Here is a 61702-nt window from a genome sequence, read left to right on the forward strand (position 1 = left end):
CTCACTACCCTCTGGAGAGCCTTACGGTTGTGGGCGGAGCAGTTGCCATACCAGGCGGTGATACAGCCCGCCAGGATGCTCTCGATTGTGCATCTGTAGAAGTTTGTGAGTGCTTTTGGTGACAAGCCGAATTTCTTCAGCCTCCTGAGGTTGAAGAGGCGCTGCTGCGCCTTCTTCACGATGCTGTCTGTGTGAGTGGACCAATTCAGTTTGTCTGTGATGTGTATGCCAAGGAACTTAAAACTTGCTACCCTCTCCACTACTGTTCCATCGATGTGGATAGGGGGGTGTTCCCTCTGCTGTTTCCTGAAGTCCACAATCATCTCCTTAGTTTTGTTGACGTTGAGTGTGAGGTTATTTTCCTGACACCACACTCCGAGGGCCCTCACCTCCTCCCTGTAGGCCTTCTCGTCGTTGTTGGTAATCAAGCCTACCACTGTTGTGTCGTCCGCAAACTTGATGATTGAGTTGGAGGCGTGCGTGGCCACGCAGTCGTGGGTGAACAGGGAGTACAAGGAGAGGGCTCAGAACGCACCCTTGTGGGGCCCCAGTGTTGAGGATCAGCGGGGTGGAGATGTTGTTGCCTACCCTCACCACCTGGGGGCGGCCCGTCAGGAAGTCCAGTACCCAGTTGCACAGGGCGGGGTCGAGACCCAGGGTCTCGAGCTTGATGACGAGCTTGGAGGGTACTATGGTGTTGAATGCCGAGCTGTAGTCGATGAACAGCATTCTCACATAGGTATTCCTCTTGTCCAGATGGGTTAGGGCAGTGTGCAGTGTCGTTGAGATTGCATCGTCTGTGGACCTATTTGGGCGGTAAGCAAATTGGAGTGGGTCTAGGGTGTCAGGTAGGGTGGAGGTGATATGGTCCTTGACTAGTCTCTCAAAGCACTTCATGATGACGGAAGTGAGTGCTTCGGGCGGTAGTCGTTTAGCTCAGTTACCTTAGCTTTCTTGGGAACAGGAACAATGGTGGCCCTCTTGAAGTATGTGGGAACAGCAGACTGGTATAGGGATTGATTGAATATGTCCGTAAACACACCGGCCAGCTGGTCTGCGCATGCTCTGAGGGCGCGGCTGGGGATGCCGTCTGGGCCTGCAGCCTTGCGAGGGTTAACACGTTTAAATGTCTTACTCACCTCGGCTGCAGTGAAGGAGAGTCTGCATGTTTTCGTTGCAGGTCGTGTCAGTGGCACTGTATTGTCCTCAAAGCGGGCAAAAAAGTTATTTAGTCTGCCTGGGAGCAAGACATCCTGGTCTCTTTGTCTCTCTCTCTGTATGTCTGTCTGTCTCTCTGTCTCTGTCTATATATCTCTGTCTGTGTCTCTCTGTCTGTCTGTTTGTCTTTCTCTGTCTGTCTTTTTCTCTCTCCTCATTCAGTCTGTCTCTCTGTCTCTCTCTGTATGTCTGTCTGTCTGTCTCTCTCTCTTTCTTTACCTTTCTGTCTCTCTCTGTCTGTCTTTTTCTCTCTCCTCATTCTGTCTGTCTCTCTGTCACTGTCTGTCTGTCTCTCTGTCTGTCTGTCTTTCTCTGTCTGTCTGTCTCTGTATCTCTGTCTGTCTGTCTCTGTGTTTCTCTGTCTGTCTGTCTCGGTCTGTGTGTCTCTCTGTCTCTCTCTGTATGTCTGTCTGTCTCTCTCTCTTTCTCTCTCTGTTTGTCTTTTTCTCTCTCCTCATTCTGTCTGTCTCTCTGTCTCTGTCTGTCTCTCTGAATCGCTCTCTCATTCTGTCTGTCTCTGTCTGTCTGTCTGTCTGTCTGTCTGTCTGTCTGTCTGTCTGTCTGTCTGTCTGTCTGTCTGTCTGTCTGTCTGTCTGTCTGTCTGTCTGTCTGTCTGCCTGTCTGTCTGCCTGTCTGTCTGTCTGTTTGTCTTTCTCTGTCGCTGTAGTGATGAGGCACTGGATAAGGTTTTGGTGTTATACAACACAGTGGGGGAGGAGGGGTAACTACCAGGCAGTTGGAAGGAGGCAGTAGTGGTACCAATCCGGAAGCCAGGGAAGGACCCAATGAGGCCAACTAGCTATCGGCTAATAGCTTTAATATTACATGTATGTAATATTATGGAATGTATGATTCGAGCAAGGGGCTAGTATCGCCACATCACAGTGGGTTCAGGAAGGGGAACTATGGACCCAGTGCTGTGCTTAGAATTATTAGATTTAGAATTCTTAATTTATTAAACCTTTATTTAACTAGGCAAGTCATTTAAGAACAAATTCTTATTTACAATGATGGCCTACCCCGGCCAAACCTGGACAACGCTGGGCCAATTGTGCGCCACCCTATGGGACTCCCAATCACTGCCAGATGTGATTCAGCCTGGAATCGAACCAGGGACTGTAGCGACACCTGAAATGCAGTGCCTTAGACCTCTTAGTCCTTAAATGTGATTGGAAAGCATCCAACGGGAAGGTGTGTTATCTTTTTTAATAGCAACGGAGTTGGCAGGTAGGATTTAGTTTCTCCCCGTCTCTAGCCCACACTCCAGTACAGTAGGTGGCGGTAATGCACCATAACGTTGGATGCCAACCGCCAATACAAATTTAAAGAAGAAAAAACATGGCGGACAGCCACTAGCTCAATCCACATAAAACAATACACAAACAATTCAAAGCAAGGTAAACAGACTAATATATTGTTTACACGCTATACTCTTTTTAACAAACACATTTTTTAGCTGGTAATTTAGCTAGCATTGATTGATGATGATGTATTTATAATCAGGCCAACGATAGATGGCGAACATTAAGTCTTCCCGTTAGCGTGCTGTGTTGACGGAGCTAGCTATCTGTTGTTCGAGCATGCCCATGTTATTAGCTTGGAGGTAGGTACCTCTTCTTATCCTCACTCTTAAATAAACATATTTGCTGGCTGAATTTCTTGCTAGCGTGATGAATTGCTTGGCTTTTGTGTTTTCCCATGTGTTGGCTTTGTGTTTTGAATGGAACCATTTATCTTATCCTAGGTAGGCTAACTTAAAAATCGGTATTTTAGTCATATTAAACGGACTAATGATGGTAGCCAATTTTCCTTATAGATAGTACAGCATTGGCGTGGGTCATTATCAATAATAGTGGTAGTAGAAGCGAGCTGGTTGGTCTGTCCTACCTAGTAGTTAATGACGCTGTTATTTTGGGGGGGGGGAAGGAAAAAGGAGGGAGCTGGTCGACTTCCCCTTGACGCAATGAAAAAGGCGCACTTCTATTGAGAGAACCAACTGAATACACTTTTGAAGACTGTTATGATCTTTTAAGGTTTTTTATTGCATATTATGATTATTGTTTTTTTGTCTCATTCTCCATTTCTATAGCCTAGTATTACACATTTGAAACCGCTATAGCCTAGTATTGCATCTTTGGAAACCGTTATTTTATGACCACTTGTCAGTCCAATGTAAACTTAGCTAATGGTAGCTAGCATGCAAACTTACAGTAACTGAGTTTAAGGCTAGCTTAATTTAGAAGTCTATTTGATTGCCAGCTGAAATGATGTAGCTAGCTACTTTGCTAGCTTGATACAGTTACTGATGCAGTGCTGCTGGTGTGTGTGAATAGTCAGCAATCTGTTATTCTAAACCAGTTAAGGAGAAAAAACAGAAAGTCTGCAAGGATACTTTGTTGTTGATATATCTTTAAATGGTTGGCGTGTTTAGTGTGGCTACTTGGTAAATATGCATTAATTAGTCAATTTGCCTTTATCTGCAATTCATTTCAATGGCCTGGCTGCATGCATTGTATAAACACAGGATTCGTGAGTAGCTGTGACTGCAAATCTAGTCTACTTTGAGGACCAATATAATTTCAGCCTGTGTGTCGTAGCCAACTGGTAGTTAACCTAAGCTCAGGGTTAGGGGCCAACTCCTCTCAAGTCAAGGATAGCCAGCCAAACATCCCCTGTCTGGTCACCGTCGTAAATAAGATTTTGTTCTTAACTGACTTGCCTAGTTAAATAAAGGTAAAAGAAAAATCATTAACAGTGTACTGTGTCATAAACAACACTGACTTTAGATCATTTTTAAGATCCAAAACAGATGGTGACCGCATGAAATGAATACCCTATATTGGCTATAATGTTACCCATTCTGTTTCTCCAGTCTGGGTCCTCTTGTTTTGTCAATACCCCAACGGGTGAGTTTTCTGATTCTCCCAGAGCTGCTGTGTCAACAGTGAGCCCTGAGTGTGTTTGGGTGGGTGACCGAGGTCTGCTGACAGCTGGGGCCACCTCTTTGTTGTACCCTGTCGTCTGCCTCCAACGCCAACCCCCTGCCTGGCCGACAGAAGTGGAGAGCGTTAAGCGCAATCCGTGGGGAAGTCAACCTGAGCATCCACAAATGAAGTTAGTCATTGCCAAATGAAGTTAGTCATTGCCAAATGAAACACGTCCATAATTATCCTTACGGTCTATATGTTGGAGTTCATGCTTTTTGAAACGTATAAGTAGGAAATTGTATGAATTTTGAACATTACAGGAGGCCAAGTCAAAGATATTTCAGTCAATTGTATTTCATGGCTTTTCGGCTCTGGGAGGAGGGGGAGGGAGCATGGCCTAAGGTTGGACGGTATCCAACCTCAGGTTTCAGTGTTGGTCAGTGTTTCCCTTACAGTGCCTTGCGAAAGTATTCGGCCCCCTTGAACTTTGCGACCTTTTGCCACATTTCAGGCTTCAAACATAAAGATATAAAACTGTATTTTTTTGTGAAGAATCAACAACAACAGTGGGACACAATCATGAAGTGGAACGACATTTATTGGATATTTCAAACCTTTTTAACAAATCAAAAACTGAAAAATTGGGCGTGCAAAATTATTCAGCCCCCTTAAGTTAATACTTTGTAGCGCCACCTTTTGCTGCGATTACAGCTGTAAGTCGCTTGGGGTATGTCTCTATCAGTTTTGCACATCGAGAGACTGAAATTTTTTCCCATTCCTCCTTGCAAAACAGCTCGAGCTCAGTGAGGTTGGGTGGAGAGCATTTGTGAACAGCAGTTTTCAGTTCTTTCCACAGATTCTCGATTGGATTCAGGTCTGGACTTTGACTTGGCCATTCTAACACCTGGATATGTTTATTTTTGAACCATTCCATTGTAGATTTTGCTTTATGTTTTGGATCATTGTCTTGTTGGAAGACAAATCTCTGTCCCAGTCTCAGGTCTTTTGCAGACTCCATAAGGTTTTCTTCCAGAATGGTCCTGTATTTGGCTCCATCCACCTTTCCATCAATTTTAACCATCTTCCCTGTCCCTGCTGAAGAAAAGCAGGCCCAAACCATGATGCTGCCACCACCATGTTTGACAGTGGGGATGGTGTGTTCACGGTGATGAGCTGTGTTGCTTTTACGCCAAACATAACGTTTTGCATTGTTGCCAAAAAGTTAAATTTTGGTTTCATCTGACCAGAGCACCTTCTTCCACATGTTTGGTGTGTCTCCCAGGTGGCTTGTGGCAAACTTTAAACGGCACTTTTTATGGATATCTTTAAGAAATGGCTTTCTTCTTGCCACTCTTCCATAAAGGACAGATTTGTGCAATATACGACTGATTGTTGTCCTATGGACAGAGTCTCCCACCTCAGCTGTAGATCTCTGCAGTTCATCCAGAGTGATCATGGGCCTCTTGGCTGCATCTCTGATCAGTCTTCTCCTTGTATGAGCTGAAAGTTTAGAGGGACGGCGAGGTCTTGGTAGATTTGCAGTGGTCTGATACTCCTTCCATTTCAATATTATCTCTTGCACAGTGCTCCTTGGGATGTTTAAAGCTTGGGAAATCTTTTTGTATCAAAATCCGGCTTTAAACTTCTTCACAACAGTATCTCGGACCTGCCTGGTGTGTTCCTTGTTCTTCACGATGCTCTCTGCGCTTTTAACGGACCTCTGAGACTATCACAGTGCAGGTGCATTTATACGGAGACTTGATTACACACAGGTGGATTGTATTTATCATCATTAGTCATTTAGGTCAACATTGGATCATTCAGAGATCCTCACTGAACTTCTGGAGAGAGTTTGCTGCACTGAAAGTAAAGGGGCTGAATAATTTTGCACGCCCAATTTTTCAGTTTTTGATTTGTTAAAAAAAGTTTGAAATATCCAATAAATGTCGTTCCACTTCATGATTGTGTCCCACTTGTTGTTGATTCTTCACAAAAAAATACAGTTTTATATCTTTATGTTTGAAGCCTGAAATGTGGCAAAAGGTCGCAAAGTTCAAGGGGGCCGAATACTTTCGCAAGGCACTGTATATGCATTCAGCAGCGAGTCAACAATGCTGTTAAATCGTGGCCGCCACTGCAAAAAAAAAAAGTTTCATGAGCTGAAATTAAAGATCCCAGAAATGTTCCATATGCACAAAAAGCTTATTTCTCTAAAATGTTATGGACAAAATTGGTTTATATCCCTGTTAGTCAGAATTTCTACTTTGACAAGATAATCCACCTGACAGGTGTGGAATATCAAGAAGCTTGCAGTACGTCCAACCCGGCCTCAACCGCAGGCCACGTGTAATTGTGTCGTGTGGGTGAGCGGTTTGTTGATGTCAACGTTGTGAACAGAGTGCCCCATTGTAGTGGTGGGGTTATGGTATGGGCAGGCATAAGCTACGGACAACGAAGCTGAAAATGTCCCAGTTCTTCCATGGCCTGCATATTCACAGGACATGTCATCCGTTGAGCATGTTTGGGATGCTCTGGAACGTGTACGACAGCGTGTTCCAGTTCCCCGCCAATATCCAGAAACTTTGCACAGCCATTGAAGAGGAGTGGGACAACATTGCACAGGCCACAATCAACAGCTTGATCAACTCTATGTGAAGGTGATGTGTCACGCTGCACACCAGATGCTGACAGGTTCTGACCCACGCCCCTACTTTTTTTTTTTAAGGTATCTGTGACCAACGGATGCATATCTGTATTCCCCCTTTATGTGAAATTCATAATTGGGGCCCAATGAATGTATTTAAATTGACTGATTTGCTTAGGAACTGTAACTCAGTAAAATCTTTGAAATGGTTGCATGTTGCGTTTTATATTTTTGTAGCTTATACCTTCCCATTCCTTTACCCCACCACCACCTTGTGGCACTCTGTTCACAACATTGACATCTGCAAACCGCTCACCCACACAACGCCATACACGCTTGTGTGCCATCTGCCCGGTACAGTTGAATCTGGGATTCATCCATAAAGAGCACACTTCTTTAGCGTGCCAGTGGCAATCGGAGGTGAGCATTTGCCTTATGAGGTCGGTTACGACGCCAAACTGCAGTCATGTCAAGACCCTGGTGAGGACGACAAGCATGCAGACGAGCTTCCCTGAGATGGTTTCTGACAGTTTGTACAGAAATTCTTTGGTTGTGAAAACCCACAGTTTCACCAGCTGTCCAGGTGAACGATTCCACAGGTGAAAAAGTCCTGGGCTAGCATGGTTACACGTGGTCTGTGATTTGTGAGGCCGGTTGGACGTACTGCCAAATTCTCTAAAACAAGTTTGGAGGCAGCTTATGGTAGAGAAATAAACATTAAATTCTCTGGCAACAGCTCTGGTGGACATTCCTGCAGTCAGCATTCCAATTGCACACTCCCTCAACTTGAGACATCTGTGGCATTGTGTTGTGTGACAAAACTGCACATTTTGGAATGGCCTTCTATTGTCCCCAGCACAAGGTGCACCTGTGTAATGATCATACTGTTTAATCAGCTTCTTGATATGCCACCCCTGTCAGTTGGATGGATTACTTTAGCAAAGTAGTAGCAAAGTAGCTCACTAACAGGTATGTACAACTTTTGCACAATATTTGAGAGAAAAGCTTTTTGTGCACGTGGGTAATTTCTGGGATCTTTTATTTCAGCTCATCAACACTTTAATTTCTATTTTGCTTGTCCATTCTGTTAGAAATTAAATTTAGATTTGTGCATGCAAATGTAATGTCCATAATGCTGGAATCACCCTTAAAAGGCTAACCAGGCTAGCACTAGTATAGGCTACACCAGACTGGCTTCTTGAACGCAATAATGTACAAGAAAGGTCCATATTGGACCTAAATTCTGACCTAACATGAAGAGGGAAGTTTCAAATGGTTTGTGTTTACTTCAATGTTTTTTTCCCCTCTCGTTTCCCTTCTTTAGAGAGTGGACTATTGTGTCTTGAACTTAGTATTACTGGAGCATGAAGAAACCAGTGCCACAAAAAGGTAATGTCATGTTAAGAAATGGAATGCAATTGTCCATTTGAAAAACATAATGTACATCTTCTAAGGATGCTGCTCAAGAAGGCTCCTCTATTTAGCCTACTTTAATGTGTGTATAGAAGTCTCAGATGCTGATGTGATAGTTTGGCCTCACACATCTCATTGACTGTTGCTAAAGATCAAGTGTATTTATTCTAGTTATGAATAGATAGTTTCATTGAATGGTGTCGGCTAGCCTTTGAGGTTAAGTGTGTCTGAAACGTTGTGCTCTGCTCTCTCTAGCTATTGAGTGGAGAGATGGCAGGCGGATCAAGCATGCCCGAAGTGGCCGTCCCTCCCGGGTCCCATCGCAGTACCAAGGAGGTACATTATCACACACACCAACTTTCTCAGATGATTCACTGCTGAATGAAAACAACATTATGAATCAAACGCATACATATCAGTCATAACCAGCGGTTGGAACAAATCATTTTCCAATTGTTTCGTTCTGAACAGAACCACCATTTTTTTCCGTTCCGTTCCGCCTTTCCGGCCAGCAAAATAAAGTTCTGAACCAGTTCGAATCCAAAAAAAGTACAGCTTTATATTCTTTTCTGTACCTTTTTTTAACCTGTTAAATAATTTTTTATTTTCTACATTTTAGCTCATTAAATTATTGCGACTGAAATTTTGCGGGGTGAGGAGAGAGCAGCAGGGGGCTGAGGAGGAGGCTTGAAGCGCTGGGCATCTTATGACATGCATTATCTGGTCCCCAGAATTATACCTAGGAGGAGCGGCTTCTGTAGAGGAACTTTGAATGTCCTTTGACCTATATAGCTAAAAAGCTTGCGCTACATGGTAATCAAGCTTGTGTGCACAAAGCGGCACCAGAATTAAAAACATGTCTTACCTTTGTGTAATAAATCTTAACGTGAAACGTGATAACTAGGTCTATAGTATCCTTAACTAGCATTGAAAAAGTTAATCCATTCCTCTCTTGCTAATTAAAAATCTCTTCATCTCTTCATCTGAATCACGCTTGTAATTTCAGTACAGTAGCCGATACTTCGGAGGGGCAGGTAGGCTAAACACACACACACACACTGGAAAAGATTTTCAACTTGCAAGCAGATACTGGAATATGTTTCTGAGTGACTGAGTGAGGGCTTTGCTTAGATTGTTTTGAAATATCGGATCTGTTCCGAAACAGTATGGATCACTTTCTAACCCGTTTCTGTTCCTTGAAAAAATGTCGCTGTTTTCGGTTCTGTTCCCTGAACCGGTTCCAACCCCTGGCTATAACACTGTTCTAAAGGCGTCAGCTTGCTTCATGTGGCTGGCGACTAGCCCAAGTCGGCTAGGTGAACCGAACAAGTGTGCTAAGCATTCTACCTTAAAATACCTTCGCTTGAAAAATGAGAAGAAAGCGGCAATAGTACTGTTTGTCCATTTTGAGATGCCGTAGTCAGTATACACTTCCCCAAAAAAAGTCAGAATTAGTCTAAGAAATCTGTAATTAATTTGGACGTTTTTGCAGAGGCGATCTTAGTCACGCAATTTTACATCTAACTAAGATATTTGGTGCAGTATTTCTCAATGAAAAAATGTGCATGAAAATGAGTTGTCTCTTGTTGAATGACAGCAAAGACGACTGAAGAATCCCTACTGTTCACCAATGAAGGGGCGTAGACTTCGGCTTGCCTCAAGAAAAACAACCGAGAGAAAAAAAACCCTTACTGAAGTTCAAAACGAACAAACACGTCCCAAAATGTTGTCATAATATATGCACGAACTCTTCCGAACGGTTTCGGCTGGGAAGGATGGGGACACCTTAACACTAGCACATACCATAACACTGAACCCCAAAACCACACCCATTCACACAAAAACATAACGGTAGACAACATAAAGCAGCCATTGTGCTTTTTCTGTCCCACAGGGCACTTCAGTTGGGACAAATACCTAAAGGAAACAGGTGCTAGTGCTGCACCTGCCCACTGCTTCAGACAGGTAAGCCCCCCTAATCAGACTACAGTATATCCTCCTCACCAAAATCTCATGTCAAGGCATGCTACTACCCTATGTGAACCTTCTGCTCCTGAAATTATTTTAAGCCATTCCACAAACCATGGCATTTACAGAGTTTGTAAGAATTATGACCAACAAGCAATATGAGATATAGGTTAACCCTGGCAGCCGAAGTCTCACCAGTGACAATGTGCAGCATCTATATGTAGCTCAGGAAGACCAACGTCTTAACCAATGTTCCCTCTAAGCTGCTTGGCTGCCGCAACACCAGGACTGCCGCAATGATGAATTGACAGGCGGTGCAAAGACCCACAAATAGCTAATTTATCAGCAAGGGGGGAGTGGTTGCTTCCTACACGAGCAGAAAACCTGTATATATCTAGTCTTCTTTGAAAAGTTAGTCAGTGTTGTATTTTGAGACAAGCTTGAATATGCAAAGTAGCTAATGGGTAGCCTGCATTTTTGTTTGATTCTCTGTATGGTAATAATAATTAATGTTATTTTGTAAAGTGGTTTCTTCCATCATGCAACACAATGTTCAGTCACCTATTTGGTGTTTAGGCTACAAACCATTTATTATTTGGTGACTTGAGCTTTTGGACAGGTACAAAATCTGTCCTCCTGGTCTGAAGGACAAGTTGTTCAAAGGTTCATGTCAAGAACTGCATAATGTTTCATGACTGTAGGATATATATATAATAAAAATCAATAGCTATTTCCATGTTGCTCCATTGGTTTTGTTTGTAGGCCTTTTTGATAGGCCTATATTATGCTCTAACAGCCTGCTTGGCTACTGACTAAAACTGTAATTAAAGCAGGTACAGCCAGTGTTCACAGTAAACGTGTGCCAGTTGCACAGAATGCTCACAACATTCACATTTCCACTCACAAGACCTGAAATTTGCTAAGTCGCAGGATTTTTTTAGGGAACCATTAGGCTAAGAAGAAATTCCCTCTTGGGTCGAGGGGTGACACTGATTTCAAGTTGCGTGCAGGGCTACCTCGTCACCACAGCGTGAGTTCAACTCACCTTCGATACTTAGTCTTGCTTGATGCCGTCTTCCTATCTCAGCATGTTGAAACTGTCCAGCATCATTGCATGCCTCTCTGACCTTCCCCTACCTCTCCAGGGTGCAACACCTCCAGTGAATGAGTTCAAGGCGGGCATGAAGCTGGAGGCGCAGGACCCTCGGAATACAACGTCGACCTGCATTGCAACAGTGGTGGGCCTGACGGGATCGCGGCTGCGTCTGCGCCTTGACGGCTCCGACAACAAGAACGATTTCTGGCGCCTGGTGGACTCATCTGAAATCCAGCCTATCGGAAACTGCGAGAAGAACACGGGCATGCTGCAGCCGCCATTGGGTGAGGAGGAGAGAGAAACACATTTTCACACAGTCACACACACACACAGTCAGACTCTTGATACTACATACCCATTATGGATATGATGCGCCCTATTTAAAAAAATAAAAAATAAATCTTGGATCTTTAAATTGTTTGCTATCACACAGTGCTACTTATCTTCCTCAGTTAGGTTTACACCAGACTGATATATATACTTATTTATTAGTGCACACTGTTGTACAACGTTTTGCAGGGGGAAATATTTTTGTAAATAAACGAGAGTTTCTTATTGGACAAATTAATGTAAGTCCCTCCCTGTTTTGGCTATTTGCATCCATTTGGTTTCTAGGCTGTATTTATTTTCCAGGCTGTATCACAAACAGCCGTGATTGAGAGTCCCACAGGGCGGCGCACAATTGGCCCAGCGTCGTCCGGGTTTGGCCGTTGTAGACCACCATTGTAAATAAGAATTTGTTCTTAATTGACATGCCCAGTTAAAAAATTAAATAAAAGTAAGTACACCTTTGCGTAATAGTGTGAAGGGTCTCGTCTACTGTGTTTGGATGAGAGTTTTTTTGACAGAGTCTGTATTTCTCCCACAGGCTTCCGTCTGAACGCATCCTCCTGGCCCATGTTCCTTCTAAAAACACTCAACGGAGCCGAAATGGCCCCAGCACGCATCTTTCACAAGGTACCTGTCACAAAGCAGCACACGCTCTTGATATAGACCTGTTTATAAGGCATACCTGTACACATATACACACTAAAAATATATACAAAAATAAGACTGATAAATATAAAAAAGAAGTAACAAAGACAAATGGAAACGTGTGTTGATTTGGCACTCGAGCATCAATACATTACCCATCCCCCAACACTGTCAACCAAGAGTCAAGACTACATTACCCATCCCCCAACACTGTCAACCAAGAGTCAAGACTACATTACCCATCCCCCAACACTGTTGACCAATAGTCAAGACTACATTACCCATCCCCCAACACTGTCAACCAAGAGTCAAGACTACATTCCCCATCCCCCAACACTGTCAACCAAGAGTCAAGACTACATTACCCATCCCCCAACACTGTCAACGAAGAGTCAAGACTACATTACCCATCCCCCAACACTGTCAACCAAGAGTCAAGACTACATTACCCATCCCCCAACACTGTCAACAAAGAGTCAACACTAAACCAATTCACCTTGGTGGTGTGCAGACTGGTTTTATATTATTCTTAACGATTTCGCACAAACCAGAAAAAAATGCTACAATATGTCTGTGAAACTATATATTCACAGTATAATGAATGAATTGTGGTTTAATTGGTAGCATTTAGTAGTGTGACTGATTTGGCTAATTACATTAGTACTGTACAAAGGTGCGCTATTTGATAGATTCCCCCGCTCCCCCTACCTCTGGCTTCCAGTGGGGAGACCTGAGGTCAACCTACCCCCGCCTCCCTCTCCATCTCACACTTCTGAGTGGGAGACCTTCCCAGGCAGTAGCCTACATAGCTCACAAACTAGAATCAGGGAGCCCACTCCGACAAGGTTAATTTGACCCACAGTCCCACGCGGTGACATGATATCATTGACGTGACGTGCAAATGAGCGATAGAAAACCGATTGCGCAAATGTCCGTTCGATCCGCACAACCGCACCGTGCTGCCGCCCTGGGCGGGTGCCCATTGTTGCCTATACCTAAATTCGCCACTGGGCCTAGCTGTAAAACAGCCCGAGGTGATAGAGCAACGACCCTGGAATAAAAATGTAAATGTGTATGGGTGGAGAGAGGTTTACAGGTTTTTACAGGTTTACTAGCTCTGGATTGTCAGTACTGTATGTATTCTTGGCTATCGTGCCATGGCTGTGTCAGTCGATTGTAAGTTAAACTTGTGTATTCCTTTATGGGTAGTGTGATCCCCAAGATACATTTTACTTGCCGGCATTAGCGGCCGTTAGAATCTGTTTCTTTTTCCTTCTTTGTTTTTTTTGTGAGAATTAAACAGGATATAATGATGACTACATGAAATATGTCCTGCATGTAATGGACATTAAGAACTGGTCTTGCGATTATATATATATATATACAGTGGCAAAAAAAGTATGTGAACCCTATGGAATTACCTGGATTTCTGCATAAATTTGACATAAAATTTGATCTGATCTTCATCTAAGTCACAACAATATAGACAAACACAGTGTGCTTAAACTAACACACAAATTATTGTATTTTTCTTGTTTATGTTGAATACATAATTTAAACATTCACAGTGTAGGTTGCAAAAAGTTTGTGAACCCCTTAAGCTAATTGGAGTCAGGAGTCAACGAACCTGGAGTCGAATCAATGAGACGAGATTGGAGATTTTGGTTAGAGCTGCCCTGCCCCATAAAAACACTCACAGAATTTGAGTTTGCTATTCACAAGAATCATTGCCTGGTGCCTCGAACAAAAGAGATGTCAGAACTACGATTAAGAGTTGTTGCCTTGAGAAATTGAGAAATTTCAGCACAGTTGCTACTCTCCCTAGGAGTGGCCGTCCTGCAAAGATGACTGCAAGAGCACAGCGCAGAATGCTCAATGAGGTTAAGAAGAATGCTAGAGTGTCAGCTAAAGACTTAAAGAAATCTCTGGAAGATGCTATCATCTCTGTTGACGAGTCTACGATACGTAAAACACTAAATAAGAATGGTGTTCATTGGAGGACACCATGGAAGAAGCTGCCCAAAAAAAGAAACATCTGAAGTTCGCAAAAGAGCACCTGGATGTTCCACAGCGGGACTGGCAAAATATTCTGTGGACAGATGAAACTAAAGTTGTTGTTTGGAAGGAACACACAACACTGTGTGGAGGAAAAAAGGCACAGCACACCAACATCAAAACCTATTCCCAACTGTAAACAATGGTGGAAAGAGCATGATGGTTTGGGGCTGCTTTGCTGCCTCAAGGACTGGACAGTTTGCTATCATCGATGGAAAAATTAATTCCCAAGTTTATCAAGACATTTTGCAGGATAATGTTAGGTTACCTGTCCACCAATTGAAACGCAACAGGACAACAACCCAAAAGACAGAAGTAAATCAACAACAGAATGGCGTGTTCAATAAAGACATGAACAATTATAATTGTGTGTTATTAGTTTAAGCAAACTGTGTTTGTCTATTGTTGTGACCTAGATGATCAGATACCAGTTTATGCAGAAATCCAGGTAATTCTAAAGGGTTCACATACAATTGTATCCATTGAACTGAGCAGGCTGGGCTGACATGCTTATAGCCTTGCTAGGACTTTCTAAATATGAGCATGCATTTATAAGATTGTGCTGTTACTATTTCTATTATCTATTATTATAACTTTTTTTTCAGACTGTTTTCCCTATGTTATTTCATTAGTTATCCAAAAAAGCACCCTCATAGATATTTATGTTATCATGGGACTACCCTCATTCCCCTCTGGCCAACGCCAATTGGCAGGTCAAGGGTTTGCATTAGGGTGCAAAGGTGCATCATGAGTCAGGGAGATGGTCTGATGGTCTTAGTGACAACAGACATAGACATGGGGGGAGGTTTTAATGGGTGGAATATTAGGAGAATTGAAAGTTTACAAAGTTACAGTATGCTTAACAGTGCAAATTATTATGGTACAACTATATTGACACTTAATCATCATGGTGCTTTTTAATGGTAAGTTTACAAACATTGGTTGTGGTAAGTATAATTTAAACTTGGGTATCAATATGGTAAGTAGGGAAATAAGTATAGCCAGTTATAATTGTAATGGCTTAGCAGATCATTAAAAAATATATATTTTTACATGGCTAAAAGAGAAAGAAACTGATTCTACAAATATACAGTGGGGCAAAAAAATATTTAGTCAGCCACCAATTGTGCAAGTTCTCCCACTTAAAAAGATGAGAGAGGCCTGTAATTTGCATCATAGGTACACTTCAACTATGACAGACAAAATGAGATTTTTTTTTTTTATGAATTTATTTGCAAATATGGTGGAAAATAAGTATTTGGTCACCTACAAACAAGCAAGATTTCTAGCTCTCACAGACCTGTAAGAGGCTCCTCTGTCCTCCACTCGTTACCTGTATTAATGGCACCTGTTTGAACTTGTTATCAGTATAAAAGACACCTGTCCACAACCTCAAACAGTCACACTCCAAACTCCACTATGGCCAAGACCAAAGAGCTGTCAAAGGACACCAGAAACAAAATGGTAGACCTGCACCAGGCTGGGAAGACTGAATCTGCAATAGGTAAGCAGCTTGGTTTGAAGAAATCAACTGTGGGAGCAATTATTAGGAAATGGAAGACATACAAGACCACTGATAATCTCCCTCGATCTGGGGCTCCACGCAAGATCTCACCCCGTGGGGTCAAAATGGGGGCCTAGTGAATGACTTGCAGAGAGCTGGGACCAAAGTAACAAAGCCTACCATCAGTAACACACTACGCCGCCAGGGACTCAAATCCTGCAGTGCCAGACGTGTCCCCCTGCTTAAGCCGGTACATGTCCAGGCCCGTCTGAAGTTTGCTAGAGAGCATTTGGATGATCCAGAAGAAGATTGGGAGAATGTCATATGGTCAGATGAAACCAAAATAGAACTTTTTGGTAAAAATTCAACTTATCGTGTTTGGAGGACAAAGAATGCTGAGTTGCATCCAAAGAACACCAAAGCTACTGTGAAGCATGGGGGTGGAAACATCATGCTTTGGGGCTGTTTTTCTGCAAAGGGACCAGGACGACTGATCCGTGTAAAGGAAAGAATGAATGGGGCCATGTATCGTGAGATTTTGAGTAAAAACCTCCTTCCATCAGTAAGAGCATTGAAGATGAAACGTGGCTGGGTCTTTCAGCATGACAATGATCCCAAACACATCGCCCGGGCAATGAAGGAGTGGCTTCATAAGAAGCATTTCAAGGTCCTGGAGTGGCCTAGCCAGTCTCCAGATCTCAACCCCATAGACAATCTTTGGAGGGAGTTGAAAGTCCGTGTTGCCCTACAACAGCCCCAAAACATCAGTGCTCTAGAGGAGATCTGCATGGAGGAATGGGCCAAAATACCAGCAACAGTGTGAAGACTTAGTGTGAAGACTTACAGAAAACATTTGACCTCTGTCATTGCCAACAAAGGGTATATAACAAAGTATTGAGATAAACTTTTGTTATTGACCAAATACCTATTTCCCACCATAATTTGCAAATAAATTCATTAAAAATCATACAATGTGATTTTCTGGATTTTTTCCCCCTCATTTTGTCTGTCATAGTTGAAGTGTACCTATGATGAAAATTATAGGCCTCATCTTTTTAAGTGGGAGAACTTGCACAATTGGTGGCTGACTAAATACTTTTTTGCCCCACTGTAGATGAGGTTGGCTGGAAAAAGGACTGGGAGGGAGAAATATGTTTTTGTCATGGGCAAAGAAACTCAAAAGTGGTGATTATACTAATTAATACAAATTTTGATCTGACTGTGCAAACAGATCCGCAAGGAAGATTATTATTATTATTTTAAATATGCTATTGGACCTAAAACAGATCTATCTAATTCATTTATATCGGGCAAATAATGATGATTCTTTGAAAATGTATATAATAATGTATTGAGCTCATAAGCAACAAATTCATCTATTATTATGGTGGGAGATTATAATACGGTTTTAAGTACCTCAATGGATCGTAAAGGAAATCACTCTACAAACTATCCTCCTCAAGCACTTAAGGGGATCATGGATAAATTTGAATTAGTGGTTATATGTAGGCTGAAAAACCCTGACCTAGTGAGATATATACCCGAAGGAGGCTTAATCAAGCTAGCCGTCTTGATTACTTCCTAGTAAAAGTTTTTAAAAAGTGATAATAGGAGAACGAATGCAATCGGACCTCCATCTAATTGGCCTCCTTATAACTCTACAGAATATCCACGTGGACAGGGATATTGGACATTTTATCAAAGCCTATTTGATGACAATTTGTTCTTAACTAAGACAAAATAATTCACAATTGACTTTTTTTTTGCACAAAATAGGTACGGCAGTTCCCTTATTGTATGGGACACTTTTAAATGTACCTTTTAGAGGTACAATTCAATACAATACTCATCATTAAAACAAAAGCAGTTTAGTAAATGGACACTGTACTATAGAGGCACAAAAGGAAAAAACAAAAGAAATGGAGGTAGTTTTCAAGAACGATCAAGTGTAATGTATTACAAACATATTGGATGGGAAATTGTGAGGGAAAAAAGATTCAATCTTCAACATAGAAATGCTACCAATAAGAATTTAAAGAAGCTCCTTATAAATTATGGAGTCATCCATGATTCACCAAATTATATTTTGAAAGGAAGCAAAATATTTTAAGCAAATGTTTTATTTTCAGTCTCCTCCATTTCCACTGAATGATGTTAACTGTAAGGATTTCTTTCAAGAATAACAATAATAATAATGTAAAATTAGCAAATTTACAGAAAGACCTGTGTGAAGGCCAACTTACAGAAGATGAACTTTTTGAGACAATAAAATCTTTTCAGTCAGAAAAAACACCAGGGCTTGATGGTATAGGTATAGAGGTAGAGGTAGAGTAGAGGTATATCAGGCCTTTTTTGATGTACTCAAAGATCCATTATTAGCATGTTTTATTTACTCCTATACAAATGGTAGAATTTCATTACTACTAAAACAGGACCAAGGTGGTAAGTATAAAGATCCAGTCCATTTCAAAAACTTACACTTCAATGTTGTGATGCGAAAATCCTGGTGAAATGCATAGCACATAGAATTTAAAAAACTGATCAGACAGGTTTTTTTACATGGACAATATATTGGAGATGATATACAACAATTACTTGAAACAATTGAACATTATGAAACATCAAAGATACCAGGCCTGGTCTTCAGAGCAGATTTTGAAAAGGCATTTGATAAAGTATGACTAGAATTTATAAATAAATGCCTGGATTACTTTCATTTTGGTGAATCTCTTATATAATGGGTTAAAGTTATGTACTGCAACCCCAGGTGTAAAATAGTAGATAATGGTTACTTCTCAGAAAGTATTGAGCTTTTAACTTCTTGCGTCGAGCAATCCCGTATCCGGGAGCGTAATCATAGCCTCAAGCTCATTACCATAACGCAACGTCAACTATTCATGAAAATCGCAAATGAAATGAAAGAAATATATTCACTCACAAGCTTAGCCTTTTGTTAACAACACTGTCATCTCAGATTTTCAAAATATGCTTTTCAACCATAGCTACACAAGCATTTGTGTAAGAGTATTGATAGCTAGCATAGCATTAAGCCTAGCATTCAGCAGGCAACATTTTCACAAAAACAAGAAAAACATTCAAATAAAATAATTTACCTTTGAAGAACTTCGGATGTTTTCAATGAGGAGACTCTCAGTTAGATAGCAAATGTTAATTTTTTCCAAAAAGATTATTTGTGTAGGAGAAATCGCTCCGTTTTGTTCATCACGTTTGGCTAAGAAAAACCCCCGAAAATTCAGTCATTACAACGCCAAACTTTTTTCCAAATTAACTCCATAATATCGACAGAAACATGGCAAACGTTGTTTAGAATCAATCCTCAAGGTGTTTTTCACATATCTATTCGATGATAAATCATTCGTGGCAGTTGGGTTTCTCCTCGGAAGCAAATGGAAAAATACACGCAGCTGGAGATTACGCAATAATTGCGACGGAGGACACCAAGCGAGCACCTGGTAGATGTAGTGTAAAAACCTAGGAAGAAACCTAGAGAGGAACCAGGCTATGTGGGGTGGCCAGTCCTCTTCTGGCTGTGCCGGATGGAGATTATAACAGAACATGGCCAAGATGTTCAAATGTTCATAAATGACCAGCATGGTCGAATAATAATAAGGCAGAACAGTTGAAACTGGAGCAGCAGCACGGTCAGGTGGACTGGGGACAGCAAGGAGTCATCATGTCAGGTAGTCCTGGGGCATGGTCCTAGGGCTCAGGTCCTCCGAGAGAGAGAAAGAAAGAGAGAAGGAGAGAATTAGAGAACGCACACTTAGATTCACACAGGACACCAAATAGGACAGGAGAAGTACTCCAGATATAACAAACTGACCCTAGCCCCCCGACACATAAACTACTGCAGCATAAATACTGGAGGCTGAGACAGGAGGGGTCAGGAGACACTGTGGCCCCATCCTGCATTGCTTGCTGTTTGGGGTTTTAGGCTGGGTTTCTGTACAGCACTTTGAGATATCAGCTGATGTACGAAGGGCTATATAAATAAATGTGATTTGATTTGATTCTTATTAAGAGAATCTGTCCTCACCTCCTGACCTCAACCCCTCTTTCATCTAATACACAATGTCCATCTGTCTTCCTGATATCAACCCATCGCTCTCCTCCATCAAACACATTCCAAAGCCTTCTGTCTTTCTTCAGAGAACCATTCACTTGTAGCATAGTGTCTTTCATTTCCTATCATTCATTTAATATCTCAATGTTCAAAGTTTAGCCGATTCCAACAGTATGTTATCATGTGTGTATTGTATGCATGTTTCTGTGCCTATGTTTGTTGTTGCTTGTTGAATGTCCTTCCCTATAAGCATACTGAAAGTCTGTTGTCAATTTGTTTACTGTAAAATAGCATGGTCAAACCCATTTTTTCCTAAACTTTACTAACAGGCTGATTGGTCAGCTATTTGTGCCAGTAAATGGGGCTTTACTTTTTTTAGGTAGTGGAATGACTTCTGCTTCCCTCCAGGCCTGAGGGCACACACTTTCTAGTAGGCTTAAATTGAAGATGTGGCAATATCGTCCGCTATTATCGTCAGTAAACCATCCAAGTTGTCAGATCCCGGTGGCTTGTCATTGTTGATAGACAAGAATAATTTGTTGTGATCATATACATTTGCCAACTAAATAAAGCTTCTGAACAATTTCACATTTAATCTGGATAATCCCACATTTACCCACTCCCTTGTCACTGACCTCTCCCGTCCCTGCCACCTCCCTTCCCCTCGTACCCCAGCAGGAGCCCCCCGTCCCAGAGCAGAACTCCTTCCAGGTGGGCATGAAGCTGGAGGCAGTGGACCGCAAGAACCCCCACTTCATCTGCCCGGCCACGGTGGGGGCGCTGCGTGGCGTGGAGGTGCTCGTCACCTTCGACGGCTGGCGGGGTGCTTTCGACTACTACTGCCGCTATGACTCCCGGGACATCTTCCCCGTGGGCTGGTGCTCTCTCACCGGGGACAACCTGCAGCCGCCTGGCACCAAAGGTCTGTGCGTGTCTGTGTGTATGGACAGTATGTGTGTTTGTTTGTTTGTCACCCTGTAGACTTGTCAGCTGTTTGTACCTGTGGTATTGACTTTAACATTATTAATTCATGTAAAATAACATTTTACAGTAACTGAAAGAATTCAAATCTGAAGTTGGGCTCTGAAATGTCCTCTGAATGAGATGAGTGGTTTATTAGGTCAATAGAGCGCACCTTTGAAATTCCTTCTCGTGTTGGAGGAAGACATAATGTGAGTGAATGAGTGAGGAAGGACAGAAGGGCGAGAAAGAGAAAGGGTCACTTTTGTAAGAGTATGATTTATGAGACCTTGGCACAGGACTGTGGGGGGGCGGGGTGTAAAGCTATGAGAGTGTATGCCCCACTCTATGGGCCTCATGCTGGCACTAAAATGGGCCAAGGCAAAGGGGGCATCCAGGATAACCAGAGACTGAGAGAAAGAAGGAGAAAAAAACAATAGGGAAAAGGAGCTGGCTGCGAAAAGCAGGCTGTTTACAATGTCTTGTCAGCAGAGGGGAGGAGAGTGAAGGAGGGCAGGAAAGGAGAGAAGAGTAAGAGTTGGAAAAGAGTAGAGAGTGAAGGAGAGGACAGCAGTGCAGCAGATTGAGGGTGGGTTTTCCACCGCTGAAGGGTAAGTTGAAATGAATAAAGGGCGATATAAAATTTTAGAGGCCCTCCTGTTAGCCACAGTGACAAAAGTGCTGTTTTAAAGCTAATTGCCTGCAATTCTACACATTTTGCTATGGCTTATGCTGTCTGAGGGACTCTGAAATTTTAACAAAATCAATGGCAAGACAAAAATGCTCCTGAATGCATCATTTTTAAAATGTTTGATTTTCCTTGATTGTCTAGCTTGTGTATAGGTTAGTTCTCAAAGATAATCTAATTAAAAAATATATAGGTCCATTATCTTTTCTACATACAGTGCATTCGGAAAGTATTCAGACCCCTTGATTTTTTCCACATTTTGTGACGTTACAGCCTTTTTAAAATGGATTAAACATTTTGCAAATGGATTAAAAACTGATATCACATTTACATTGAGACCCTTTACTCTGTACTTTGTTGAAGCACCTTTGGCAGCAATTACAGCCTCAAGTCTTTGGTATGACGCTACAAGCTTGGCCCACCTGTATTTGGGGAGTTTTTCCCATCCCATTCCCGAGCGTCACTACAGAGCTATTTTCAGGTCTCTCAAGAGATGTTCGATCGGGTTTTGGGCTCTGGCTGGGCCACACGAGCATTCAGAGACTTGTCTCAACGCCACTCCTGGATGTGTGCTTAAGGTTGTTGACCTGTTAAAAGGTGAACATTCGCCCTAGTCTGAGGTCCTGAGAATCTTGTTTCTCATGGTCTGAGAGTAGTTTAGGACCAAGTGACCCTCGGGTTCTTAGTCACCTCCCTGACCAAGGCCCTTTTCCCCCGATTGCTCAATTTTGCCTGCCGGATGGCCAGCTCTAGGAAAAGTCTTGGTGGTTCCAAACTTCTTCCATTTAAGATTGATGGAGGCCATTGTGTTCTTGGGGACCTTCAATGCTTCAGCCATTTTTTGGTACCCTTCTCCAGATCTGTGCCTTGACACAATCCTGTCTCGGAGCTCTACGGACAATTCCTTCGACCTCATGGCTTGGTTTTTGCTCTGACATGCATTGTCAGTTGTGGGACCTTTACAGACAGATGTGTGCCTTTTCCAAATCATGTCCAATCAATTGAATTTACCACAGTTGGACTCCAATCAAGTTGTAGAAACATCTCAAGGATGATCAATGGAAACAGGATGCACCTGAGCTCAATTTTGAGTCTCATATTGAAGGGTCTGAATACTTATGTAAATAAGGTGTCTGTTTTTGTTTTTTAATACATTTGCTAACATTTCTAAAAACCTGTTTTCGCTTTGTCATTATGGGGTATTGTGTGTAGATTTATGATAATTTTTATTTAATCCATTTTAGATTAAGGCTGTAACATAACGTGGAAAAAGTCAAGGGATCTGAATACATTTCGAATGCACTGTAGTTTATATCTAGTTTTAGTTGTTCAATAAATTTACACTGAAAACGTTTTTTTCATCTCGAAAATTATATAAGCAATATACAGTACCAGCCAAAAGTTCATTAGCATGCACCATCACACCACCACCTCCATGCTTCACGGTGGGAACTACACATGTGGAGATCATCCGTTCACCTACTCCTGCGTCTCACAAAGACACGGTGGTTGGAACCAAAAACCATTCCTGTGGCGGTCCTCATTAGAGCCAGTTTCATCATAGTGCTTGATGGTTTTTGAGAATGCACTTGAAGAAGCTTTCTTTAAATTTTCCGGATTGACTGACCTTCATGTCTTAAAGTAATGATGGACTGTCGTTTCTCTTTGCTTATTTGAGCTGTTCTTGCTATAATATGGACTTGGTATTCTACCAAATAGGGCTATCTTCTGTATACCACCTTTACCTTGTCACAACACAACTGATTGTCTCAAACGCATTATTAAGGGTCGGACCCTTTTTTTTCCTTCAATTTTAGCCTAAAATGACATACCCAAATCTAACTGCCTGTAGCTAAGGACCTGAAGCAAGGATATGTATATTCTTGATACCGTTTGAAAAGAAACACTTTGAAGTTTGTGGAAATGTTAAATTAGGAGAATATAACACATTAGATCTTGTAAAAGATAATACAAAGCTTTTTTTGTATTTTTTTTGTACCATCATCTTTGAAATGCAAGAGAAAGGCCATAATGTATTATTCTAGCCCAGGCTAAATTTGGATTTTGGCCACTAGATGGCAGCAGTGTATGTACAATGTTATAGACTGATTCAATGAACATTGTATTTAAGTTCAAAATGTTATATCAAGACTGCCCAAATGTCAGTAATTGGTTTATTAATACAGTTTCAAGTTCATAACTGTGCACTCTGAAACAATAACATGGTATTGTTTTACTGTAACAGCTAATGTAAATTGGACAGTGCAGTTAGATTAACAATAATTTAAGCTTTCTCCCAATATCAGATATGTCTATATCCTGGAAAAATGTGATGTTACTTACAACCTCATGCTAAACCCGTTAACCTGTTAGCGCAACTGTTAACGGGATTAGCATGAGGAGGACCCACCGATCCTGTAGAGGTTTTAATTTAAGAAGGAAAGAAATTCCACAAATTAACTTTTATCAAGGCGCACCTGTTAATTGAAATTAATTCCAGGTGACTACCTCATGAAGCTGGTTGAGAGAATGCCAAGTGTGCAAAGCTGTCATGAAGGCAAAGGGTGGCTACTTTGAAGAATCTAAATATATCTGTTTAATACTTTTTTTTGTTATTACCATATGTGTTATTTTGTAGTTTTGATGTATTCACTATTATTCTACAATGTAGAAAATAGTACAAATAAAGACAAATCCTTGAATGAGTAGGTGTGTCCAAACTTTTGACTGGTACTGTATGTATACACTACCATTCAAAAGTTTGGGGTCACTTAGAAATGTCCTTGTTTTTTGAAAGAAAAGCACTTTTTTTTGTCCATTTAAGATATCAAATTGATCAGAAATGCAGTGTAGACATTGGTAATGTTGTAAGTGACTATTGCAGCTGGAAACGGCTGATTTTTTATGGAATATCTACATAGGCGTACAGAGGCCCATTATCAGCAATCATCACTCCTGTGTTCCAATGGCACATTGTGTTAGCTAATCCAAGTTTATCATTTTAAAAGGCTAATTGATCATTGATCAATGTCAACAGTGAAGAGGTGACTCCGGGATGCTGGGCTTCTAGGCAGAGTTGCACAGAAAAAGCAATATCTCAGACTGGCCAATAAGAAGAAAAGATTAAGATGGGCAAAAGAGCACACACTGGACAGAGGAACTCTGCCTAGAAGGCCAGCATCCCGGAATCGTCTCTTCACTGTTGACATTGAGACTGGTGTGTTGCATATACTATTTAATGACGCGGCCAGTTGAGGACTTGTGAGGTGTTTGTTTCTCAAACTAGACACACTAATGTAGTTGTTATCTTGCTCAGTTGTGCACCAAGGCCTCTCACTCTTCTTTCTATTCTGGTTAGAGACAGTTTGCGCTGTTCTGTGAAGGGAGTAGCACACAGCGTTGTACGAGATCTTCAGTTTCTTGGTAATTTTTTATTTGGATAGCATAACAGCGTCTGTCAAACAGCGCCTGTCTGCATCAACAGCCTGCCGCCTCGTCCATGCACTGGCAGATGATGTGCATAGGATCGTTTAAGAGGGGCTCAATCTGGCTGAACCTTTTGCCCTGGCTTTTGATGAGTGTACTCACAACACCGATGTAGAACAGTTGTTTGTGTGTGTATATGTCTGTCATTTTGATGGAAAGGAATTTAAACAAGAGCTGCTGGCATGGATTCCCATCGAAGGACACACCACCGGGGACATCATATTCACAAAGCTGGAAGAACTGTTTTACGCAGCATGCCTGTCATTCGAAAAAGTCAACATTGTGGTTACTGACTGGGCTCCTTTTATGGTGGGCAGGCACGGCCTGGTCATCAGGTTAAAGGAAACCGCCCCCCCAAATGAATGGCTTGCACTATCTTATCCATCAGAGTGTGCTGTGTGCCAGACTAAACGATGAACTAAAAGATGTAATGGATAAAGTAATGTGCATAATCAACTTTGTCAGGGAGACATCAAATTTTATTCGTCACATACACGTGGTTAGCAGATGTTAATGTGAGTGTAGTGAAATGCTTGTGCTTCTAGTCCTGACAGTGCAGTAATATCTAACAAGTCATCTAACAATTCCACAACTACCTAATACACACATCTAAACTAAGGGATGGAATAACAATATACGTATATACATATAAATATATGGATGAGCGATGACCGAGCGGCGTAGGCAAGATGCAATAGATGGTGTAAAATACAGTATATACATATGAGATGAGTAATGCAAGATATGTAAACATTATTAAAGTGACGAGTGATCCTTTTATTAAAGTGGCCAATGATTTAGAGTCTGGCTGTTTAACAGTCTGATGGCCTGTTTTTCCGTCTCTCGGTCCCAGCTTTGATGCACCTGTACTGACCTCACCTTCTGGATGGTAGCGGGATGAACGGGCAGTGGCTCGGGTGGTTGTTGTTTGTGATGATCTTTTTGGCCTTCCTGTGACATCGGGTGCTGTAGGTGTCTTGGAGGGCAGGTCGTTTTCCCCTGGTGATGCGTTGTGCAGACCGCACCACCCTCATAGGACATCATGTTACACAATACATGTATGTTTTCTTCGATAATGTGCATATTTATATCCAACAATCTCAGTTTACATTGGCTCCTTACGTGCAGTAATGTTTTGATTTCAAAACATCCGGTGATTTTGCAGAAATACTACTAATAAACATTGATAAAAGATACTAGTGTTATTCACAGAATTAAAGATAGACTTCTCCTTAATGCAACCGCTATGTCAGATTTTAAAAAAACTTTACGAAAAAGCATAATCTGAGAACGGCGATCAGAACCCAAAACAGCCAGAGGAATAGCCGCCATTTTGGAATCAACAAAGTTAGAAACCACACCATAAATATTCGCTTACCTTTGATGATCTTCATCAGAAGGCACTCCCAGGAATCCCAGTTCGACAATAAATGACTGATTTGTTCCATAAAGATCCATAATTTTTGTCCAAATAGCCACTTGTTAGTGTGTTCAGCCCAGTAATCCATCTTCATGAGGCGCGAGCATTTCATCCAGACAAAAACTCAAAGTTCCATTACAGTCCTTTAGAAACATGTCAAACGATGTATGGAATCAATCGTTAGGATGTTTTTAACATAAAACATCAATAATGTTCCAACCAGAACATAACTCTGTCGGGAGCATAACATAACCGGAGGTAACTCTGTCGGGAGCGCGCGTCATGAGACCGAGGCACTATGCCAGACCACTGACTCAAACAGGTCTCATAAGCCCCTCCTTTATAGTAGAATCCTCATTCAAGTTTCAAAAGACAGGTGACATCTAGTGGAAGCCCTAGGAAGTGCAACCTCATCCATATCTCAATGTGTACTCGGTAGGCAAAGCTTTGAAAAACTACAAACCTCAGATGTCCCACTTCCTGGTTGGATTTTTCTCAGGTTTTCACCTGCCATATGAGTTCTGTTATACTCACAGACATCATTCAAACATTTTTAGAAACTTCCGAGTGTTTTCTATCCAATACTACTAATAATATGCATATATTAGCATCTGGGACAGAGTAGGAGGCAGTTCACTCTGGGCACGTTATTCATCCAAAAGTGAAAATGCTGCCCCCTATCCCAAAAAGGTTAAGCCTTCTTGGGTACAGGAACAATGGTGGCCATCTTCAAGCATGTGGGGACAGCAGACTGGGATAGGGAGAGATTGAATATGTCCGTTTCTTAGGACATGGCAAGGGATGCTGTCTGGGCTGGCAGCCTTGCGAGGGTTAACACGTTTAAATGTCATACTCACGTCGGCCATGGAGAAGGAGGGGGGTGGGCCCTCAGTCCTTGGTAGCGGGCCGCGTCGGTGGCACTGTATTATCCTCAAAGCAGGCAAATAAGGTGTTTAGTTTGTCTGGAAGCAAGCACCCAACACCTTCTTTTCCACAAGCTTGTGACAGAATCGCTGGCTGAGTAAAGGAAAAGCGCTGGAGTGGTTCTGTGGGCTGCGTGACCAGATTGTCGGTTTTCTCAGAAAAAGCTAAATATGTGCAGCAGCTGACCACCTTCGCATTCTGTAAAATGAGGATTTCCTCTCCGTTCTGTTTTTGGCTGACCTGTTCTGTCACTTTAAACGGGTTAAATCTGCAGTTAATACAAGGAAGAGGGAAAACAGTCGTGGACATGGTGGAAAAACTTGAGGCCTTTACTAGGAAGCTTGAGTAGTTCGATTTTGACTTTTCATCTGGGAGGCTGCGCTTACACACGTTGAAGAATCAGGAGTGCCATGTCCCTGAATGCGTTTTGGGTGGCAAGCTCAGAGGAATACAGCACAGTAAAGAAACTTGCATTTTATGTGCTAACAATGTTTGGATCAACTTACACCTGCGCGTCCTCTTTTTCCTCTGTGAACGCAATCTAGACTCACGACAGAAACTGGATTTCACAAGTCAATCAAGGACTGCCTGCGTATCAAAATCACATCCAGCTCACCCACCATCAACAAGATCATGTCCGAGGATAAATGCAACTTTTCCCATTGAGTAAGTAACTTAGTAGCCTATATTACTTAGAAAATACTAAGTACTTATCCAAGGCTATGCTCTCATGCTGACAGTATTTTCTGTTCTGTCATTACAGGAGCAGGCTATCCCGAGACATTCAGACATTTGCAGAGGTCACCTTTTTTTCTTTACATTATTGTTTTATGTAGGATGCTACATTTTTGTCCAGTTGCCATTGTAAGCAGGCCCAATTGGAAAAATGTCCACTTCTATTAGGCCACATTTATTTCTTGTGAAAAATGCTGTTAAGCCATAGCCTACCTCAGCCAAGTTATTTTATGTAAGGCTCGGAAGAGAGCCCTTGTTTATTAAGTCAAATTAAAATGAAGATATATATTCCTGTGCGCCACATGCATAACAAGTTAGCTAGGTTATAATTTCAACACCAGGCGCTGTTCACCTCCTATTGATTGTGCTGCGATCACAGCTTTACATTTCAGCACCACAAAATGGTCCGTTGACTGTCTCTTCTCCTCATGAATGTTAAAATGTAACTTTTGCGTTATTTAGGTGGGGTAACTTCCTTCTTTTTGCATCGCGGGTCTGATGGGGGTGTGTCGGATAAGGTGGAGGTGATATTATCCCTAACTAGCCTCAAGCACTTCATGATGACGTAAGTGCTACTGGGCGATAGTAATTTAGTTCAGTTACCTTCACTTTCTTTTTGCAATTGTGGACAACAGACTGGGATAGGGAAAGACTGAATATGTCCGTAAACACACCAGCCAGCTGGTCTGCACATGTTCTGGTTGTATTGCTACACCATCCAAAGCCTAATTAATAACTTCACCATGCTCAAAGGGATATTCAGTGTTTGCTTTGTAAAAAGATTGGTGCCCTTCTTTGCAAGGCATTGGAAAGGTCCTTAGTCTTTTTGGTTGAATCTGTGCTTAGAATTCACTACTCAACTGAGGGATCTTAAAGATAATTGAGTGTGTGAGGTACATTCACTATATATACAGAAGTATGTGGACAACCCCTTCAATTTAGCGGATTCCACACCCGTTGCTGACAGATTTATAAAATCGAGCACACTGCTGTGCAATCTCCATACACAAACATTGGCAGTAGAATGGCCTTACTGAAGAGGTCAATGGCTTTCAACGTGGCACCGGCATAGGATGCCACCTTTCCAACAAGTCAGTTCATCAAATTTCTACCCTGCTAGAGCTGCCCTGGTCAACTGTAAGTGCTGTTATTGTGAAGTGGGAAAGTCTAGGAGCAACAACGGCTCAGCCACAAAGTGGTAAGCCACACAAGCTCACAGAACGGGACCGCCGAGTGCTGAAGCGCGTAGCACGTAAAAACCGTCTGTCTTCGGTGGCAGCACTCGCTACAGAGTTCCAAATTGAATATCCCTTTGAGGATGGCAAAGTTATTAATTACACTTTGGATGGTGTATCAATAACTCCAGTCATGATTTTCAAACTTTCCATAACAAAACCATCACCTATTGAGAGATGAACCTGGAGAAGAGTCTCCTCAGCAAGTTGGTCCTGGGGCTCTGTTCACAAACACAAACACACCCCACAGGGCCCCAGGACAGCAACACAACTAGACCCAACCAAATCATGAGAAAACAAAACAATAATTACTTGACACATTGGATAGAATTTACAAAACAACTGAGCAAACTGCAATGCTATTTGGCCCAGAATGCCTAACCACTGTGACTGACCCAAAATTAAGGAAAGATTTGACTATGTACAGACTCAGTGAGCATAGCCTTGCTATTGAGAGGCCACCGTAGGCAGACCTGACTTTAGGTAGTGCAGCTCGGTTTCCACCTCATTTTGTGGGCTATGTGCACACTGCGCACAAAATGAGGTGGAAACCGAGCTGCACTTCCTAACCTTCTGACAAATGTATGACCATAGAGACATATTTCCCTCAGAAAACACCAACCTACAAAGAATTTGAAAACAAATCAAATTTTTTATTAACTCCCCATATCTATTAGGTGAAATACCACAGTGTGCCATCACAGCAGCAAGATGTGTGACCTGTTGCCACAAGAAAAAGGGCAATAAGTTAAGAACAACCACCATTGTAAATTCAACCCATATTTCTGTTTATTTATTTTTCCCTTTTGTACATTGTTACAACTCCATACATAACTATAATATAACATTTTAAATGTCTCTACTCTTTTGAAACTTTTGTGAGTCAATATTTACCGTTCTTTTCTGATTGTTTATTTTACTTTTGTTTATTATAGATTCACTTGCTTTGACAATGTAAACATACAGTATGTTTCTCATGCCAATAAAGCCCTTTGGATAGAATTGAGAGAATTCTTCACTGAGATAGATATCAATGGCAGAACTTGCAATGAGTGATACAATGCGGACACTCGCACTTAAAACATGACTTAGCCTGTGGGGCAATATACCAGACCTGGGTTCAAATACATGTGTATTTGAGTATCTGGTATTTAAAAATACTTTTTCTGTTATTTGAGTATTTTCAAATACACAGATTAAAACAATTACTTTTATTTGATTTTTTGAATGGTTATTTGTAAAAAATAAAAATAAAAAAAAACTCATTTATTATTTCCAAATACTTATTTCAAATACTATTTTCAAATACCTGGGTTAAATGCATGGGAGTGTATTTGAGTCATTTCCAAATACATTAAAATACATTCAAATATTCAACTACAAATATAATATATTAGAATACTTAATTCACTTACATTTTAGTAATTTAGAAGATACTCTGAAGAGGTAGGGTTTCACATGTTTTCCGGGAAAAAATACAATGCTGTTCTAGCTTCAGGGGGAAGCTGGTTCCACCATTGTGGTGAAAGGACAGAGAAGAGCTTGGACTGGGCTGGTGGGAGCTGCCAAGAGACCAGAGGTACATTGAATGTATGTGAAAGTAATTGAGACATTTGAAATAGTATTTGAACCCAGGTTTGTAAAATACACACACCCATAATGGCACGCACCAAAATTAAAGTCTGCAGGTTATAAATATACTCATGGACACATGAGACACAGTGCCTATCATATGTATTCACCCCCACTTGGATTTCCTTCACATTTTGTGGCGTTGCAAAGAGGCATTAAAATGGATTATATTGTGATTTTTTTTGCCACAAATCTACACAAAATACTCTTAATGTCAAAGTGAAAAGAACATTTTATAAATTACAACAAATTAACACAAAATAAATAACAAAAACGTCTTGGTTATATAAGTATACATTTTTTATGGCAAGCCTAAATAAATTCAGGTGTAAAAATGTGCTTAATAAATCACATAATAGTTTGCATGGACTCAGTCTGTGTGCAATAATTGGGGGTGACATGATTTTAATGACTACACCATCTACACTACATGACCAAAAGTATGTGGACATCTGCTCGTCGAACATCTCATTCGAAAATCATGGGCATTAATATGGAGTTGGTCCCCCCTTTGCTGCTATAACAGCCTCCACTTTTCTGGCAAAGGCTAGATGTTGGAATATTGCTGCGGGGACTTGCTTCCATTCAGGCACAAGAGCATTAGTGAGGTCAGGCACTGATGTTGGGCGATTAGGTCTGGCGCGAAGTCAGCGTTCAAATTCATCCAAAATGTGTTCGATGGGGTTGAGGTCAGGGCTCTGTGCAGGCCAGCCAAGTTATTCCACACTGATCTCGACAAACCATTTCTGTATGGACCTCGCTTTGTGCATGGAGGCGTTGTTATGCTGAAACAAGAAAGGGCTTTCCCCAAACTGTTGCCACAAAGTTGGAAGCACAGAATCGTCTAGAATATCGTTGTATGCTGTAGCGTTAAGATTTCCCTTCACTGGAACTAGGGGGCCTAGCCCTAACCATTTAAAACAGCCCCAGACCATTAATCCTCTTACACCAAACTTTACAGTTGGCACTATAAATTGGGGTAGGTAGCGTTCTCCTGGAATCCGCCAAACCCAGATTCGTTCTTCCGACTGCCAGATGGTGAAGCGTGATTCATTACTCCAGAGAACCAGTTTCCACTGCTCCAGAGTCCAATGGCGAGCTTTACACCGCTTGGCATTGCGCATGGTGATCTTAGGCTTGTGTGCAGCTGCTCTGCCATGGAAACCCATTTCATGAAGTGAGGCACTTTTAATGTCTGCTTTTTAACATTTATTTGACTTTTTTTTTTTTCTATCTACCAATAGGTGCCCTTTGCGAGGCATTGGAAAATCTTGGTCAGTGGTTTTGGTGGTTGAATCTGTGTTTGAAATTCACTGCTCGACTGAGGGACCTTACAATTATCTGTATGTGTGGGGCACAGAGATGTATTCATTTAAAATAATGTTAAACACTATTATTGCACACATGCAACTTATTATGTGACTTGTTAAGCAAATGTTTACTCCTGAACTTATTTAGGCTTGCCATAACAAAGGGGTTGAATACTTATTGACTCAAGACATTTCAGCTTTTCATTTTTTTGTTACCTGTGGTGCTGATGTTTAAGCTGAGGCAGGTATAGTTTGTTGTGTGTATATGTAGTCCTGGCAACACTCTTTCTCCCTCTGTCTCTCTTCCTTCCCTATGAAGGCAGGGCAGTAAAATAGTGTAACACATAAGTGTGTAACACAACTTGCCCCTTTGTTCCACAGTTGAAAGCAAACTGGGTCACCATGGCCCTCCTTAACACAAAAGCTGTCTGGTTCTATGTGCACTTGTGTGTGGCCGGGTCTACCACTCCTGCTGTGTTGTTAGAGGCATTACTTGATCAGTGGCTGTTTATGTCATGATTTTGATTAATTTGCTGCTCTTTCCTGGTTTGTTATGTGTTATTGTGTATTACCAAACAGTCATGGGGTCAATTTGTTGCTACTTCCCGAGTCTGACATTCATTGTTTCCTGCCAAGTGTAACGGATGTGAAACGGCTAGCTTAGTTAGCGGTGCGCGCTAAATAGCGTTTCAATCAGTGACGTCACTTGCTCTGAGACCTTGAAGTAGTAGTTCCCCTTGCTCTGCAAGGGCCGTGGCTTTTGTGGAGCGATGGGTAACGATGCTTCGTGGGTGACTGTTGTTGATGTGTGCAGAGGGTCCCTGGTTCGCGCCCGGGTATGGGCGAGGGGACGGTCTAAAGTTATACTGTTACACAGGCAGCATTTGAATGAAAGAAGGAAATAATGAATTACATAACTTGAATGAATATCTCTAGACTAGAGGATAAATTGCATTTGTTTGATTCCTTAACATCCTATTTGAACTTTTTGTTTTTACACTCCCCCTATCTCTTTCTCTCTCTGGGGACAGCAGTGGTACCCAAGATCCTCGGTTGCCTTTCAGACTGTAGCGAGGGAACAGCCATGCACCCCATGCCAGGACAGCCGCCTGGCCAACGGGGACGCAAGCCAGGCTGCAGGAAAGCCAAGCTGACAGGGCCCTGGGGGCAGAAGGGGGCCGGAGTAGGACCACAGGCCCCCCCGTCCGGAAAGGGACTGGAGCCTATCAAGGTCCCCAAGAAGAGAGGCCCCAAACCGGGGAGTAAGGTAAAGACCAAGGACCCGGGTTGGGTAGGGTGGGTGGAGTAGGGTTGGGTGGGTGGGGTAGGGTGGGTGGGTAGGGTGGGTGGGGTAGGGTTGTATGTTTCATCCTGTGTCACAGCATCGAAATAGTATTTTATAATAACCTTATTGGTCAAAAGTTTAACTAAAGTCAAGAATTCACTTCTATTCTAATTCCACTGCTACTGAGAAAAGTAACGTTTGCCCTCCAATTAACAACTAGAGTGGTTGACTTGACCCTAACAGTGTCTTCTCACTCCTCCTCTGTGTTTAGTTGGGCTGGGCGAAGAGAGAAGGCTGGCTGGAGGGTGCCATGGCAGGCCCAGGGCGACCCGTGTCCCGGCCCAGAGGGAGGCTGCCAGCCAACTGGACCCAGAGGATGGCACTGCAGGAGGGACAAGTGGAGTCTATCAAGATCCCCAAAAAGAGAGGGCCCAAGCCCGGCAGCAAGGTAACCACACACACACACACAATTATATATTTTTTAGGTTTTTATGGATGAGGGCATACCACCCCACTAAACATTGTGTATATGTGTGTGTGTGTCTGTGTGAACAGAGAAAACAGCGGGTGGTGCCCAACCCCGTGCCCGTTTCCCCCAACAGCAGTATGCCAGAGCCAGACACCAGCACGGTGCCTCTGGACAACGCCACCATCCCCAGCGCTGCCTTGCATGCTGCCACAGGTAAACGCACACAAAATAATACTTCGTCCCTGCAAATAATACTCATATGGATTTCTGTGGAGCGCAATGCAACTTTTATTATGAATACTTGTATGCCCTTTGACATCCTTGTGAGTCAATAATCCATGAAAATGCATTAAGTCTGCCTTTTTCAGCCGGAGTGGTATACACGCTGAATGTTTGATGCCTCTGTGTTTGTGTCCGTGAACTGCCTGCATCTACCTACGGGTCCCACAGTGTGTGTCTACCTGAACAAGTATGGGAAGGTGGGACCCCACTTGGACGGGCGGCGGGTGCAGCAGCTGCCCGACCACGTTGGTCCAGGCCGGGCTTCCTCGGTGCTACAGCAGTGTGTCCAGGCCTGTGTGGACTGTGCCCACAACCAGAGCTCTGTCTTCTCCTGCCTCAAGCCAGGTCACGGAGGAGAGGTCATATCAGGTAAGGTCTGGGACTGGTACCTGCTTTCTGTATGGGCTATTTTCTCTATACACTTTATTAGAAGTTTGCTTATAGAGATAATCAAATAGTCTTTGCATTTCCTTAAAAAATATGATTTTTCCTTCATTTATTTCAAGCCTCCCTGTGCACTACAGACTGGTAGATCCTTTTTCTTCCTGAAATTGATCAAACCGTAGCTCTATATCTCCTATTCACTTGGCATTGCTGCTAAATGTGAGGAACAGTATTGGCTGTCTGAGCCTAACCCTCTGTGTCCCATGCAGCCCACTTCGACCACCAGCACCATACCCTCACCCTGCCCACGGTCAACAGCGTCACGCACGTCCTGCACTTCCTGGAGAAACTCTGTCACAACCTCTACTGTGACCCTCTGTTTGGGAGCCAGCCCATCCCTAGAGGGGGCCTGCATTACGACAGCCATGCCTACCCAGGTCAGCACACACACACACACACACACACACATACTGTACTGGGGCATAACCATGGCTTTTCTGTTGATTCAGGACAGAAAAGGGTTGTCTTTCTTTTTGGCCTTTTCAACATTGTAACAGTGTCGATTTGAGTCAAGTATGTATGTATTTACTTTTCACTCCTCACTGTTTCTCTTTTCTGATACGACTCCCTCCAGAAAGGAGAAGTTTTAGGGAGGGCCTCACGACGGGTCCAGGAAGAGGCTCCAAGCGGTTCCTTCAAGAATCCTACTACAGCCCCCTCCCCCACAAGCTGGCCAAAAACCTCTGCCTCTCCTCGGAAGGTACAGCTCCTTAGGAAATCCTTAACGCTTCATTTAAAATAACTTGATTGATAAAAATAGAAACATGCACCTTTAATGGGACAAACAAATGGAAAACATTTGTGCACAAACAAAAACTCTTATTTTAGGGTGTAGCTTGGAGGTCAGCCAGTTTTTATTTTAAGGTGTAGCTAGGACTGGAGGTCAGCCAGTTTTTATTTTAGGGTGTAGCTAGGACTGTGGAGGTCAGCCAGTTTTTATTTTAGGGTGTAGCTAGGACTGTGGAGGTCAGCCAGTTTTTATTTTAGGGTGTAGCTAGGACTGGAGGTCAGCCAGTTTTGTAATGCAAAAGTCTGACGGGTCTCACGGTAATTGACCGTTAATTAACAGCAACACGTTTAGCATCTCCACATAGGCCTCCACGAATACAAGCTGCATACCAGCCACATACAAGCTGCATACCAGCCACATACAAGCTGCTGATGACTGTGTCTTTGGAACATCTACATTTTAAAAATGTACATGTTCCCAAAGGCTCGCGCATCAGCAGCTTGTATCTTGTCAGCTAAGTGAACAAGCCTACAGCCTGTGGCATGGAACATAGCCAGATAACATACAGTATGCCAACTCACATTCTGTTCTTCGGAAATGCATTTTCTTCAAATCATAATGTTTCTTTAGACCTGACTATAATGGATTTATTGTGATGGTGTATATTCAATTTAATATACACCAATAAGAAACATGATATGAAGAAAATGTATTTCTGAAGAACAGAATGTGAATTGGCATACTGTATGTTATCTGGCTATGCTCCATGCCACAGGCTGTAGGCTTGTTCACTTAGCTGACAAGATATGCATAAGTCCCGTGCCATTATTTTGTATTATGATTTTATATAATTGAACTTAAATAAAGTAGAAAGGATATTTTTCCCATTCCAGAGCGAGTGCGCATATGAAGTGGTTATGTTGAGCGTAAAAGTGAACCTTTGAAACAGTCACGCACGTTATTATACGTTAGGTTTACAGTTATTTGGCAACTGTAGTTGTGACTGATACAAACTTTAGAATGTCTTACAAATCCAAACATATGGGCTGCATGATGCGACTATAGGCTGTTTATGATTTGAGAAAGTCGTACAAAAAAGCTTGCACTGTTTCTTGCCTCAGACTGCACAGTTGTTCTCTCATAAAGTGATCATATTTTTAACCATCAGACTATTCTCAATTTAATCTCATCTTTACTAATATGTACAATTTGTTTAGATTTAGAATGGCTCAATATCAAATGTGCAGGGGGAAAAGTACATGTCATCTGCATGCACTCGAATGGAGGCCGTGCACTTTCCCACCAATACGTTTTTCAATGATGCCTGGTAGGCTACTTCAGTTTTATAGCAGAGGCAAGCAAAATCTGTTTGGGAACATTGATGGTACCATGTTTCCACTACAAAACATATTTCACTAAACTGTTGACAGCCCCTCTGCACGCTCTAGAAAGGAATAAAGGAGAGACGGGAGGAGATGGAAACGCATGGTGGTGAGGTAGTCTGTATAGCGAAAGGTAATATCACCCAATTTAGTTATGAAAATATAAAAATTCCCTATTAACTGGATAATCAAATACAAATTCACTCTAATTATAGGCTTATCTGTAAACAGCCCTGCACAACCCTCAGCATATCCTAGGGCTATATATTCTCTCCCAGACTCGTTGATAGACATTTTGGAGCGTCCATAAGGTAACCAGTCCATCCAGTATGCATAATAATACAGTCCACACTCAAAGGCGATTACTCAAATTTGTATAGGCTAGACCAATTATGTACCAAAGACATCTTAAATAAGTTTTGTTTTATGTTTTTTTGCCATGTGTAACATTTGGTAGGCTATGTATTGTGTAACGGCACAATCATCATTTTAATTCAGGTATTTTTCGGGCTTGGGCTCATAAACTAATGCATATGTATAAGCTCTAAAATGCGTATTGGTGTTTTGAATTAATCATCACCTTAGAAGCGCTATCCATTTTGTTATGTTAGGCTTTGAAACAACATCCACAACAACAACGTTTTACACTCAGTTTCAACCTGCTGTTGAACTTCTTTCTTCAAATTGACCATCACAGTGAGGTGAGTTTTAAAAGCATAATACTGTTTTGATACTGTTTTGATAGCAAGTGTTTGATGTGATTTTCGATATCATTTGCATTTATGTCAGAGTGGTTAGAGGGACATAAGAGATTACCAAGACTCAACAGTCGCATGGAATTTTACTGCGGTCAGACCTCAAGACTGCCGGTGTAGCGGTAATACGGTCACCGCAACAGCCCTGAGTGTAGCCAGTAATGTCCCACTAAGCAAACTTTTTGACTACAGTTAAACTACAGGCTACAGGTGTGTCACTTGGGCCTTGTCATTGACTCTCCTCCATGTTGTTCCAGGTGAGCCTTTCCTCATGGAGAATGGTGTAGGGGGGTCGGAGCACTTAAAGAAGAGCCCCCTGTCCCCAGGCTCGACAGGGCAACCTCTGAGCCTGCGGTTCCCCACCAAGTTGCTACATCTCAACTCTTCAGGTAGGGGATCATCTTTAATGCAGTGCATGACATTAAAGGCAAAAATTATGTTGTCCAGTGGAATTCTTTTTCCATTTTTAGTGAAGCTAATTTATGGATTGTGTATGGCTTTACGGCAACACTTTAGATGGATATGCTCGTCATTCCATAATAACAAACCCCACTGGTGACTAATGTTCCTCTGTATCTCTACTCTGACCCGCCATCCGACACAGGCTCTGAGCGTTTCAGAGAGTGCCCCCGGCCCAGTGGCCAGGACCCCAACCTGTGGACGGTAGAGGACGTCATGCAGTTCATCAGGGACATAGACCCTCTACTGGCCCCCCACGCAGATCTCTTCAGAAAACACGTATGTATCTACAGAATTGAATAGAACAGTGGTATCCTATTGCATCTCTATGTACACATGTCAGCCTGACCGCACAATCAGCATAGAAGGACACTTACAGTGCATTCGGAAAGTATTCACCCCCCTTGACTTTTTCCACATTTTGTGAAGTTACAGCCTTACTAAAATGTATTAAATCATTTTCCCCCCCTAATCAAGCTACACACAATACTCCATAATGACAAAGCAAAAACAGGTTTTTATGAACATTTAGCAAATTCATTAAAACATTTTTTAAAAGACAGATACAGTGGGGCAAAAAAGTATTTAGTCAGCCACCAGTTGTGCAAATTCTCCCACTTAAAAAGATGAGAGAGGTCTGTAATTTTCATCATAGGTACACTTCAACTATGACAGACAAATGAGAAGAAAAAAAAAATCCAGAAAATCACATTGTAGGATTTTTAATTAATTTATCATTAATTTTTATCACCTACAAACAAGCACGATTTCTGTCTTTCACAGACCTGTAACTTCTTCTTTAAGAGGCTCCTCTGTCCTCCACTCGTTACCTGTATTAATGGCACCTGTTTGAACTTGTTGTCAGTATAAAAGACACCTGTCCACAACCTCAAACAGTCACACTCCAAACTCCACTATGGCCAAGACCAAAGAGCTGTCAAAGGACACCAGAAACAAAATTGTAGACCTGCACCAGGCTGGGAAGACTGAATCTTCAATAGGTAAGCAGCTTGGTTTGAAGAAATCAATTGTGGGAGCTATTATTAGGAAATGGAAGACATACAAGACCACTGATAATCTCCCTCGATCTGGGGCTCCACGCAAGATCTCACCCCGTGGGGTCAAAATGATCACAAGAACGGTGAGCAAAAATCCCAGAACCACACGGGGGGACCTAGTGAATGACCTGCAGAGAGCTGGGACCAAAGTAACAAAGCCTACCATCAGTAACACACTACGCTGCCAGGGACTCAAATCCTGCAGTGCCAGACGTGTCCCCCTGCTTAAGCCAGTACATGTCCAGGCCCGTCTGAAGTTTGCTAGAGAGCATTTGGATGATCCAGAAGAAGATTGGGAGAATGTCATATGGTCAGATGAAACCAAAATATAACTTTTTGGTAAAAACTCAACTCGTCGTGTTTGGCGGACAAAGAATGCTGAGTTGCATCCAAAGAACACCATACCTACTGTGAAGCATGGGGGTGGAAACATCATGCTTTGGGGCTGTTTTTCTGCAAAGGGACCAAGACGACTGATCCGTGTAAAGGAAAGAATGAATGGGTCCATGTATCGTGAGATTTTGAGTGAAAACCTCCTTCCATCAGCAAGAGCATTGAAGATGATACGTGGCTGGGTCTTTCAGCATGACAATGATCCCAAACACACCGCCCGGGCAACGAAGGAGTGGCTTCGTAAAAGAAGCATTTCAAGGTCCTGGAGTGTACTAGCCAGTCTCCAGATCTCAACCCCATAGAAAATCTTTGGAGGGAGTTGAAAGTCTGTGTTGCCCTACAACAGCCCCAAAACATCACTGCTCTAGAGGAGATCTGCATGGAGGAATGGGCCAAAATACCAGCAACAGTGTGTGAAAACCTTGTGAAGACTTACAGAAAACATTTGACCTCTGTCATTGCCAGCAAAGGGTATATAACAAAGTATTGAGATAAACTTTTGTTATTGACCAAATACTTATTTTCCACCATAATTTGCAAATAAATTCATTAAAAATCCTACATTGTGATTTTCTGGATTTTTTTTTCCATTTTGTCTGTCATAGTTGAAGTGTACCTATGATGAAAATTACAGGCCTCTCATCTTTTTAAGTGGGAGAATTTGCACAATTGGTGGCTGACTAAATACTTTTTTGCCCCACTGTAAGTATTCAAACCCTTTACTCAGTACTCAAGTCTTCTTGGGTATGACGCTACAAGCTTGGCACACCTGTATTTAGGGAGTTTCTCCCATTCTTCTCTGCAGATCCTCTCAAGCTCTGTCAGGTTGGTTGGGGAGCGTCGCTGCACAGCTATTTTCAGGTCTCTCCAGAGATGTTCGATTGAGTACAAGTTTGGGCTCTCGCAGGGCCACTCAAGGACATTCAGAGACGTGTCCCGAAGCCACTCCTGAGTCTTGGTGGTTCCAAACTTATTTTATTTAAGAATGATGGAGGCCACTGTGTTCTTGGGGACCTTCATGCTGCAGAATTGTTTTGGTAATCCTTCCCAGATCTGTCCTGTCTTGGAGCTCTACGGACAATTCCTTTGACCTGATGGGTTGGTTTTTGCTCTGACATGCACTGTCAGCTGTGGGACCTTATATAGACAGGTGTGTGCCTGTCCAAATCATGTCCAATCAATTGAATTTACCACAGGTGGACTCCAATCAAGTTGTAGAAACATCCCAAGGATGACCAATGGAAACAGGATGCACCTGAGCTCAATTTTGAGTCTCATAGCGAAGGGTCTGAATACTTATGTAAATATAAGGTATACTGTTTTTGTTTTTTAATACATTTGCAAACATTTATAAAATCTGTTTTTGCTTTGTCATTATGCGGTATTGTGTGTAGATTGATGAGGGAAAAAATAATGTAATCCCTTCTAGAAGGGATTAAGGTCAAGGGATGTGAATACTTTCCGAATGCACTGTATGTTATGCCATTGTTTTTAGTGCAAGGAGTTTTTTATTCTTAAGTGTTTTGTTGAGTTTATAACCTCCATAGCAAATTCAAATATTATCCCACTCCTATGTGTTGCAGGAGATTGATGGCAAAGCCCTCCTGTTACTGCGCAGCGACATGATGATGAAATACATGGGCTTGAAGCTCGGGCCTGCCCTCAAACTCACATTCCACATCGACAGGTTCAAACATGGACGCCCTTATTGAGCTCATCAGCGTCACCCCACCCCGCAACCCTGCTACTTCTACCCCCCTCCCCTCCCCTCTACAGGATATAATGCACTGCATACTACTGGACTGACCTAGGCTACGATACTTAGTGTCATATATCCCCCTCCCTTTCCCTGCCGCATCTAAGAAGCCCTGTTGCGAACTTCTCTTATTTAGATTTTATTTCTGTTGTGTGGCACAATCCAGCCCTACGGCAGCATGGGATATTGGATATGCAGACTGACTGACTCGCCCACATATCCTCCTCATCCATCATGTTACTCGCCTGTTTTTCTATTCCATATTCTCTTACAACAACCGCTACCAATGATGCCCTCCCTGTGTGTAGCCATTTTTTACTGTAATGGCCATTTTAGGCCAGAGTTTTTATTACATCGTTTCTTTTTGTTTGATCAAGTACATTTCTTTTTTGTACCCTCCCTGAAAATAAGGACTTGCATTAAGCCATTTTCACCGTTTTGTATTAAATATGTATACTGAACAAAAATATAAATGCAACATGTAAAGGGTTGGTCCCATGTTTCATGGGCTGAAATAAAAGATCCCAGAAATGTTCCATACGCACAAAAGCTTATTTCTCTCAAATCCTTTTTAGTGAGCATTTTTAATTTGCCAAGATAATCCATCCAGGTGTAGCATATCAAGAAGCTGATTAAACAGCATGATCATTACACAGATGCACCTTGTGCTAGGGACAGTAAAAGGCCACTCTAAAATGCACTGTTTTGCTACAGATGTCTCGTTTTGAGGGAGCGTTCAATTGGCATGCTGACTGCAGGAATGTCCACCTATAGCTGTTGCCAGATAATTTAATGTTAATTTCTCTACCATACGCCGCCTCCAACGTAATTTTAGAGAATTTGTCAGTACGTCCGACTGGCCACACAACCGCAGACCACGTGTAACCACGCCAGCCCAGGACCTCCACATCTGACTTCTTCACCTGTGGGATCGTCTGAGACCAGCCACCCGGACAGCTGATGAAACTGTGGGTTTACACAACTGAAGAATTTCTGCACATTCTGTCAGAAACCGTCTCAGGGTAGCTCATCTTTGTGCTCATCGTTCTCACCAGTGTCTTCACCTGACAGCGGTTATGCACCGTATTTGACTTCAGTAGGCAAATGCTCACCTTTGATGGTCACTAGCACGCTGGATAAGTGTGCTCTTCACAGATGAATCCCGGATTTCTACTGTACCGGGCAGATGGCAGATAGCGTGTGTGGTGTCATGTGGGCGAGCGGTTTGCTGATGTCATTGTGAACAGAGTGCCCCATGGTAGCATTGGGGTTAGGGTATGGACAGGCATAAGCTACGAACAACGAACACAATTGCATTTTATCGTGACGAAATCCTGAGGCCCATTGTCATGCCATTCATCCGCCGCCATTACCTAATGTTTCAGCATGATAATGCACGGCCCCATGTCGTAAAGATCTGTACAGAGTTCCTGGAAGATGAAAATGTCCCAGTTCTTCCATGGTCTGCATACTCACCAGACATGTCACCCATTGAGCATGTTTGGGATGCTCTGGATTGACGTGTACGACACTGTGTTCCAGTTCCCACCAATATCCAGCAACTTCGCACAGCCATTGAAGAGTGGGACAACATTCCACAGACCATAATCAACAGCTTGATCAACTCTGCGAAGGAGATGTCTCGCACTGCATGAGGCAAATGGTGGTCACACCAAATACTGACTGGTTTTCTGATCCACGTCCCTACCTTCTTTTAAAGCTATCTGTATTGCCAGTCATGTGTAATCCATAGATTATGGCCTTTCTTTATATGAACTGTAACTTAGTAAAGTCTTTGAAATTGTTGCATGTTGCGTTTATATTTTTGTTCAGTGTCATTAATTCCAGAAAAAAAAAACTTTCTCCCAGCTGTTTGGGAGTTGTTTGGAGGCATGGTTTTCAAACAGTATGACACACTACATTATCAAAACACATTATACTGTGCTGAAGAAATACTGACATGATAAACTTGCGTTTATCTTGTTATGGATGTTTACAATGACTCGTTATTTGTACTTTTTACATTTTTATACTATATTATTAGAGTTCATACATTGAGAGCTTTATCATACGCATTAATGTTCAATAAATATATAATGAATGTTGGTATCTGTCAGTCATACTTTCTTAATTTGTAAACAGTATTGGCATAGCATTAAGTTACTTAGCCAACATCCACATAGCGGCTTTTGGGCAGTGTCGGAGTTGGAACTGTGTTAGTGCTGTCAAATCCACAAGAGGCTCCTGGCAGTATACCTAAAGCGCACATTGCCATTAAGATAAATCCCCATTAAGCCTTTTTTTTTACAAGTTCGAACACTGGAATGTGAGGTAATTTACACCTCGATTATAGGCTGATAGAAGTCCTCATTTTGTTTAAGGATTTTAATTTGGAGTGTCATTTCTATATGGCCTACACTTTCTGGTTCTGAACTTCTAACACAAGTGGGACGGGTGTGCCTTCATGAAAATGATCAAGAACAGCTGCTCAACGATTTGACATCTCCACACAGTTACACCTTGGTTATCGACATTAATACTTGATCTGATTGAATCTAGGCCAAAGTCTCAAGATGAGTGAATAGCATGAAGAGTTATGCAGTAATTGTTTTTGTACATTTTCAGTTTTGGTATAGTGGCTCAAGATTAAGTAAATATTGAAATCATACTCTATTGCTCCAGGAAATGTTTGATGGATGACAATTGACCAACAGAGGGCAGGTGAGCTCCATCCATCCAGATTTACTCAGTCCTGTCTCCTTGATTCCTCTCCTTGAGGCTCAGGCACATGTTCTGCCATGAGTCATTTAGTCTGAATTGGAGACCCAACTTAACTCACAGTCATGTTATTTGCAGAGGGCATACTATTTGCATATGTTTTATTCCTTTGAGGTGTCCCAAGTGATGCTACAAGTTAACTAGCCCATATGTTGTGTAACACCTGGGTGCTTATTGAATTTAGTACCTCTTTTCTGACTGGTGAGCTAGATTCTCCAAAGCAAATTGTAACATAATTCTTAAGTTTCCCTGACAAAATAGCTAGGAAAGTGATTTGAAGTGATGGTTATTCCAATAAATTAAAGTGTGAATGAGAGTTAGGCCTGTGTGCATGACGTATCGATTGCAGCAGAAGCATTATAAGTGCGGATGTAACCACATCCTCATTGCAAAAACAGGAAAGTGCATGTGAGGGTTAACGGACCAAACCCACTGAACCCACTGATCAGTGCCGATTAGGGAGGTTTGTGTATGTGCTTGCGTGCCTGTTAGTTAGACTTGTTCCTGAGTGTGTATTTGTGTGCCTGTGTGCAAGACAGTTATAACAAGATCAAGGGTATAGGTTATGTTTGTTGTCTAATAGTAGCCACGGTGTCATTCATGAAAAAAATAGCTATTTATAGACCTCCAGCTCCTTGCTCTTTATGTTGTGCTCACATCATGTGAGTTTCACAAACACTGAACAAACATGAGTGATTCAGGTTTTAACTACTGACGGGGGGGGGTCACGTTACCCTTGAACGAGATGGCCGCGTGAACTAAGAGCTCCGCACAAGTAGTTTCCAATTCCTCATCTTACCTCCACTCCAAGTTTAAACTCCTTTAGCTTTAGAAAAAAAGTCATGGCGGCTACAAAAGGCAACACTACAGGTGACAAGAAGAAGCTAGCTTCAGAAAAAGCTAGCGCCATTAGCCAGAAGCAAGAGGACCCGTTCCCCCCCGAGGCCCAACGAATGCCAACCTCGCACTCTGTCGAATACATCCTTTCTGAGTTGAGATCCCAACGTACAGAACTCAACATTAAATTAGATGCCATTAACTCCCAGCTCAGTGCAATAGGGGGCAAGGTGACAATCCTGGAAAACGCTTTGCCTGACAACAACAACAAGATAACCATAAACGCGGGGTTCCTGGATGAGGCAGAGGGGTGAATCCTATCCATGGAAAACTTATTGACAGATGCCATGGAAACAATAGCATATGCTAAAAAGAAAATAGAACATCTCGAAGAGAAAACAGAGGACCTGGAAAACAGGGAGCGAAGGAATAATTGTGTTCTATTAAATCTGGGCAAAAAAGAAGAGGGAAACATGCCACTGATCCGCTACCTGCAAGACAGACTTCCCGAGTGGCTCCACCTGTCCACCGACAGGCAAATAGAACTCGAGAGAGGTCACCGAGCACTGAGGCCCCCACCAACAGCGAGACAACTACCGATTCACCGACAAGGAATGAGTCCTAAAGGCGGCGAAAATCAACACCATCACAGTGGGAAACGCAAAACTTACTTTACACCAGGACCTGTCAGATGGAATATGCCGAAAGCGCTGAGAGTTTGACGAGGTGAAGAAATACTCCATTGACCGAGGCATCTTCAGGGGATTTAAATACCCAAACGAGCTCAAGGAGCCCTGCGACACTTCAAAACTCCCAAAGAGGCGAAGCGTTTTTTGAAAGACAATCCTGGTCAATGAGAAACAGACCAATGACTAAATGCGATTAATGCTATTACTAACGACAACATATAGCTGATATCCAAAGACCCACCCGCCCCGCTAAATGTCATTATAGCCGTCCAATCTATATTTATTTTCCTTTAGCTGAGGGATAGGCTCTATAGCCTAACCTAGGCCGACTAACGTTTTGGCCTACTTTTATTTCCATCTTTTTGTTGCTATTATTACTTGTGGTTCCCTATGTCCCTTGGGGGAGGTATAGTAGTCTGGGCTATTGATTTTATTTTCTCCCTCTTTTAATGTGGTCTGGACGGGGGCTAGGTTGTCATTTACTCAATGCGGGGTGGAGAGGATGAGGCATTTCTTTGGTGGGAAGTTGCTAACTTCCCATTTTTTTGTGTGTTTTTCTTTCGGAACACAGAATTGAGACTGAGCGGGGGGGTAATAGATCCAACGGGATGTGTCGTTGTTTGGGAACTCGGCTGGGGTGTTCAGAGATTGTTATTTTATGCACACCATTTATTTTCCTTTTATGTGAACGCAGCTGTAACTATTATCCACTTTTACCCAGAGATGACATGCACTAAAGTTTGATTACTGTTCGATGACTAGTACCTTAAATCTATGGACATGGAACTGCCATGTTCTAGGGCATGCAATAAAACGGAAAAAGATACTATGTGCTCTAAAAAAGGAAAAAGCCGACATCGCGCTATTACAAGAGACACACCTACGTGATGCCGAACATGCCAAACTCCACAGAGCTGGGTGGGACAGGTGTATTTCTCATCTTTCAAATCAAACAGTAGGGGTACAGCCATACTTATCCATAAGAATGTTCCATTCATAATTGACAAAAGCATATCTGATCCGGAGGGGAGATTTATTTTGATAACTGGGTCACTATATGGTCAACCAATTACTATCTTAAAATATATACGCCCCTAACACAGATACTCCTGCTTTCATGTCAAAAATGATAACCCTGTTCAATGAGCATTGTGTTTCCTTTGGCGTGGTGGCCAGAGATTTTAATTGTCGCCTTAACCCAACCCTAGACAAATCATCTCAAGTCCCCACCACAAATCCTAGATCTGCAAAGATGTTGAACTCTCTTACTAAAGAGATGGGACTGATAGATATCTGGAGAGAGACTAATAGCTCATCTATGGACTATACGTACTACTCTAATGTCCATAACACCTACTCCCGTATAGATTACATTTTTATCCCAAAGAGTTTCGTAAATTCAGCCACGTGTACAATCGGACCCATAGCACTTTCAGATCACGCCTTTGTCCACCTCCGCTTTGACCTCTGCAAAAACATCCCGAGGTCAAAGAGCTGAAAATTCAATACCTCCACGTTATCAAACGAAGCGTTCCATACATTGGTAACTACATGGATAGACAACTCCACACAAGACAACAAAGATTCTCCTGTTTCTCCGGCCACAATGTGGGACACTGCTAAAGCCACACTAAGAGGTCATCTAATTGCATATGCTTCCTCTAAGAAAAAAGCAATGGAAGCACACAGGCTAGATCTTGAGAGGGAGCTGGAATGCTGTGAAAAAGTACATAAACAATCCCCAGACAGCACCTCCTGGAGTCATCTTAAAGCAGCCAAAGCCAAACTGAATTTGGACTACACTCGGGAGATAAAAAAAAAAAAAGTTTTCTTTACTAAACAGAAATACCATGAGTATAGCAATAGGCCGAGTAGATTGCTTGCTTACCAATTTTTTTTTTTAAAGCAGTCAGAGCGTACAATCATGGCTATCCGAACAAGGACGAGGTCACATATGACCCAAAAAAGATCAATATAACTTTTCATGATTTTTACTGCAAACTATATACCTCTGAGAGAAAACACACGGAGGCAGAACTCCACTCTTTCCTAGAGGGAATCTCGCTACCTAAACTATCAGAGACCGACCAAGAAGATCTCAACTCCCCCTTCACTCCCGAGGAGATCCTGGAGGCAATTACCTCCATGCCACCTAATAAGTCCCAAGGCCTAGATGGATTCCCCAGAGAGTTCTACAAAGCTTTTTGGCCCCAGCTCAGCCCTATCTTCATGCCAATGCTGGAGGATTTTTTGCAAAAACGGAGTTCTCCCAGACTCAATGCACACAGCTCGCATTACAGTGTTGCTCAAAAAAGACAAGGGCCCTCTATCCTGCTCGTCCTCCCATAAGCTTATTGGATTTCGACTACAAAATAATTACCAAATTGCTCACCAAAAGACTAAACACTCTTCTTCCCAAAATAATAAAAGCTGACCAAACTGGATTTATTAGAGACAGATACTCTTCTGAAAACATTCGCCGTCTTTTTGATATTATTGATCAAGTAAACGCACAGAAGACCCCTGTCATGCTGGCTTCACTGGATGCTGAGAAGGCGTTTGACAGGATGGAGTGGAGCTTTCTGTTTTCAGTCTTAGAAAACTTCAATATGGGCCCAAATGTTATTAAATGGATCAAATCACTATACTCCCATCCAAATGCCATGGTGACTACTAACGGACTGAACTCTGACAGATTCCCTCTGGAACGGGGCACAAGACAAGGGTGCTCGCTGTCCCCCCTGCTTTACTTGTTGGGGGCGGAGCCTCTGGCAGAGTTGATAAGGAGCAATCCAAGTATTATGATTGTTTCTGCAGGCGGCCTTCACCACTGCGCCACCCGGGAGGCCCCGTATCTATCTTCTTAATGCCCAGCAGGACTTTGTTCTTTGCTTATGACTATTACATACTCTGCTAAGAAATGTATTATACTATTGTGGGCCTCTAATACCTTTCCTACATTTAAAATGTGGATTGACCAGATTGTTGACTTTCTCCCTCTTGAAAAGCTCACTTATGACCTCCACAAGAGGCAGCCCAAGTTTGATAGACTCTGGTCTCCACTACTCAACTATATTTCAAATTGGACAGAGTGAATGGGGAGATTAGGGAAATGAGCAGATACATTCTTTAAGGTGCTGTAAAATCTAAAAACTGATTATTTGCTCGTCGTCTCAGCGAAGGCTAGAAATAGCTAATAAGAACCTTGATGGTGCTGCTGCAAGTTTAATATATATGTTTATTTTTTTATTGTTCTTTGTATGTATGTATGTATGTATGTATGTATGTATGTATGTATGTATGTATGTATGTGTATAACTATTATTTATTATTATCATTTTATTTTTTTTAAAGCCCGTCACATCTGTCAATGTGGAATGTGTTGTGTTGAAAACTTTAAATTTAATAAAATAAAATAAAAACTGCTGACAGGGAGGCGAGCAGAGACAGTGGTGTTAACAGAATGCTATCTGACTCACCCACAGTTTTAGCTAACTGATGGTGGCATTCTCGTGGGGATGCCAGAGACTTTTAGGAAAGACCCGAATAGGAAATTCCCTGCCCATTGAGCAAAATGACGTTGAAAATATGTATTATAGACGTATTTTCCAGACGTTGAAGCAAGGTTAATTTTCGTTTCTAATGAAAGCTGAAAATATGTATGTCCAGACTTTGAAAACGGATGCAGAACACATCGGAGTAGGATTCTATTGCATTGACACACTACTCAGCCTGTACTCCACACAGACCTAAACAATCAGAGCTGCAGTATGCCTATATACAAATAGACCATTGTCATACAGTGCATTCGGAAAGTATTCAGACCTGTTGACTTTTTCCACATTTTGTTACATTACAGCCTTATTTTAGAAATGATTAAATAAATAAATACATCCTCATCATTCTACACACCACGATGACAAAGCAAAAGGTTTTTAGAATTTGAGCAAATGTATATACACTACCAGTCAAAAGTTTTAGAATACCTACTCATTCAAGGGTTTTTCTTTATTTTTACTATTTTCTACATTGTTGAATAATAGTGAAGACATCAAAACTATGAAAAAACCTATATGGAATCATGTAGTAACAAAAAAGTGTTTCATTTATATATAATCTATATTTGAGATTCTTGAAAGTAGCCACCTTGATGCCAGCTTTGCACACTCTTGGCCTTCTCTCAACCAGCTTCATGAGGTAGTCACCTGGAATGCATTTCAATTAACAGGTGTGCCTTGTTAAGTTAATTTGAGGAATTTATTTCCTTCTTAATGCGTTTAAGCCAATAAGTTGTGTTGTGACAAGCTAGGGGTGGTATACAGAAGATAGCCCTATTTGGTAAAAGACCAAGTCCATATTATAGCAAGAACAGCTCAAATAAGCAAAGACAAACGACAGTCCATCATTACTTAAAGACATGAAGGTCAGTCAATACGGAAGATTTCATGAACTTTGTGCAGTCGCAAAAACTATCAAGCGCTATGGTTTCCATCCCATCTGGTTTGCGTTTAGTGAGACTATCCCATCTGGTTTGCTTTTAGTGAGACTATCATTTATTTTTCAACAGGACAATGACTTCCAGGCTGTGTAAGGGCTATTTGACCAAGAAGGAGAGTGATGGAGTGCTGCATCAGATGACCTGGCCTTCACAATCACCCAACCTCAACCCAATTGAGATGGTTTGGGATGAGTTGGACTGCAGAGTGAAGGAAAAGCATCCAACAAGTGCTCAGCATATGTGGGAACTCCTTCAAGACAGTTGTAAAAGCATTCCAGGTGAAGCTGGTTGAGAGAATGCCAAGAGAATGCAATGCTGTCATCAAGGCAAAGGGTGGCTACTTTGAAGAATCTAAAATATGTTTTGATTTGTTTAACACTTTTTGTGTTATGTGTTATTTCATAGTTGTGATGTCTTCACTATTATTCTACAATGTAGTAATAGTAAAAAATTAAGAAAAACCCTTGATTGAGCAGGTGTGTCCAAACTTTTGATTTGTACTGTATATACTAAGCAGTCAGAGGAAGGCCCAAAAAATGGTCAAAGACTCCAGTCACCCAAGTCATAGACTGTTCTCTCTGCTACCGTACGGCAAGCAGTACCGGAGTGCCAAGTCTAGGACCAAAGGCTCCCTAAAACTTCTTCAGGCTAGGGTCTATTTTTCTCCATTTCCGCCTGACTGACGCACTCAAAGTAAACTGCCTATTGCTCAGGCCCTGAAGCCAGGATATGTATATAATTGGTACCATTGGAAAGAAAACACTCTGAAGTTTGTAGAAATGTTAAAATAATGTAGGAGACTATAACACAATAGATATTGTAGGAGAAAAACCAACCAGAACTTTTTTTTTGAGAGCCCATGATCTTCCAATAGAACGTTTAAGGAAAAGGTTTAATATAGCTTCCAGTATGCGATTCCTATGGCTTCCACTGGATGTCAGTAGTCTTTGTTCAAGGTTCCAGGCTTGTTTCTTCCCAAACAAGGAAAAATTAAATTATGAGTTTTAGTACTGGGACAGAGACTTGGAAATCAGTCTATGTGCGTGCGACGAAGAGGATGTGCTATTGAACATACTTCTTTTCGTATGAAATATTATAGTTGAATTACATTTTAGGGTACCTGAGGATTAAGTAGAAACATATTTTGACTTGTTTTAACAAAGTTTAGCGGTAGCTTTTTGGATTCCTTTCTCTGCACGTTGAACGAGTGGATTACTCAAATCGATGCCGCTAACTAAACTGACTTTTTGGGATATAAAGAAGTATTTTATTGAACAAAACGACACATGTTGTAGCTTCACCCTTTGGATGACAAATCAGAAGAAGATCAGAAGAAGATTTTCAAAACGTAAGTGAATTTTTAATCGCTATTTGTGAATTTATGAAACCTGTGCTGGTAGAAAAATATTTTGATGTGGGGCGCCGTCCTCAAACAATCGCATGGCATGCTTTCGCTGTAAAGCTTATTGTAAATCGGACAGTGCATTTAGATTAACAAGAATTTAAGCTTTTAACCGATATAAAACACTTGTATGTTCCTAAATGTTTAATATTATCATTTTTATTTTTATTTGCAGAACTGGCGGGACTCCTATCCCTAATTAACAGCTTCTACCCTAGCCATAAGACTACTGAATAATTCATCACATTGACTTAGTTTTTTTACTTTAGTTTATTTCGTAAATATTTTCTTAACTCTATTTCTTGAACTGCATTGTTGGTTAAGGGCTTGTAAGTTTTTCACAGTGAGGTCTACACCTGTTGCATTTGACACGTGACAAATAAAATTTGATTTGATTTGACTTGATCCCTTAAAATGTGGGATTTGGCTATTTAAGCCACACCTGTTGCTGACAGGTGTATAAAATCAAGCACACAGCCATGCAATCTCCAGAGTTAAACATTGGCCTTACTGAAGAGCTCAGTGACTTTCAACATGGCACCGTCATAGGATGCCACCTTTCCAATAAGTCAGTTCTTAGAATTTCTGCCCTGCTAGAGCTGCCCCGATCAACTATATGTTTTGTTATTGTGAAGTGAAAATGTCTAGTAAGAACAATAGTTCAGTTGCGAAGTGATAGGCTCACAGAATGGGACCGCCGAGTGCTGAGGCACGTAAAAATAATCTGTCCTTGGTTGCAACACTCACTACAGAGTTCCAAACTGCCTCAAGAAGCAACATTAGCACAATAACTGTTTGTCTGGAGCTTCATGAAATGGGCTTCCATGGTCAAGCAACCACATTCAAGCCTAAGATCACCATGTGCAATGCCAGGCATTGGCTGGAGTGGTGTAAAGATCGCCGACAGTGGAAAAGTGTGGAGTGAAGAATCACGCTTCACCACCAGGCAGTACGATGGACGAATCTGGGTTTGGCGGATGCCAGGAGAATGCTACCGGCCCGAATGCATAGTGACAACTGTAAAGTTTGGTGAGGAATAATGGTCTGGGGCTGTTTTTCATGGTTCGTGCCTGGCCCCTTAGTTCCAGTGAAGGGAAATCTTAATGCTACAGTATATAGAGACATTCTAAACGATTATGAGCTTCCAACTTTGTGGCAACAGTTTGGAGAAGGCCCTTTCCTGGTTCAGCATGACAATGCCCCCGTGCACAAAGTAAAGTCCATGCAGAAATGGTTTGTCGAGATTGTTGTGGAAGAACTTGAATGCCTTGCACAGAGCCCTGAACTCAACACCATCAAACATCTTTAGGATGAATTGGAACGCCGACTGCGAGTCAGGCCTAATCGCTCAATATCAGTGCCTGACCTCACTAATGCTCTTGTGGCTGAATGGAAGCAAGTCCCTGCAGCAATGTTCCAACATCTAGTGGAAAGCTTTCCCAGAAGAGTGGAGGCTGTTATAGCAGCAAAGGGGGGACCAACTCCATATTAATGGCCATGATTTTGGAATGAGATGTTCGACGAGCAGGTGTCCACATCATTTTGGTCATACGAAATGGAAGACGGACATCCAAAAAGTAATACATACCATACCAAACGTAACATATCATACCATACCAAACGTAACATATATATCATATTAATTTGAGTGTTCCAGATTTTCGTTTACTATGTTACGTTTACCCCCGAGTCCAGGTTGAGGGCAGCGGTTCTAGCCATGTTGTGTAGTGAGACAGGTTTACCAAAGGGATAAAGTGTTCAGGCCACCTGTTGTGTTTACGCACTGAAGGTAGGTAAAGGAGCCAAGCGGAGGAGAGCAGAGATGTCAGTGTAGCATATATTTTAATAAGGGCAAGTCCAAAAAAACAGAACAGTACAATACTCAAAAACAACGTCCAAGACAATGGAAACGAACAGTACAGTAAGGCGCAAAAACACAACGCACCTTACTATAATAACCACACGTGAATTACACTGAAGAAAGCTTCCACAAGCAACAAGAGAATAATCCCGCACAAACCTAAGCGGGGAAACAGGGGTAAATATACACACAGAAATAAAAGCAAATGAAAACCAGGTGGGAGTGAACCAAAGACAAAACAAACGGAAAAGGAAACATGGAATGGTGATGGCTAGTAGGCCAGCGACTCCGACCGCCGCCCGAACAGGGAGAGGAACCACGGTGGGAGTGAACCAAAGACAAAACAAACGGAAAAGGAAACATGGAATGGTGATGGCTAGTAGGCCAGCGACTCCGACCGCCGCCCGAACAGGGAGAGGAACCACGGTGGGAGTGAACCAAAGACAAAACAAACAGAAAAGGAAACATGGAATGGTGATGGCTAGTAGGCCAGCGACTCCGACCGCCGCCCGAACAGGGAGAGGAACCACGGTGGGAGTCGTGACACCTCCTCTCCCTCTGGCCTCTCTGGCGTACCCGATTCATTCCAGAATTCCCAGAATGCTTTCACTGTCAGCAGAATGAATGTGCTGTAGGGTGCTTTTCAAATTGCCTCAGGTCTTGGAATGCATGCTGAATGGAGAGCAGCCCCCTCCTTGGGCTCCTGCGACCTTGTTTGTGAGACAATCACAGATGAAAAGCCCCATGTCTCTGCAGAAGGTGCCGGCTAATGTTAGGAAATATTTCAGCAATGATTGCAGGAACGTGGCTGATCGGTCACATGTCTCTCAAGGGGAAAAGTAACTCTCACACACACATTCACATGGCTTCCTCAGTCAGTGAAAACATTTCCGTAAAAGTATAGAAACATGGACATGAATATTGTGTGAAGTGACAGGGTGTGACAGGGTGGATTTCAAAGATGGGCATTGCAAGTAATGGGCTAAACGAAGAAGTGAGTTTGAGAAATCAGAAAGTAGTAAGAAATAGTTTTCACATATAAACTTTATATGCCTGAACTCAGAATCAATTGGGCTCTCCAAAAATAATATGGTCACACAAACACCAACACAGTGGTGAAGAGGGCAAGACAATGCCTCTTCCCCCTCGGGAAGCGGAAAAGATTTGGTATGTTAAACAGCTGCACCATTGAGTGCATCTTGACTGGTTGCATCACCACTTGGTATGGCAACTGCTCGGCATCAAACTCCAACCAGTACATCACTGGGGCCGAGCTCCCTGCCATGCAGGACCTCTATACCAGGCGGTGTCAGAGGAAGGCCGTAAAAATTGTCAGACTTCGGCCACCAAAGTCATAGACTGTTCTCTCTGTTACCGCCTGGCAAGCGATACCGATGTACCAAGTCTAGAACCACCCTGAACACCTTCTACCCCCAAGCCATAAGACTACTATGTAGTTATTCCGAGTAGCTATTGGCTAACTCTTTAACTATCTGCATTGACCCTCTTTTGACTCATCGCATACAGTGCATTCGGACAGTATTCAGACCCCTTGACTTTTTCCGCATTTTGTTACGTTACAACCTTATTCTAAAATGGATTTTTAAAAATGTCCTCATCAATCTACACACCATAATTACAAAGCAAAAACAGTTTTTTATTCATGTTTGGAAGTGTTTAAAAAATAAAACACTTAAATATCACATTTACATAAGTATTCAGGTCCTTTACTCAGTACTTTGTTGAAGTACATTTGGCAGCGATTAAAGCCTCGATTCTTCTTGGGTATAACGCTACAAGCTTGACACACTTGTATTTGGGGAGTTTCTCCAATTCTTCTCTGCAGATCGTCTCAAGATCTGTCAGGTTGGATGGGGAGCATTGCTGCACAGCTATTTTCAGGTCTCTCCAGAGATGCTCGATTGGGTTCAAGTCCGGGCTCTGGCATTCAGATATTTGTCCCGAAGCCACTACTGTGTTGTCTTGGCTGTGTGCTTAGGGACATCGTCCTGTTGGAAGGTGAACTTTCGCCCCAGTCTGAGGTCCTGAACGCTCTGGAGTAGGTTTTCATCAAGGATCTCTGTACTTTGCTCTGTTCATCTTTCTCTCGATCCTGACTAGTCTCCCTACCACTGAAAAACATCCCGACAGCATGATGCTACCACCACCATGCTTCACCATAGGGATAGTGCCAGGTTTCCTCCAGACGTGATGCTTGGCATTCAGGCCAAAGAGTTCAATCTTGGTTTCATCAGACCAGAGAATGTTGATTTTCATGGTCTGAGAGTCCTTTAGGTGCCTTTGGCAAACTCCAAGCATGCTGTCATGTGCCTTTTACTGAGGAGTGGCTTCCATCTGTTCACTCTACCATAAAGCCCAGATTGGTGGAGTGCTGCAGAGATGGTTGTCCTTCTGTAAGGTTCTCCCATCTCCACAGAGGACCTTGGGAGATCTGTCAGAGTGACTGTCGGATTCTTGGTCACCTTCCTGACCAAGGCCCTTCTCCCCCGATTCCACAGTTTGGCCGGGTGGCCAGTTCTTGGAAGAGTCCTGGTAGTTCCAAACTTATCCCATTTAATAATGGAGGCCACTGTGTTCTTGGGGGCCTTCAATGCTGCAAAAATGTTTTGGTACCCTTCCCCAGATCTGTGCCTCGACACAATTATGTCTTGGAGCTCTACAGGAAAATGCCTTCGACCTCATGGCTTGGTTTTTGTTCTGACATGTACTGTCAACTGTGGGACCGTATATAGACAGGTGTGTGCCTTTCAAAATCATGTCCAATCAATTGAATTTACCACAGGTGGACTCCAATGAAGTTGTTGAAACATCTCAAGGATGATCAATGGAAACAGGATACACCTGAGCTCAATTTCGAGTTTCATAGCAAAGGGTCTGAATACTTATGTAAATAAGGTATTTCAGTTTTTATTTTTAATAAATTTGCAAACATTTATATACACCTGTTTTCAATTTGTCATTATGGAGTATTGTGTGTAGATTGAGGATTTAAAAGACATACATTTTAGAGTAAGCCGGTAATGTAACAAAATTTGGAAAAAGAGGTGTCTCAAAACTTTCCGAATACACTGTATGCTGCTGTTACTGTTTAATATCTATATTTTGCCTATTCACTTTATCACTACCTATATGTACATATCTACCTCAATTACCTCGTACCCCTGCACATCGACTCGGTACTGGTACCCCGTGTAAATAGCCAAGTTATCAACGACTCATTGTGTATTTATTCCTTGTGTTATTATTTGTCTATTTTTCTATTATATAACAAAAACATGCATTGTTGGGAAGTGTCCGTAAATAAGCATTTCACTATAAGTCTACACCTGTTCGTAAAGAAGCATGTGACAAATACAAATTGATGTCCTCTGAATTATCTCATCCTAGTGAAGCTGCAGTTTGTTTGTTTACCTTCTATGAGAGAGGTTAATTCAGATTCAGGTCCTAAAACAACCCTAAAACAACCATTCTCTGCAAATAGTCAGACTGCAGGTATGCATGATAATGCAACCTCCCACATTCAACCAGGCTTTCAGGAACCTGCCCCTGCTATCAATAATTAACTCAGCAGCTGATCCTGTGTTTGTTCTGTCCTAATTCCCATGAGGCTTCTACTTTGTCATCAAATAATCAACTGAACTACAAACTTTTGGGTCAACGTTTTTATCTGAATAATATAGTGATTATATCGTCATATAGTAACAATGGGCACTAGTTCCAAAACTAATTTATGTTTGGATAGTGTTATGTAAGAATGTAATGTAGAACATCGTAGTAAAATGGTCCAATCACTACTACATAGGATATTTTAGTTGGACAGAGAGAAGCTTACTCAATGTCATATTTACAAAGTGAATAGCCTACAGCATGAGATACAACTGCAAATAAAGGTGTATAGACGAGAGCCAATGCAAAGATTTTTTTTAAATGACAAAAAACCTTTTGCGCAGAATTGCTAGCACTTTATGAGAGAAATTATTCAGAGCGAAATACTAGTGTTATCCTGTTAGCATGTTTGATAAGCCTGCAGGCCTGGTCAGCTTGCTTTATCAGAGGGGTTGGGGGTGGGGACCACAGCCCATGCGTGACTAGGTATGGCCACCGTGCCCTCATTGGTGTAGGGCCCGGAGATTACACTGAGCTCATGGGAAGCCTCGACACCAGCTGTAGTACCTGGAAATAGAACGTTTGGGCCTGTTCAGGAGGTAGATATGTAAAGTGTATATAGATAGATATATGTATATGATAGATAGATATGTATATAGATATGTAAAGTGTATATAGTGTATATAGAATTGACTACCATGTGTAACGGAGAATGAGAAGAATATTAACATTACGCAACATATTACTAGATGCAACAATCTGATCTTTCAGCCCCAGTGTGCTCTCTCAGCCCGTGTGGGGGTGCTGAAGCTAGGAGCAGTTTGAGATACAAATAGATAGGCTTGTGTAGAACGGACCAGGTGTAGCAGAGAATGAGAAGAATATTGACACTATGCAATATATTACTAGATGCCACAATCTGATTATTTCAGCCATAGTGATCTCTCAGCCCGTGTGGGGGTGCTGAAGCTAGGCGCTGTTAGAGATACAAATGGATAGGCTTGTGTAGAACGGACCATGTGTAACAGAGAATGAGAGGAAACAACACTAACTTGTTTCCATATGCAACAATGCGATCTGTCTGCCCAAATGAGGGTGAACACTGTTTAGGGGTGGTCTTTGTCAGGAATACTAGGGCCTCTTAGGGGTAAATCCCACCGAGAAATCCCCATGCACCAAAAACTCCAATCCACTTCATTTCAAGAAGTAGTTTTTAATGTAACTTTTTTTCACATTGGAGAATTCCCTTGGTGTTTATATGTAGTATTTTGTTTCTATCAGTCTTTCTCTCCATGTGGGTTTTGAACTTTGACATATCGAGAAAACAGCAAGCCGCCGACACAGGAAGAAGACAAGTTGCGTAGCTAGCAGTTGTTGTGGGTGAGCTGCCTGAGAGAAAGAGAAAACCAGAAACAGGCTAACTGTTAACTTCTTCCAGGCACACCCTGCTTAGTCTATGTCTAGACTGGCCCCTCTGTAGGAGACTGAGACATAACAAGGGATTGAGTGAGCAAATGGGTGTATGGGACATAATCCCATTTAACTCTGGATGCACAATGATTAAGAACCCACTTTTTTTTATTGATGCTAAAGAGGGACCTTGCAATGCAGTGTGTTTTCAGATATACAGTATGTGGAGCCAGTGTTCTGCCAGTTAGTCAACCTGCCTCAGCACAACTTGCACTGGCAGTTTCCAGGAAGACCCTGTAGACTGGACATGGACTCTGCAACCTTGACTAAGGATGGTGCCAAGAGGGGCAGCGCAATTGTAGCTTATGCCCCAGCCTTTCTCATGACAACCCAAGTAACCCCACATGACCTCGGCTGAATCTAGAGTTTTTGTGTTTGGCAAACACAAGTCACATTAAGATCAAGTGAGTTTCATTTAGAGCAAACCTCCAGTTGATTCCATGTTTCAATTTGGCAGTAAGGGCTAACTTGTTCTACACAATTAAACTACTGAAAATAGATGTCTCTTTTTAGAATGAGTTAGACAAAAGCGAGGACTTGTTACTCATCAAGTTGCAAAAAAAAAGGATCTTAAACTGGCAATATGTAACTTTTTGGGCAACCTGACCAAATGCACATATAAAATGTGAGATATAGATCTATCAATCTACTGGAAAGCAAGTCTATGTGCTCTATTTCTATGCTTCCCATTTTGTTTTTGTACACCACCTTCAAACAGCTGAAACATATAATATATTTTACAGCAGCTTAGACGGTAATGATTCTATACTATCTTCTTCTTTTGCCACTAACTGAAATTAGGCGAACTACGAGTTTTATTAACCAGGACATTGCAGAGTGATTTCTGCATAATGCACCTTTAACTGTTAATGTGGAGGTGATGTTCCCATAACATGGCATCAATCAAGCATTCCAAGCCCTGAGGCAAAATACTCACCCCAACCCCATAGAATAGTAAACTCATCTGAATGTAATATAAATCATATCAGGTGGCTATAACATTGCATAAGGCATGGAATATTTATACAGATTTTCTTTTGAAGAAGGAGCCATGCTTGTATATGCCATTTATTATTGGCACTAACCTATACTCATTTTGCTTCCCCAACCAACCATTAAGTGCATTCTCAGAGCTAACAACTGTCACTAAAGGTGTGCCTTACTTCTTTGCCCCGGTGGGGGGGGTAGTAATTTACAGGGGATGAATTCAGTTAAACCCCCATCAAGGTAAGTGTAGATTAACCCTGGCCCGCTCCATCTCCCCCACCACACACACCTAGGTCTCACCTACTTTCTACCCAGCAACATATAGTTACCATAACTCATAGGAACCAGGACATTCATTCCTCTATCTATTTTTATTAATGGTGTCAGGATGATCAGGAATGCAATGACTAAAACCACAACGTGGGTCCTTCTCCATATCAAAAGGTCAAGAATTCAGATTAGAAATTCAGCTTTTTGGTGGATAGCAGTGCGCCGTTGAGTTTGATTTTAACATACCAGTCATCATTTTCCATGATAGGATTGAAGGCAATTTGCTGCTTACAGCAGTAAATGTGGGTCATCATAAGACGGTGCATACCTTTAGGAAGATAAAGATATTCCTAAGAAACAGGGACACCTTTGAGATAAACTAATTCAGTATTAAGTTATTTAATATCCTGAACCCTGCAGGCTGGAAAGCCCTAAAGTGGAATATTCCCTTTAGCCCCCAGATTACCTTTAATGCTCTCCTCTGCAATGAATGTAAAAGCAGGCCACACTTATATCCGGGCCATTTTTATTGATCCTCAAAACCCCGTCTTGACCGCAAAGGGAAGATAAAAACCACCAGTAAAGAAAATAATAAATTGGCATAATTAATGTAGTTCTATATCTTACATAGACTTTCCTGTATTAACACAGCTTTATAGAGTACAAGGAGTAGGTTTGAGAACATCACAGCTAAAAGCAATCCTTGCCAAAAGTGAGTTATTCAATGATGATAGACTTCCATTCAAATCCATGAAATGGCATTCTACTTGTACTGCCGTCTCCATTCTTGAAGAGAAATCCAAGCTCTTGGAAAATCAAAAATTTATTTGAGGGGCTTATTTTCAAAACAGAAGGCCCAGACCAATTAACTCAAATTTAAAAAATATTTAAAAAATACAAACTACGAGCTTCCCCTGACCTTACCCAAAACACCAAAAGAACTTGATTCTCTCTCTGGACGATCTGTCGGTCTCTGGTTTGTTCTATTTTAATTTCTCTTAGAGTAATAAATAAATACATCTTACTACTAAACTGCCATTGAGTCCAGTGTAGGAGGCAACAGTGTCTTAACATTGAGAAGCCAGTCTGAACAAATTCTGCAGTTTTGTTTACATTCATCTCTGGAGAGAAGAGATGCTGGAGGACGATGTCCCATTACAGGCGAGCTGCGACCCAACACAGAACCACACCTCTGGTCACTTCACAAATGACACCATAGCACTGTGGCTATCCATACCAGTGTCTCTCGCTCACTCTTCTCTGCGACCTAGCACTGAGAGTGAAAGGAACAACACAAAAACGAAAAGCGGAGCAGTAGTTGTTTCCAGTGGGCAACACTCTACTCAAGTCTTTCCACCCTTCCAGGCCCCTTCACAGCATCGTTGACTCAGGTCCTCTCTCACTCAGCAGCTGATGGTGCTGGGCAGCTGTTTGCTCACAAAGTCTGAGATGAAGTCAAACTCGTTCTGGCCCAGGAAGAGTTCGGGCAGCTCCTGAATGCGGTCCAGGCCCAGCTCCACAACCAGGGATGTCAAAACCTCCTCGTCAATCATGTCCGCATCCATGCCATTCAAGGCCAGAGCCGGCCCGGCCATCTGCTGCATGTTAGCCAGCTGGGCCGGGCAAATGCGGTACTGGGCTGCCCCGTTGCCCATGTGGTTGCCGTTCATGGGCCCCAGTGGATGTCCGTGATACTGGGTGTTGAGTTTTTGCAGATGCATGCTGGCCATGAGCTGCTGGGACGTGAGACCACCATTCATATACTGCTGTTGTTGCTGTGGGTGCTGCTGGCTCATGTGATGGTGCTGGGTGTGGTGTTGCTGCTGGGCCTGCCCGTTGTTGTACATCATGTTACCAGACGTTATCTGGTGGTGGCCCATCTGAGCCCCGTTGGGCTGTCTGTTCACGGGCCCCACCATGCCTTGCCGCTGCCTCATGGCCACCTCCATGGTGGCCTGCTGCTGAGGTCCCCCACCGTAGTGCATCATCTGGCCAT

General features: G+C 42.1%; 2 protein-coding genes across 13 annotated transcripts in view; one reads left to right on the forward strand and one right to left on the reverse strand.

Moving 5' to 3' along the window:
• Window positions 1–2498: 2498 nt before the first annotated feature.
• Window positions 2499–41294, forward strand: LOC112235447 (polycomb protein SCMH1). Of its 11 annotated transcripts, XM_024403896.2 has the most exons (18): window positions 2502–2615; window positions 2722–2821; window positions 4147–4332; window positions 8114–8178; window positions 8458–8538; window positions 10097–10167; window positions 11316–11550; window positions 12135–12223; window positions 20560–20806; window positions 33306–33541; window positions 33831–34007; window positions 34115–34241; window positions 34479–34679; window positions 34964–35131; window positions 35329–35454; window positions 37879–38010; window positions 38226–38359; window positions 41115–41294. In XM_024403896.2, exons 4-18 carry the CDS (start codon window positions 8154–8156, stop codon window positions 41241–41243), a joined length of 2178 nt encoding a protein of 725 aa, XP_024259664.2. In that variant the 5' UTR covers window positions 2502–2615; window positions 2722–2821; window positions 4147–4332; window positions 8114–8153; the 3' UTR covers window positions 41244–41294. The 11 variants fall into 11 exon arrangements, with proteins under 11 accessions (XP_024259671.2, XP_024259668.2, XP_024259660.2 ...); XM_024403903.2 differs by having other exon boundaries at window positions 2499–2821; window positions 20563–20806; XM_024403900.2 differs by having other exon boundaries at window positions 2500–2821; window positions 4147–4352.
• Window positions 41295–60220: 18926 nt separating this feature from the next.
• Window positions 60221–61702, reverse strand: part of LOC112235446 (cbp/p300-interacting transactivator 3) — a 2759-nt gene continuing 1277 nt past the window's right edge. For both annotated transcript variants that reach the window (XM_024403891.2, XM_024403890.2), the window contains exon 2: window positions 60221–61702. This exon is cut by the window's right edge. In XM_024403891.2, coding sequence (XP_024259659.1) covers window positions 61110–61702 — 593 coding nt within the window. In that variant the 3' untranslated portion in view covers window positions 60221–61109.

Source organism: Oncorhynchus tshawytscha, linkage group LG23 (genome assembly GCF_018296145.1).
Source record: "Oncorhynchus tshawytscha isolate Ot180627B linkage group LG23, Otsh_v2.0, whole genome shotgun sequence".
Classification (NCBI taxonomy): domain Eukaryota; kingdom Metazoa; phylum Chordata; class Actinopteri; order Salmoniformes; family Salmonidae; genus Oncorhynchus; species Oncorhynchus tshawytscha.

Bases quoted from the DNA above. Each gene is read 5' to 3' on its own strand.
- LOC112235447 (XM_024403900.2), top strand. From the start codon at position 8,154: ATGAAGAAACCAGTGCCACAAAAAG. The intron at 34,242-34,478 runs GTAAACGCACAC...CGGGTCCCACAG, and splicing joins TGCCTTGCATGCTGCCACAG to TGTGTGTCTACCTGAACAAG. The intron at 34,680-34,963 runs GTAAGGTCTGGG...TGTCCCATGCAG, and splicing joins CGGAGGAGAGGTCATATCAG to CCCACTTCGACCACCAGCAC.